The sequence below is a fragment of the Solanum verrucosum genome, unplaced genomic scaffold, assembly GCF_900185275.1.
Source record: "Solanum verrucosum unplaced genomic scaffold, falcon-dt-bn FXZP01000142.1, whole genome shotgun sequence".
NCBI lineage: Eukaryota > Viridiplantae > Streptophyta > Magnoliopsida > Solanales > Solanaceae > Solanum > Solanum verrucosum.
The window spans coordinates 1,481,974-1,542,502 of NW_026020259.1; the positions used below are offsets into that span (position 1 = coordinate 1,481,974).

General features: G+C 31.9%; 3 protein-coding genes and 1 pseudogene across 3 annotated transcripts; 2 read left to right on the top strand and 2 right to left on the bottom strand.

Moving 5' to 3' along the window:
* Positions 1-8,206: 8,206 nt before the first annotated feature.
* Positions 8,207-9,918, top strand: LOC125833410 (trihelix transcription factor GT-3b). The gene is made up of 3 exons (XM_049512557.1): positions 8,207-8,505; positions 8,594-8,802; positions 9,297-9,918. The coding sequence occupies exons 1-3, from the start codon at positions 8,391-8,393 to the stop codon at positions 9,861-9,863; spliced, it is 891 nt and encodes a 296-aa protein (XP_049368514.1). The 5' UTR covers positions 8,207-8,390; the 3' UTR covers positions 9,864-9,918.
* An 18,227-nt stretch (positions 9,919-28,145) lies between these two features.
* On the top strand, positions 28,146-39,043 carry LOC125833397 (calcium-dependent protein kinase 13). The gene is made up of 7 exons (XM_049512537.1): positions 28,146-29,001; positions 31,878-32,021; positions 32,131-32,283; positions 35,731-35,846; positions 35,932-36,096; positions 38,147-38,377; positions 38,470-39,043. The coding sequence occupies exons 1-7, from the start codon at positions 28,371-28,373 to the stop codon at positions 38,617-38,619; spliced, it is 1,590 nt and encodes a 529-aa protein (XP_049368494.1). The 5' UTR covers positions 28,146-28,370; the 3' UTR covers positions 38,620-39,043.
* A 968-nt stretch (positions 39,044-40,011) lies between these two features.
* On the bottom strand, positions 40,012-41,174 carry LOC125833476 (kirola-like). Its single transcript, XM_049512644.1, has 2 exons — positions 40,988-41,174; positions 40,012-40,280 (listed from the first exon to the last, which is right to left on the bottom strand). Exons 1-2 carry the CDS (start codon positions 41,172-41,174, stop codon positions 40,012-40,014), a joined length of 456 nt encoding a protein of 151 aa, XP_049368601.1.
* Positions 41,175-45,904: 4,730 nt separating this feature from the next.
* Positions 45,905-47,507, bottom strand: LOC125833461 (MLP-like protein 28; annotated as a pseudogene).
* Positions 47,508-60,529: the final 13,022 nt, after the last annotated feature.

The window sequence follows — 60,529 nt, forward strand, 5'->3', positions numbered from 1 at the left end:
CCAAGTCTTTGCCTTCATGGGAACATAGTTTTAAGTTAGGCTCCATCGGTGTAGAAAATGTATTGCAACCCATCATTCCAGATTTTTGGAGTAGATCTCTCATGTACTTTTGTTGTCCAAGGAATAATCCATTCTTTGTTTTCTCAACCTTAAGACCAAGAAAGTGTTTTAGTTCTCCCAACTCCTTCATTTGAAATCACACCATCAAATTTCTTTTACTTTGATGGATCTCATCAAAGTCATCTCATGTGATGATTAGATCATCTACATAGACTAATATGATAGCTAACCTTCCTTCATGAGCTTTTTCGAATAAACTTGAATCTGTTGGTGCTACTTGATAGCCACTTTGGATCAAGAACTTGACAATTTTTTCGTACCATGCCCGGGGGGGGGGGGGGGGGCTTACTTCAACCCATACAAAGCTTTCTTCAATTTTCACACATAATCAGGATGGACTCTATTCACAAAACCTTGTGGCTAATCCATGAATATTTCGCGATCCAATTCTCCATGAAAAAAACCTTTTTTACATCCATTTGCCATAGTGTCCAAGACTTAGTAGCTGTCAGAGCTACTAACACACGAACTGTAGTAATTTTTGCCCAGGACTAAATGTCTCGTCATAGTCAAGACCATACTCTTGTGAGAATCCCCGGACCACTAGTCGTACTTTGTACCACTCAATAGATCCATCAGGACGTGTTTTCAGCTTATATACCCACTTACATTATATGGGTTTAACATCCATAGGTTTAGCCACTAACTCCCAAGTTTGGTTTAGCTTTAAGGCTGAAATCTCCTCTTTCATTGCCTTTCTCCATTCACTACTCTTCGAAGGTGGTAAGTTCCTTGACCTTGTCAACCTTAGCCAGTGCCGCATTTATATACTTACTATTTTAGCGTTTCACTCGTGTGGATCTTCGTAGTTGAGGAGTTGCTTGTATTCTTTCTTGCAACTCTTCTGGAGTTTCATGAATTCCAGTTTTCCACAAGCTCTTATTTTCTCTACTTGAAGATATCTCTTCTGTATGTGATTTGAGGTTTTCACATGCTTCTTGTTGTAATTTTGTTTTACTTCCTTGTCCTCCTTCTTAAAGCTTATGTTGTAGCTTTTGCTCTAGTTCTATTGAATCTGGTAATGTGGCTTCTTTAGACCACCATGATGATGTTTCATCAAATATCACATTTCTTGACATATATGTCCGATTTGTGGTAGGGTCACAACACTTCTATCTTTTTCTTTGTTCGTCGTATCCAACAAAGATGCAACAAGCAACTTTCTTATCAAACTTGCTGCAAAGATGATCTGGCACAAACACATAGCATACACAACCAAAAACTCGAAAGTGGCTTATAGTAGGAATCATCTTTTTGAAGTTTATCAAATGCTGAGATGAATCTCAATCTTGCCTGCGGCAGCCTGTTGGTAATGTGGACAACAGTCTTTATGCATTCTACCCAAAACCTTGTTGGTACATTCATACTATGCAGCATACTTCTGCATATATCTGCCAAATGTCTATTTTTTCTTTCAGCCACTTCATTTTGTTGTGGCGTATTTGGGCAAGTTAATTATCGTCTTATCATCTTCTCTTTAAGATAATCATTGAACTCTCGTGACGTGTATTCTCCCCCATTGTCCTTACGGAGATATTTGATTTTTCTTACAATATCATTCTCCACAGTATATTGGAACTCTTTAAACTTCTCAAATACTTCAGATTTCTCTTTTAAGAAGTAAATCCATACGTACCTTAAGAAGTCATCAATAAATGTTACCATGTAACGGTAACCGTGGATGGAGGACTATTTCACTGGTCCAAATACGTCTGAATGTACCAGCTCCAATGGCTCCTTCGCTTGATACTTTGATTCTCCAAAGGGAAGTTGATGTGCTTTCCCATATTGACATCCAGCACATATAGTGTCTCCTCTAATCTCAAGCTGGGGAAAACCTTTTAATTTTGACTGTTGCATCATTTTTTTAGTTTGCTATACGCAAGGCGTGCATGCCATAGATCAGTTGTTTCATTACTCCGTGTTTCCTTAACATAAGTTGTCTCCGCTGACATGACGTAGATTGATTCTAATCTTCTCCCTTCCATGATTGGTGTACTTGTAACTTTTAAGTTTCGATATACTTTTACATTATTTGGTTCAAACAAGACATAGTTACCAGAATCTGTTAGTTGCGATACAGATAATAATTTTTACTTCATACCTGGAACGTGGTAGACATTTTGAAGTTCCACTTGTCTTGAGCTGTGATGAGGCACGAACCGTCATGCCAATATGAGTTATTGGCATTTTTGAATTATTTGCAGTCACAACTAATCGATCGCCTTTATATTCACTCATGTTAATGAGCTTTTTCTCATCACCAGTCATGTGATTGGAACAGCTTGAATCAATGATCCAATCATGTTCACAATCGACCAATTTCTCACTCACATTTGCAAGTGCTATCTCATCTTCTTTGTTAAAGTGACAGGTGGTAGGCTTCTCTTGTTGATTAGTTTCTTCAACTGGATAAGAGGTCTCAAAATTCCAAACTTCTTCTTCATCTTTCTGATTTTGGAAAGAAATAGCTACATTACCTTCAGCTTTCTTATACCAGCAATCTCTGGCGTAGTGTCCTTTCTTTCCACAATTGTAGCACTTCTCAATCTGCCAATTATTAAAGCCTTTAGTCTGCTTGTTTTGTCGTTGACTTTTTTATGTTGATTCTTTTGGTCTCCCCGTGGCCGTGAGTTTTCTCCGTTTCTCTTTTTTTATAATCTTGCCTTTTGATGAAGAGCGCCTTATCTTCGTCTTTTATAGTGAGACTTGATAATGGCTTCTCTAAAGCTTCTTCATTTGCTAACAAATTTTCCAACTCAGATAAAGTTAGTTTTGTGGCCCATCCCCATGTGGCTATAATTATGCCTTTGAACTCCGGCCTAAGACCATGAACAATGATTCTCCTCATTCTTGTGTCTGTGATAGCACTCTCTGGATCTAACTTTGATATTTCATCACATAAAGATTTTACCTTTGAGAAGTATTGACTGATCGTCATATTCCGTTGAGAGATTAACCAAAGCTCATTTTCAAGCCTTTGTAATCTTGCATCATTCTTTTTTGTAAAAATCGTTGCCAAGGCGTCCCAAGCTTCTTTAGGTGTCTTGACATTCTTAATGCATTGTAGGAACTCATTCTAGATGCTTACAGTGAGAGCATACATGACCTTTCCAGCTTTGACCTTCCACTTTTTTGTTGCTTCAACATTTGTTGGTGGTGTGGTTACTGATCCATCGATGATATCCCATAATTCCTGGCCGAGAAAATATTATTGCATTCTCGTGCTCCATGATCCGTAGTTGCTTGCATTGAGCTTCTCAACGCTATTGAGAGTGCTAGCAAAATCCGTCATTGATTAGTGTCTTGCGATTTGTAGCCTTTAACAGTAGCTTGTAGAATCTTCTTTGATTTACTACCTCGCTCTTATCCACCAGGCTCTGATACCACGTGTTGAATATTATTGTTTGGGAGACGACGGGCACAATCAATTTCTGACAATTTGAATTTTATTATATCAAAGTAAGGACCCACTTTGATCTTACAATCTTGATCACACTTGTTGCTTGCTTCAGCAACACTCTTAACTTAGCATTCACTCTTGTTTTCTCTCTTACTTTCTTTTTTGCTTTCTTACTTTGTTTCTTGCTTGGTTGGTTACAACTCAAATGAACCACCTCTATTTATAGGTGGTGATGGAAGAATCTAGCTAAGGATTTTGCTACTATATTCTAGAATGTTCTTCAAACTACCTATTTCTAGAACTACCTTTTCTAGAATATCTCTAGACTTTTCTCTCTAGAATACTCATTCTAGAGATCTTTCTTTATTTCTTTATTACTCTTGAATATTTTAGATTCTTCTTTGAAATGTCTTGGATATTAATTAAGTTGGTGATGATTTCTTAATAATCGTGTGTTGGTATAACTTATCTAATCTTGTTTCTCTCTTTAGTTTGAATATTCACATTTTGCAAGATACCTCATTGTAAACAATGGTGACCAAACTAACGCCAATAAGATTAACAACAATCCAGTCATCATGTGGCTTATGCTTATTGTTTTTGGTATATATTTTAGGACTCGAATGGAGAATTCTTATTGGTTGAGATCTTATTGTCTTTGTAACACATAAATAGTTCACCCCACTCCCTCTCATAATTCATTCATATTTCAGAACAATACAATAATATTACTTTGGCTAAACCCATCAGTAGCCTCCTAAAGTTGGCACAAAATTTCACTTAGACACCTCAACTAGCTAATGTTCATTTTAGACACCTCATGTAGGATTTCAATGCGTCATTTTGATACCTTTAGCTAACATGACATGGTAAGTTTAATGCACCAAAAATCAGCGCGTGAAGGAGCTCTTTTTCATGCCAAAAAAATAATATTTAAAAGGCCAAAACTACTCTTCTTCCTCATTCTCTCCTCCACCACACACCATCCATTCACCACCGCTGCCACCATCACTATTAATACAATCGAATTAGTTTTTTAATTTTTTCAGTTCCGAAAATCACCGCAACCATCATCATCTTCTCATTCTTATTCTTTAGATCCAACAATTACAACTTTTATTGCAATCTTTCAAGTTCAGTGCTACACACCATTGTACATCTATTACACCCATCAAGTTCATATATGCAGATATTCATTCTAAACGGGAGGGACTACAACGTACAAATAATACATAGCATTCATATATGTGCTCCTTTTATAGTTTTATTCTTTTTGGAGGCATTGTAATATTAGATACACAATTAAAAAGCATGAAATTGATAACATACAAATTAAATCCACAAAAAAAGAAGATATGAATTTAATAAAAAAAACCCAAAAAGAAAAAAAGCAAAAGAAGAAATTAGGGGTAAAGAGGAGGCGCCGGAAAAGTTTGGAAGAATGAGGAAGAAGGGGTGGTTTGGTGGGGTTTTTGAAAATAAATGCTTTTATTTATTATTTTTGCAAAATTAACTTTTCCTTATAATGTATTTTTAAAGTATTATTTTGTACTTAAATATCACGTGTCGTTCCTTAATTAGCCATTATATTACATTATTCGCGAGTATGTTACACGCACAGTGTAATTTTACTGGATTGTCAAAAAAGTATCAAAATGACACAACGGGATCCTACATGAGGGGTCTAAAATGAACATCGTTCAATTGAGGTGTCTAAGTGAAACTTTGTGCCAACTTTAGAGGGCCACCGATGGATTTGGCCTATTACTTTCTCTCTGATTTTCTATTTTTTTTCTCATTGTGTTCTAAGCTTCATTGTTTCGAGTTTATTTCCAAAAATGCAATGATCATTCTTATACACTCCGTCCTGTGATCCAAGAGAATTTGGAATCTTTACTTTGCTTTTATTTCGTGTTATTTATTTTACACTTATATCCTTAATTCTTGTAATATTAAAACTATTAATCAATGAACTAAATCGATGACACGAGTTCTTGATCTCTTATAAATTTAACTGTATTATTTTTTTGGTAAATAACTATATTAACCTTTAAATATAATAATTTTAGTATTTTGGGAAATGACTATAGCTTCCGTTAAGGGTAAAATAGGTATATAAAGTGGTAATTTATCTCTTGATTTTTTAAATTGGACAAATAATCACGAGAAACTACATTTAGTATAATGGACATAGATGAAAAGAGTAATAGATAAAAAGATTTAATCTTTCACAAAATTGATAATAATAAACTAGATGATACTTTTTTTTTCAATTTTAACTGACATTTTTTTTTGGTAGAGAAAAAATAATATCATTTTATATTTAATAACAATTGAATTTTAGACTTTCTATTGTATTTTTAATGAGATGATATTTATAGGTATAAAAGTATTTGTGACTTATTTTAGAACAAAAATTTTTTTAAAAAAATAAAATCTTTCATTTTTATATTTTGTGTTCAATTAACAACCTTCACATAGATTGAGAATTGGAACTGACTTAAGAGTCACGGATTATTGAGAATTGGAATTGACTTAAGTGTCACGGATTATTGAGGATAATACATCTAATTAAAGAAGATGACATTTTAAATAATTAACTTATCTACGTAATAGATACTTGAAAACACGCATAAAAGCAATATCAATTCTTTTGTTAGACTGTTTTATAGGAGCACTTTATTATTTATTTAGATGCTCAATCAAAACGATTCTTTTTTTCCTACTGTAGTAAGTTAATAAACTATAAATGTATTCAACGTAGTAAAATACATTGATAGTGCATTAGACTATAAATATATATGATTAAATCCATTTTAGAATTATATATTATTTTATTTGTCCCAATTTATGTAGTATTATTTGAATTTCGAGAGTCAAACATTTTAATTTTGAATATAAATTTGGATATAAAATCTTTGAGTTTCTTCAAATAAAATTTACATATTTAAAAACTACGTAAAAAGTATTATAAATCAAAATAGTTAAATAATTCCAAATATTTAAAAACATATAAAAAATTTTTATTTAAATCTCAAAATTCAAACAAAAAAAAATCACATAAATTGAGACAGAAAACTCGAAAATTCAGAAAGACCTGATGCCGACGGCTCCGACACCCCATACACGGTTCACGCTGTGCCACATTAACGCGTATATTATGTACAACAATACAAAAAGCATATAATAGTCAAGTATTTTTCTACGTACTTTCTCTGAAAAAAATTTTCTTTGGCACAAACTAAATTAATATTACAACAGAGACTAATTTAATATTGAAGTAAAAAACTTCGTTAAAGGTATCTAGGATTTTATTTATATATATGAAAAATGATTTTTAACTTGTATATTTCATACAATTTTTTATATACAACATATAATTTTTCGACGAATGATGTGTACTTGGCCACTGTGGCGGAGTCACCTTATAGTTAGGGGGTTCATCCGAACCTCTTCGGTGAAAAATTATATTATTATTTATACATGATTAAAATAATTTTTTGAGTATATAAAAATATCGAACCCCCTTCAATTATTTCATGTGTCTTGTTTCAAATTTTAAACCCCTTATTGAAAATTCTAATTTCGCCACTGATCATGAAATATATATGGCTACGCCCCTACAAATATTAGTTATAATAATAATGATAATAATAGAGAAAATATTTGGAAACCTTGTGAAACAAGCATCTTAGCTAATACGTACAACTTGTTTTGTCACATAAAATCAAATAATTAAAGCCTCCAAAGGTGTTCTGTTTTTTTTTGTTTCGACAGCGTGATGTCATTTTATCGCAATATGAACAAATGTGGATGTCAATTCTAATATTATTATAATTCAAACTTTTTAAAGATTATTATTACTAGTAATATTTTGGAGAGAGAAAAAAAGAAAGAGATGTGGGTTTACGCGTAGAGAGATTAGATGAGACGTTGTTTTTGTTTGAAGGATAACAAATACAGTCCCTCCGTTTCTTTTGAGTTGTCATGTTTCACTTTTTGAAAATTAATTTGACTAATCAAATTACATTAATTTGATAATTTTAAAAATGAAATTCAAACATTTAAAAATTATATAAATAAATACTATAAATTAGTATATTTTTTTCCATATTAGTGTAATGAAAAATATATATATCTTAAAATATTAGTCAAAATTCATATCGTTTGACTCTAAAATAGAAATTTTTGACAAGTAAGAAGAAGGACAAAGGGAGTACCTACTTCTTTGTTCTATTTTTACTTTTTCAATAATGACTTTACATAATCTTAAAAAATATAAAATGATAATTTTATTATATTACTTTTGAATATAATAAATTCAGTATTTTAAAATTATATATTCTAAAAATAAATATGGTTAATAATAAGTGTTAATATGGAATTGAGTGATAAATTATTTTTTAATTTTTAAAACTAAATAAATAAAAGAAGATATCTGTGTTTAATATAACGGACAATTAAAAACGGATGGAAAATAAAAGAGAATGAATTGGAAAAAGGAAGATTTGATTCACATTTTTCCCTTTTTCTTTTTAAATTCTTGTGATGGAAGAGGAACTCAAAATACACAAGGTTCACTTTTGACACATAAGACCATAGAAATATATTCATTCTTTTTCTTTGACAAATTAAATTCACACCTTATTTTCACACATAGGACCATATACAAAACCCCTTGTTCAATTTCTTTTTCTACATATAAAACCTTTCTTCTTCTCTCTCCCCAAATCTTTTTCCTCTCCATTTTCTTAACAAAAACCATCTCTCAAAACTTCAACTTCAACCAAAGTCCAAACACACATAAACATACTTTTTTATAAAACAATAATAATAAAAATAATAAATCTAGGGTTATAATTATTATATGGATCCTCATCTTCATCACCATCAACATCAACATCATCTTCAACAACAACAACAACATCAATTTAGTCATCAAAGTGTGAATATCGATACAACAAGTGGAGGTGTTAATATTGGTACATATATATATTTTTTTCTTCTGACAATTTATCGTCTTTTGAGGTTTGCTTTGTTAGCTATCGCATGACACCTTATTATTTTCAGGAGGCGGAGGGGATAGATTCCCTCAATGGAGTATTCAAGAAACAAGAGATTTCTTGATGATTCGAGCGGAGTTGGATCAAACTTTCATGGAAACAAAAAGGAATAAGCTTCTATGGGAAGTCATAGCAACAAAGATGAAAGAAAAAGGTTATAATCGTAGCCCGGAACAGTGTAAATGCAAATGGAAAAATCTTGTTACACGCTATAAGGTACATATAATACATGTTTTAATTTTATACTATATAGAATTTTAATAATATTCTTGAATAAACAAAATTTATTAAAAAGCAAATGAAAAAAGAATAGACTTGTTCCTTCTAGCTTTTATCAAGTTTCTTTCCTAGAAAGTCACTTGCTAGAAGGACCAGATGCACCTTATATTCAACTATATACAAAACTAAATATCTATGTAAAAAATACTTAAGTTTCAACAAAAGTTAAGTTCTAGAATGTCTCTGCAATCTATACAAAACTTAATACAAAAAATACTTGAGTTTCAACAAACATTAAATTATGAATCCATAATTTTTTTTATAAAAGCAATATTTTGAGACTAAAATATCAAAGATTGAACTATTCAAGTTTAAATTCTAGAACCGTCTCTACAAGCTAAGTATCTTGACCTTGATGTTGTTAAGTTTGTTAGTAGAATTAAGTAGTTATGTTTACTTTATGCATTTCAATTATACTCATTTTTTTATAGGGATGTGAGACACTTGAACCTGAAGCTCTAAGACAACAATTTCCATTTTACAATGAGTTGCAAGCAATTTTTGCAGCTAGGATGCAAAGAATGCTATGGATAGAGGCAGAAGGTGGTGGTGGAGGAGGAGGAGGAGGAGCTAGCGGGTCGAAGAAGAAGGCTATTTCTTCTGATGAAGAGGAAGAGAATGATGATAGTGATGGAGAAAAAGTTGGCAAGAAGAAAAGAAAGGTTAAGGGAAATATTATTGTTGGTAATTCAAGTGGTGGTAATAATAATTTAGTGAGTAGTTTAAAGGAGATTTTGGATGATTTCATGAAGCAACAAATGGTAATGGAAATGCAATGGTTAAAAGCTTATGAAGCAAAAGAAGAAGAGAGAAGAATAAAAGAGATGGAATGGAGACAAACAATGGAGGCTTTAGAGAATGAGAGGCTAATGATGGAAACAAGATGGAGAGAAAGGGAAGAACAAAGAAGGATGAGAGAAGAAGCTAGAGCTGAGAAGAGGGATGCACTTATCACAACTCTTTTGAACAAGCTTAGAAGAGAAGATCACAACATGTAGGGGTGTACGTATCATCAGACCTTTCTAAAACAGTCATCATCTATAACAGTATTTCATTATAACAATCAAGTTTTTTTCATATCGTTATGTTATGAGTATTATCATATGTTCTTGATACTGTTATAGAGAGGTTTGATTTATGTATTTTAGGGTATAAAGAAAGTGGAATATTAGCTAGCTAGGAGATTAGACTAACTCTTTTTATCATCTTGATTAAATTTTGGCTGATGATGCTCTTGGGGATATAGTTAGAAAACAAGAAGCCTTTTGATAAGAAGTTTGTCTTTGGTGCTATCTTCTTGTAGTGAAAAAAACAAACTAAGTGTTAGTTCCATGCAATTCATGTCTCTTCTTTTATTTAGTTTGTAAGTTATAAAATTTCTCACTTTCTTGATCTTTATGTGCTTTTGAGCTTTTATCTTTATCTTGCATTTCTTAGTCATTATATTATTCTAGTGTGCAAAGCAACTTAATTACTTTTTTATGTTTGAACAATCTATGTGTAAAATTAATCTTATATATTATAGCAAGTTATGTATCATTTTATGAGTTTTTTTCATTTTATATTTACGTTATAAGTAATCTGGTTATGTAAATATTCGTTATACCATCAATGTATAGAATTTACATGTCTTGATGTCACATTATTTGTTCAAGGTATATATAGGGGGAATTATATATATAATTCCAATATAATGGTCTTTGTTTTTTTATGGAATAGTAGAAGTTTTTTTTTTTCATACGTGGATGAATGGAATACTATGGTGTAAACTTATTTACCATGTGAAATATATAGGCATTATATATATTAGCTGGTAGAACGCGTTAATAGAAAGTCAAAGTTTGGAGTTATAAGAGGATTCTGTTACACCTTTTTCATGGTGCTAACCTGTCTTGGTGATACTTATAATGATTGTCCATCTTTTAAATTTGCCATGTTTTTGTATTATTATTGTAATTGCTAGATAGGATCGAGAGGTTCATCTGTAGTTAATAGAAAATTACACTATTTATATAAGATTAAAATTACTATATAATATGTGAACACAGGCCACAGGGGCAGAGCTAGATAGGGTCGACGTCGAAGGGTTGGCAGAAAATTACACTATTTATATATGGTTAAAATTACTATTTATTTAATGTATGTAGTAGATGTCGAACCCTTTTCAACTTTTTTGTGTGTTTATTTTTTCATATTTTAAATTTCTTTAGTGAAAATTTTGACTTCGTTAGTAGGTGTGTATGTGTTTTGTAGACACTAATGGTGCACTATGAGCATTAGGTCATTAGCTACTCGATGGAGACCATTTATATTTAGGAAGCTAAGGTGGTGGTTGACAAATTAAATTGATTATATATATCTAGGTAGGTCTATCCTAGCTAGTACTATGTGGTTTTTTTTCTTTTCAAATCACCGCTTTGAGCTGTATAAAGATTGCAATAATGTAAAAATAAGGATTTAAAATACATGGAATTATATTCATCAAGACTATTATTTCATATATTTCAATTTATGAGACGTTGTTTGACTTTGACCACACACAAATGATCAAAAAGTATTGTCACCACAAATTTTAATATTTTTGACTATTTGTGTGGTTATAAATAATTAATTCATTAAGGGTTGTAAAAAAAAGTTTAGAATTAAATTATTTGTAACTATAAAAAGTGATGTTTTTTTGGACTGATTAAAAATGAAATTATGTTATATAAATTATTAAGACATAGAGAGTATAATATAAAGGGTTCATTGGACTTGATAAGTAATTTGGTGTATGCGATTTATTTTCATAGAAATTCTAGCATAGAACTTCAAATGAAGTCGTTTAGTTATTATTGTCAATTTTAATTTAATAATGATGCATTTATGATGAGGGGATCAAGTCTTTATTATCTTTCTATGTTTGTTGTAGAGTATGTATGAACAAATTTTAAATGACCAAGTACTTTCCTAATTCCTAAGAGCATTGATTGTGCATCTTAGTTCATTGTAGTTACCCATTTCTGCTATATATTCTTATAATACTCCTATTATTTCTTTCTTTTCAAAGAATGAAGAAATAAAAAAACAAGAAAATTGATTGTGGTGGTTCATGTATTTATTTTTGATGTCTGGTACTTATATTGGGGTCTGACTAAATTTGAATTCGTGTTGAAAAGTCTCATATCAGGGGTTAAAGTGTTTCTTAATAAAGGTCACTCCATACTTACTTCTGATTAAGAATAAAAAAGTATTTATCACTCTGGTAAATATAGGACAATCAATTTAATATTCAATGACATAGATATTTTAATTATGTTATAAGGGAAATTGATTGTGATGCAATGCATGTATCTCTTTCATAGGGAAATCTCAGAGTTTTAGTTATTTTTAGATAATCTTTTATTTTTCTAAGTTTTTCTTATTTATCATCCATATTAGTTATTTGTAAAGATTGAAAAAAGCCAAATACATACACAACTAATTATTTGACACCATTTTTCAATTTAGCCTTATTTCACTTTGATATTTCAACATTATTCAAAATGTGTATAGTAAGCCATTTTTTTTAATGTAGAAATGGGAAAGAAGGTGTTCCTCACTTTCCTTAAGCACGTGAATAAATTTAATATAATAATTTCTTTTGTTCTCCACTTAAAATTTTCACATTTTCTCTCTTTATTGTTATCGGTACCTGATTGGAGCCTGATTAATTCAGATTCACATCGTGTAGAGCTCATTTGGAGGGAAGCGCTCCCTATGTACTAAGATTTTTCTTACTCAAGGCTCGAATCCAAGACTTCTAATTAAAAGAAAAGCAGCCTCATCCACTGTATCACATTCTCTAGTGCTCTCTAATATTGTTCCACCATCCTTCTGCCCCTTCCTAAAGAAAACTATATATATATAATCTACTATGGTTTTTAAATTATTTATTTAACTTCAAAATAAATTATTCTGCATGTAATTTCATTCCAAAGATAAAAAAATTCTACTAAGTAAAATCTTATATTATTTTTGCTGAATTATCATTGTAAAAGTATAATTTATTAGTCATCTTCAATTAGTTTATGCTAAATTGTTTATTTATATTAAATAAAAATTGTTAGTTTACTTTTTAAGCTCTCTTCATTTATTTTGTATATAAATTTTATTTAAGTTAGAACAATAGAACTTATTACTCTTTATTTTTGTTCTTTGTTGGTAAGTCGTAACGTAATAACTTTAATCTTTATCGATAATAAAAGAATTTTAAATTTGTACACTCTTTTCCCCCTCTCGCTATATGACTTCGTATCATTGTCGATGTAAGCAATTTTTATAATATAAAATCATATTCACGTGTTATTATCTATTTTATATTCAACAATATAAATAACACATTTTTTTAAAAAAAATTACAAGTGAACGACATACATTGGATGAAAATTGCCATATATTTCCCCCATGGAAAGTGTGATTCTTTAATTTTTCCTGTTTACTTTTTTTATGTACCACGTTGCTAATGTAGAAACTTCCTGATGAATGTTTGTACATATATAGATGAGGAATTTGAATTTAATATTTTGTGTTCATATGTAACAAAAGAAAAGGCCAACTTTTATAATATTTAGTTTGCTTTGGTCCCAAATATAACTATACACTTGAACTAACCAATTTGATTTCTTTCTCCTGTGATGATTTTTCCTCCTAGCTAGCTACATCAAATATTAATTTGGTTTTCTAAACGTTATAATATAAAACAAATAAAGATAATATTCTAATAGTGGACGTGATTCTAAATAAAATGATATGGAGGTTGAGGATTAAAGTAACTGCATAGTATTTATCTTATTCTCCTTTTTTTTTTTAAATTACTATGTATTATTTCATTTGTTTTATTAATTTATTATGTATTTTTAGTCATTATTTTCTTTTTCATGCAGCTTTGATTGTACTTAGTTGAGTTGTCGATCTATCAAAGAATCATCTCTACCCACAAATGTAGGGATAAGGTCTCTATATACATATTATCCTCCTAAGATCCTACTTATGAAATTATATTGAATAATATGTTATTGTTATATATATGGTAAAGATAACAATCTAGCTTGGAGTTTCATCTTCGTTCATGCATCAACAAAAATCTATATGGTGAGGGGTCAAGGAAGCTAGAAGGCCACGAATTTAATTATCGATAGCTTTTGTTCAAAAAATTACATTATATATATAATTAGTAAAAAAATATTTATTTATGTATAATAATATAGAAATTTTGATTCGTCTTGACTCCAATTTTCATATTTTGAAATTATTCAATAAAAATTCTGACTTTACCGCTCAAATATATATGTGCTATGTTGATGAATTAAGCAAATAATTAGAAGACTTCCAAAACATTTCACATGACACATACATACAAATAACAATGCATAACGTAACATGCTTGGTCTTTTTTCTTTTTTTTCTCAAAGGCCAAATTGTGGACGTTTAATTTTGTTTGTGTTTTTCGAAGTAGCTGCCTCGATTTTTCTTTATAAAAGAGCAAACAAACTAATGAGATAATCGTGAGTCCAATAACGGAAATAATCATACGTTATTAATATAAAAGATGTTATAAACCAAGTCAAACTAAACTGTCTTATATATGACGTATCAATAAAGACAAATTTAAAATTTAAATTTTATAAGTTTGATATTTCAATTTTTTAAGTTATTAAGTAAATAATATGTATATAATATATTTTTTTAATATGAATAAAAAATTTGAAATAAAATTATTAATTTTGACAAAACCCACATATTAAGAGTGTCAATGAGGGGATGAGTCAATCCATTATATAAAATCGAGTTAGCCGGGGGTTTTGTTGTTTTTTATTTATTTGTTAAATTGCTAAAATTAACATTAAGAAATGTGTATATTATTTTACATTTCTTAAATACGCATATTTCTTGTCACATATAAAAATTCATTCATCTTAATTAAGTAAAATGTTTAACAATTATCATTTAGATAAATGTTTTTAGGTTAAAAGTAATACTTATCTTTTTAAAGGATGTGTAAAACACTTGAAAAGGAATCGTTTGGAAGGGTGTACGAATGATGAATATAATATAGTATATTAGTAATACTCATATTAGTAACGTTGGTATTAGTTATGTTTGTGTTGGCTGTATTAAGATTATTTCATATGTATTAGTATTTCATTTGGTGTATTAAAAATAATATGCATTGCATAATTTAAAAAATATATATTTGTTTAAAAAATACCCCTCACAAATATAGTAAAAATGATTTGAAAAATATTTTGAAGGACAACAATGTTTTTAACCATGTATTAAAGCTCTTTACATTACTAATATCATAAATTTGTATGCATTGGTTATACATATCGACCTTAATACTGAATAGAGAATATAACTAATGCTTGTTTTAGTTTATACATAAATTGAAAAGACACACCAAACAAGATAAAAACAATATAAGCTAAATCATGAAAAAAATTTTAATACACTTTACCAAACGATAAATATCCGAAGGGAATATAATATATATAGTAGTATTAAATAGGGATATATGTGGAGGTGGTTTTGAAGAGTCTTGATAGCATAAAGTATGGGGTCCCAATAGAATGTTATCAACCGACTTTCTGTTAGATTTGCAGTGATGACATTTATTAAATGTGTGGTCAAAACTTGAAAATATATAGGAAACAATATATATACTAGTACTACTTACTATTTTATTAATTAGATTTGGTCAAAGGTCCAATGCATGGCCATTTCTAAAAGACTTTACATATCCTTGTTTGCTTTTAACCCAAAACAGTATTTTCTCTCTATTAATAAATTAATGTATCTTCTCTAATAAGTAATGACCTCATTCACCTATCAACCATTCCATTATATTGACTAGGTAGTTATATTGTTGGATATTTACTTTTCTTCCACGAGTAATTTAATTGCATTGATGAATATTTCTTGGATGTGTATTAGGTGGAAACACTCTTCTGGAACCGCTCGTAAACGTTAATTTTTGAATATGTACGTGGAATAGCTCGTAAATTACATAAGAGATATTGTAAATTGCAATTAGATACGATGATAAGTTCGACTAAGAAGATGTTAACAATTATTATTGTGATTACATTGTGTTGATTTTACGATAAAGATAGGTGTAGCACCATAACTTCGAAATTTGAATCCGCCACTATCCAAAAGAGTTAAAAGATGTTATAGTATCATCTACTATACCAACCAACTTACGAAAACTTGGATACTCTATGTGATCAAATTTGAAATTTGAATTTTTTTTGTTGGTCTTGATGTATTTTCATATTAAATTGAAATATTAAGTAGGTGTTTGACCATGCGATACCATATCACGATATGGAATCGTGAGATAGAATCAGCGTTTGGACATGTTATTTTATGCTGATTCCATCTCATGATTCCATATCATGAGATGTGATTCCATATTCTCCAAAAACCATGATATGAGAATTCGATATCATGATTTGAGATATTTTTAATACAACAATTGATCCATAGGCTTATATTTTGTTAAAACAACCCCACATTTATATCTACTAACCATTTATTTCATATATAAATAAAATTTATAATAACATCATTACTTTATATAATTTATTATTCTCACCAACATATAGTCACTTTAACTCATACCAACCGATTATTGAGTAATAAATTTGTTCTCTTCATTTACTCCAACACTACCGTTTTGTATTTATTACAACTCAAAGTAACAATGTTGGTTCGTCTTCTCGGTCACTTGATCGAGAAATGCAAGTTCATCGTGAGAAAATTATCTGTACTATGTGGGAGGATTATATTAAAGACTAGTACACTACAATTTATGTTCAATTTTTGTTATTGAATTAAAGTTTGATGAAACGGTTACTTAAGTGGAGAACAAATAGTTTTGTAATAATTTATTATGCGATTTTATAATTTTTTGTTTATTTGGTAAGATTGAATAAATAATTCGGACTATTTTAATAATTTTACAACTTATGAGATTCTTATGTTTATGAGAAAATATACAACACAAAAATTTCATATCGCATGTCCAAACAAAACTTCAAATTCATCTCATAATTCTATATTATGATATCATATCATAATTCATATTATGATATCATATCATAATTCATATTATGATATCATATCATAATTCATATCATGATACCATATCGCATGGTCAAACATGCCCTAAATGTATATATTAGTGGATATAAATTGGCAAGAATGTAATCATTACTTTTTAGTTCAAGTCATGTAACTACTCTTGCCATGATCTATCACTAATTGGCCACCAACCCCATATTCTATAATATGTCTATTTATATTCTTGACATTTGTTTGTGGTTTTTTTTTTTGTGAAAAACATGAAAAAAGATGAAAATTATGGGGAAATATTGTAGAATGTAGTGAAAGAAAGAGTTGAAAGAAAGAAAAATATTTTAAGTCACCAACTAATTATTCACTACTCAAAGGAGAGAATTATTATATTGAAGGAAGGTGTTCTAATGGTGGAGTTTTGGACTCTTCTTCAATTAATCTGGAGTTGTTGTTTTGTACGACGTTGTTGGACTGTTGTATTTTGGAGGTGATAAGTCAAAAGATATATTGTTTGATCGATGTAGATTATATTGCAAAGGGCTGAATTTCCTTAGAGAGAGCGAAATATCCGCACCTAATCTAAATATTATTTATTCATTTTTGTCCTTTTATTTTTCAACTGTAATTTATCATAAAATATGATATATGCACCAACACACTTACTTTAGCAAATTGTGATATACAATCAAACTTTTAGAAACTTGACCAAACAGACTATCAATCAATCCAATAAGAAAGAGTAAAATAGGACTTATTAACTTGTTAATTCTCATCCTCCCAATTTTCTAGTTTCTTTTCTTAATCCTCTCCGGACTCATTTTGGTTTTGATGAATAAAATAAAATAAAATTTGTATAAATTTTAGGAATCACATAGTTTTAATATGAAATTACACTCTATCCCTATTTAGTTTGTAATTACATTAATCCCTGAAAAAGTAAAACAAATCGGATACATAATATGTAGCTCAGATACATTAAAAACTAGCTCGGATACATTATAAAATAATTTAGAATTAGGAGAGAAATAAGGGATTTTAGAGGTTTTTAGAAATAGAAGGGAATATTAGAAATAAGGAAAACGTAAGACTGTATTTCAGTAATTTTTTCATAAAATTTAGACCAATTATTCATTGGGTCAAATTTTTTTACTCAAATAATCCAATTATCATTTGTTAAATAAAATATTTACTTGATCAAAATTTATTACCCAAAATGTCGTCCACAATATGAACCACAACTCGAGCCCTAACATAATGTGTCCAGAGCGGATTGTTCACCATATTACAGTGAAGGTTAGCAAGAATAGAGCATACTTCAGACATTTATCCCTTGAAAGTTGTTATTGAAGAATATCGAAGCTCAAATAGTACAAACAAATTTGGGCCTTTGGTACTTCTAATACTTAATAAATAAATTTGGGCCTATTTGGCCCATAAAAAAAAGTAATTTAACGCAAGGATCAATAAACAAGACCTAATTTACCCGAATAATAATCAAAATATCAATCCATGGCCCAACCCAAGATCCTAATGTTTAATTAGGATTTTTCCCACCATTAACTTCAGGCCAAAACCCTCCCCTAACGATAATCACCCAAGATTCTAAGTTTTACGGATCGAAAAATGGATTAGGGGAGTAGTAATCTTACCTCTAGCGCTAGAAAATCGTGGAAAACTGTCAAGAAACTTCCCTGGGTCTTCCCTTAGCTCTAAAGAACGAAGTTTTGCAGAAAATAACGTTTTTGAGATTTTTTTTCCGATTTAAGTCGCGACTGTCCCGCCACAGCGGCCCCGACGCCCTGGCAGAACTAACTCCGCCCCAATGGCTTGCACGGAGACAGAAAGTCAGAATTTGAGTTCCAAGCTCCCATTTCGCAACACACCTTCAAATCTTGACGTTCTAAAACTACCCTTTCACGCTAAGATCAGTTTCAGGAGTTCTACTCGCCCGAATTCGATTCCGTAAAGCCGTACGGGATCCTTAACATCTTGGCTATCCACTCATGTGATCAAATTCATAATTAAACTCCTCATTCATTACCAAATCTCCCTAGACCTCACCTGACTCAGATTTCGTCCAAATCTAATCTAGGCTAGAAATTTCCAAGTCACTACTCAAAAGTTTTCTGGCCCAAATTCTTTTCCCATTGGCTTTTTTATAACGACGGAAACAAGTCGTTACAATTTTCTAGGAGATGAATTACACTACTTACAAATTATATTTTTGATTTTACAAAAGACAATGGCAAAAAAATATGGTTTAAATTATGTACTTAAATATTTTTCTTAATATGTAGGCAATACCTCACAAATTCAGTTAATATGAAATAGAGGGTGTACTACTTAAACAAGTTCAATTAGGCATCAGCAGAACTTTCTATAGAATGCAATTGTGCCTCATAAACAATTTCTCTGTTTATGATGTATGCTGGTATATAAAATTGTGACAAGTGCATAAAAATATGAATTACAATTTTGAATTATTATTCCAAAAAATTGAAATATTTTGGATGGTTACGAGAGAAATGTTAGTGAAGAATGTGAGAATATAATTAGAATATCTTTTGGGTTTAGAAAACAGATTTGTTTCTCACACACATATATAATTATATACTGAAATTTGAAAGGATACTTTTTTACCTTAGATAAAGGGGAAAAGAGGAAAAAGAGTAAGGACTTTCTCACTCTTAATGATATCTAATTATTACATTTGAGGGAAATAGTGAGTCATTCTAATATTCTAAAGTTGTACTAGTTCATACTTTGATGTATTATAAATTAAAATGTATTTTTATTATAGGAATTTTTTTTATTCTCCACCTGGTTTCAGGCTCGATTAAATTTGGATTCACATCAGAAAGTCCCACATTGAGGGTAAAACGCTCTCTAATAAAGGCGACTCCGTACCCAGAAAAATTCAAACTTGCGATCTCTGATTAAAAATAGAGGAGTACTTACTACTCCACTAAAAAAGGAAAAAATATTTAATACTCCATATATAATTGATATCCAAGGTTACCTTTCTTTTTGTCTCTTGAGTAGGCATTACACAACTTCTTTTTGACCAGAATAGACAAAACATTTGGGACAAGATAAACAAGAGGTGAAAACATGTGTTTTGCTTGTTCAACTTCAACCTAATTTCCACTTAAACAAACATAAGTTTGAAACAATGATTAAAAGCTTCCCAATCAATATTTCCTTAAGATGAAGCAACACATATATATAAATACAAATACAAAAGGAAGAATATGGAAATTGGATGGGTTATTTAATTAGAATAATGTCAAATGTGACCCACTTAAAGACCTAACTATTAATTAAACACAAAGAGACAGACACCTTCCGATACTTTAGTACCATACTTTTGCAAATAAAAGAAATAACACATGACATTGTCCTCCTTAATTTCAACTTAATGTCCGATATTTGTATTTAGAACATAACTAATAATTTGAATTCGCACGGTATAAAGCTCATTCAAGAAGAAAATACTTTTTAATAAGATTACTTTTTTCATATTCAGAAATATTTAAATTAAAAAAAAAGAAAGAGGAATCCTATCTATTATGATTCCAGTACAATCTTTGTCAATAATTTATCTTTCTTTTTTTCCCACCCGAGGTTCGGTATCCTCATTGGAGCATGACTATATTCGAATTCACGTCACGTAGGGTCCATTCATTCAGAGAAAGCGTTTAATAACAAGGATTTTTTCATACTCATGGTTTGAACTCGAGACTTCTGATTAAGGAAGAAACAATCATATTCGCTGCACCACATCCTTTGATTGTATTTGTTGATAATTTATCATTGTCGCTTAATACTTTCAAAGTTGCAGAAATTCAAGTCTACTATTTTGCGAATTCGTAGCAATTAAATGTTATGTTTAAGAAGAAAATGTATATATGGATAATATTTAATGCATGGTGCATTAATTATTGGAAAAATATAATCATAAATATACAATTTCTAACTTACATTATAAAAATATAGTTCAAATTTTTTACATTACTAATCTTTACCTCAAAATACAATTTGGTATACAATATTATACATCTTGTATATAATAATATATAAGTTTTTCATCTTTTATTTTTTACAAAAATATTTAAAAATTTTAATATACGATGTTATACACTCAATATATAATATTATATAAAATTATAAGAAATATTTATACACTCGTATACACTAATATAAATATTATATATAGAAAAAGTAACTTCATCTTCTTTCTTGAATCTAAGTACCATAATCATTTAAAAACACTTTAAAAAAACTACATCAAATCACTCAAAATTTCTTATTTTAAACACCTCAATGTGTAACAAAGCTTTTGCAATAGTACCCATCAAATCACTCAAAAATTCTTATTTTAAACACCTCAATGTGTAACAAAGCTTTTGCAATAGTACCCACTTGAAACGAAGTTTGTGAAAATTCAATTTTCAAATTTTAACGCTTTGAACTTTCACAATAACTGAATACCAATTTTTTACTTATAATTGTATCAAAGTTTTAATAAAGGTCAAATTAGTTTGATAGATCTTTCTTTTAGTTTGTCATGCAATAGAGTAACATTAATTTTTTTTTTTAAAATTGTGAAGAAAAAAAATCTGCAACAAAACAATAATTATTTTTTTTGAATAAAATAAATCTGCACAGCTTTGCTTGAAAAAAAAGGAAAAAAAACTCAATAGATCTAAGTCCTATTATTTAAAATTACCATGAAATTGTTTCAATTCAATTAAACATTAAAACCCTTAGTTAAATAATGTAAAGTAACTTTATGAACTACAGTAAAATATAATTAATTCTTATTTACAAGATCAAAAGGGGAGCTATTCTTGAAAAAAAAGCCAATAAGAAAAAGAGGAAATTTCATAAATAGCAAAAATACTAAATATAATAAGTCTTTTTAACTATAGTTTGCCTAATTACTCTTTATAGCTATAGTATCATTTGCTATGTATATTTCCGTTTGTATAATTCACCTGTCAATATACAAACATGGTAAGTAATTAAGTATATAAATATGTATTTATACATTTAGAATTTTTTTTAGAACTTATACAAATCAAATATATCAACAAATGTATCAACAAGATAATTATATACAAGTTAGGGTAAGCATATACAAATTCTGGATTTATACAATTAGGAACCGAATTATACAAATTCTGAATTTATACAATTAGGAGCCAAACTATCCAAATTCTGAATGTGACCCACGTGAATATGATTATATCTTAGTGGCAAAAAGTAATTTCTTCAAACTATAATTATGTCAAATAATTAACTAGTATATATTTATTTAGTCGCGTAATTTGCCCTAAGAAGAATGATTTTCATGTGAAAAAAACTACTCCCCATAAAATTCCACAAACCCCGCAGCCCAACATGGAAATCCAAGGAGGCACTGTCCTTATTTTAATATATGAAACAATTATCACATGACAAATATTAATTATATTATAGTATGATAGTTTAATTGTTTTTAATAATTTACGTATCTCCTCTTCACATAAGTTTATTGATGAATGGTGTCACAATGTTTAAATGGTTAAATATACTTTAATCAATTTTATCAGGTCACTTCCAATGATTAATTGACCTTTTTAATGACTTTACGTATAATTTTCAAGTAATATGTATAAATATGTTTTGTATCATTCACGAATTATATATAGAGAGAGATAAATCTAGTTTATTCATGAATGGTGTCACAATGTTTAAATGGTTAAATATACTTTAATCAATTTTATCAGGTCACTTCCAATGATTAATTGACCTTTTTAATGACTTTACGTATAATTTTCAAGTAATATGTATAAATATGTTTTGTATTATTCACGAATTATATATAGAGAGAGATAAATCTAATTGATCAAAACACAGACTCAAAGGCCAAAGTTCCCCTGGTCTCTATTACCTTTTTTATTTATTTATTTACATATCCCTTAAAAATATATTACTAATTAAATAGGGTATTTAACTATTTTTTCTTATTTATATCTTAAGATTTAATTTATTTTTATTAAATATTTATTCTGTTTTTATAATTGAGATATTTGTAGCTTTCAATAACAATTACTATCAAGAATAAAATAGAAAACTAATAGTACATAATCTATTTTAAGCTTTTAAAATAATAAATATTTTGAGTTTTTAATAAGAGCCATAAATATTTTGAGATGGAAGAAGTTATTTAATAAAGGGAAAAGGGTCTGATATACCCCTCAACTTTGTCATTTAGAGCTGATATACCCCTCGTTATGAAAGTGGCTCATATATACCCCTACTTATATACAAATGGCTCACATATACCCTTTTCCTCTAACGGAAATGAAAAAAAATTAATTTTAGTTTAATTTTTTATTATTTTTTTTAAAAATATATATAATCTCATATGAGTATATTTAATTCTCCTCAAACATATTTTTTTTTTACTTTTTTTTGTTTTAATGACTAATTTAGATTTATTATTTTGATGGTCAAATTTATTTATGTTTCACTAATATTCTTGTAAAACTTATTTAGAAGACCAATTTTTTTTCTTCAAATACAAAAAATTAAATTACAATATAGACAAAAAAAATAGTTTTAAATTATAATATAGCCACAAAAAAATAGTTAAATTTTTTTTTACACTAAGGAATGAAAGAAAAAAAATAAAATAAGAATAAGAAACTCAAATAATTATAATAAAAGAAGTCAAAAAATAATTTATGTATGAAAAAGATTAAAATATACCTTGAACTTTGCTAGAAGAATCATATATACCCCTAAATGATTTTTAAGAAAATAAAAAATATAAATTTAAAACTAATTTTTTCACTTCCGTTAAATGAAGGGTCTATGTGAGCTAATTTTGTAACGGTAGGGGTATATGTGAGCCGTTTGTATAACGGTACGGGTATATATGAGCCACTTTCATAACGAGGGGCATATCAGCTCCAAATGACAAAATTGAGGGGTATATCAGACCCTTTTCCCTTTAATAAAAACCATCTTGGATATAATATGGCTATCACACCTACGTTCAACGATATTATATAGCCCTCTCGATTTATTTAATTTCATAACTTTAGTTGCCTCCTTCTACTGTCTTTGTTACATTAGATAGGTTATGGATAAGAAAGATGTTGTCTTTTGATCTGAATACTGAATGCTTAAGTCTATTTGTATTTCAACATCTGAATATACATAATTTTGTTATATGTGCATAATACATATTCAATTTAAATAAAAATTAATTAAATATTAGAAAATAATTAATAAAAGAAAATTATTATTTGATTCTGAAAATGAAATTTTTGTACTTGCAAGTGATAATGAAGATAGTTTGTAGTGGTAATGGTGGTGATAATTGTTGTTGTTAGTGGCTAATAATGATGGTATTGATAGTTATGATGGTGAAAATGGTTGATGTTAGTAGTTGATGATAGTGGCTGAAAAATGTGTGGTGGTTGGTGATGTGTTTGTAGTAGTTGGCAACTGTGCTAATAATGACTATTGGAGTTGCATATATCATTCACAATGGTATCTAGATGAGAATTTTGTTGTGCTTATATAAGTAGGAGAATTTTGTTGTGCTTATATAAGTAGGAGAATTTTATATTGGAATGATGATGTCCACATTCTTTGTAAGAATGTATTTATACATGCATGATTAATTGGGTTTAAGTGGACACATGGTCACTATCTTATTTTGTTCTCACAGTTGTTGCTTTCGATTAATGGACATTGCTTGCTAATGCATATATTCTTGATTTTGCGAGATTCAAATTCGAGGATGAATTATTTCCAAGAAGAGGGGAATGATAGCATTTGAGTTGATATACCACCATTAAAATCGATGAGCTTCAATGAAAAATCAAGAATATATTTATTATGAAAGAATTGTCCAAATTCAATCCCAAAAGAAAGAAGATTGAGCTACATGAAGCCTTAAAAGAGAACCCAAAAAGTTGAACGTTTAAAGCCAAAGTTTCCTAATTTAAAAGTTCTCTATTTTAAAGTTTCATAGTTTAAAAGTTTCCTAGTTATTACTTCCATAAAAGTAGGATTTGAATCTCATTATATTTGGGATAGGTTTTCCCTATATATAGGGGTGAATTTTATTATTTTAGAGAAGACATGATTAATATTATTTGAGATGTTTCTCTTCTTTACACATTTGAGTGTGGTGACTATGAATTTATATTACAACCTTATAAGAGTGATTCTATAGAGGTAAGATTAATTCGTTAACTTAGTAGGCATTTGGCCATGCGATACCATATCACGATATGGTATCGTGAGATGGAATCAGCGTTTGGACATGCGATTTTACACTGATTCCATCTCATGATTTCATATCATGAGAGGTGATACCATATTCTCCAAAAACCATGATATGGAATTACATGGTGATTCCATATCATGATTTGAGATATTTTAATACAATAATTGATCCATTAGTTTATATTTTGTTAAAACAACCTCACATTTATATCTACTAACCATTTGTTTCATATGTAAATAAAATTTATAATCACATCATTACTTTTTAAAATTTATTATTCTCACCGACATAAAATTTATTATTCTCATCAATATATAGTCACTTTAACTCACACCTCACGATTGTGAAACTTTTCAACATTCACTTGAAACAATTAACCGGCAGGTTAAAATAGTTGCCGAGGCAATTAGTAAGATAACACCAACATTTATACAACCAAAAAATATGACTGGTATACATTCCAAAATTCGACATAATACTCGATTTTAGCCTTGGTTTAAGGTAAAATTTCAATCACATTAATAAATTTATTTTATGGCCTTAATAAGTGCACATTTATATTTTATGTGTAAGTTATTAGTATTTAGTTACATATTTCCGCCACATGGTAACTTTAAATTACATCCTTAGAATAAATATTATTTATTTACACAAAACTGTCTCATTTACGTCACATATGCTTTTAGTAATTCTTTATAAAATGTTTTTTGGTAGATAAATATTATGTTGTTGATGCTGATTTCCGAAACACAAAAGGATTTTTAGTTCCATACAAAGGACTACGCTATCATTTGCAAGATTATCGAGGAAGTGAAAGAGAGCCTCAAAATGCCAAAGAACTATTTAATTATAGGCATTCATCTCTGCGCAATGTGATTGAACGGACTTTTGGAGCTTGGAAAAATAGATTTAGAATACTGAAACAAGGCATGAACCATTATGATATTGGTACACAAGTGAAAATTGTCATAGCTTGTGCAGTGTTACATAATTATTTGTGAAAATACCAAAGTAGTGATGAAATATTTATGGTCTATGAACATGAAGATATAGTTGCGGAGGATATTGACCAACAAATGGCGCAAAGTAACAATGTTGGTTCGTCTTCTCGGTCACATGATCGAGAAATGCAAGTTCAACGTGAGGAAATTGTTTGTAGTATGTGAGAGGATTATTTTAAAGACTAGTACACTACAATTTATGTTCAATTTTTTTTATTAAATTAAAGTTAGATAAAACAATTACTTAAGTAGAGAACAAATAACTTTGTAATAATTTATTATGTGATTTTATAATTTTTTATTTATTTGATAAGATTGAATAAAAAATTGGGGCTATTTTAATAGTTTTACAACTTATGGGATTTTTTTGTTTATAAGAAAATATACAACACAAAAATTTCATATCGCATGTCCAAACAAACCTTCAATTTCATCTCATGATTCCATATCATAATACCATATCATGATTCCATATCATGATACCATATCGCATGGCCAAACGGGCCCTTAATATCTTTGATTTCTATTAAAGTAAATTAAAGAAGGTGCTTAATCTCATACTAATAGATGTCTTTAGTTTCTTCAAAATAGGGGTATAGATCACTTTTGATCTAAGTTCTTGAATTGACTTTATAAGTATCATAATTAGTTTTAAGCCACTAATTTTGAATATTGAGAGCAATTAAGGTTCTTAGCCCTTTTCAAGATTTGAAAATTTTATTCTCGAATTTCACATATCTTCCAATTCTGTCTTTATTCTTTATAATTTCGCTTCCACATTATTTTTTTGTTTATTCAGATAATTCGATTCTTATCACAAAGCTTAGTACAAAATATTTATGGTTAACTTGGGTACCACACCTGGTATGAATTCTATTATCGGTTGGCTCAAGTACCATACTTGGTATATGTTACTATATGATTGGTCCGGATAGCATGCCTGATACATGCTTGGTTGTGTTATGTTTGTTGGTTCCCTGAGTGAATCAGATTATTTCATTGTGATGTATTTATCATGGTGGTCCATGAGTGGTTGAGTTGTTATGTTTAATGCTAGGATAGTTCTTGTGTTGATTAGATTTGCACGTTAAACACCGTGATAAGTGTCTTAAGGATTCCTGAATGGTCCGGGTTACTTGAAAGGTAAATTGAAATTAGGTATGAGTTATGTTGGTCATTTAGACATGCGTCATGTGGTTGCTAAGTTAGGTTGATGATCGGAGGTCTTGTGCATAATTTATTTGCTGGGACTGTATATGTTTGTTAAATTGATTTAGAACATTTCTGATAAAAAAAATGTATGATCAAAGCGGCCAAGGCCAGAGTGGTTGGAGTGGGGTACGTGTGGTATTTGACATACAAAGTAGGCCTGAAAAACTTTACTGTGGCATAGAAGGTAGACTAAAGCCTTAGAGTGAAAGTAAGGTTAAGTGTTTAATGGTAGAGTTGACAGCAAAATGAGGTAGAAAGATTGAAAATAAAGCTATGAGTCATGACTATTAGACCCGAGATAGTAAGAGTGGGTGGTTAAACGTTGATTTGGTAATTTTCATATTGCATGTTTTCTTTTGAATATTTATATGGTAGATTCAAATGATCGATGATGCCTATCAGTATGCGTTATTTATACTGATACTATTCTTGCTATGCCACTATCAAAGTTTAGTTGCAGGATCAATATGATTCCTTAATTCATTATTGATATGGTTTGGGAGCAATCACTAATAATCATGAAAATGTGTAAAAATAATAAACAAATTAAGCAAGGAATAAAAGTAATTACTTAAAGTAAGAGGAGGATGTTAGTGATATCAGCAAAGTAAAAGGACTTTTTTTATAAATTTTCCAAATATATATTTTTTTTAAAAACGAAAAAAGCTTTCACATTACAAAGCGTCTGAGACGTTATCGTACACACCAGTCCACTGATTGCATTCTCAGTCCCTCTTTTTTCTTCCTTTTTCCATCTCCGGCAGCTCAGTTTTGCTCACTCCGGCAGCTCAGTTTTGCTCACTCCGGCAGCTCAGCTCTGCTTACTCCGGCAGAGTTCTAGGGTTTCAAACTTCCAAATCATGCGAAACTAAAGCTAGAAGTTGTTAGTGTTAGGGTTTGCAATGGGGAACTGTTGCAGATCTCCGGCAGCGGTTGCTAGAGAAGATGTGAAGTCCTCTAACTACTCCGGAAATGATCACGGAAGGAAAGATAAGTACAGTGCTGGAAACAAGCAGAAACCGATCACTGTTTTAACTGATGTTAAAAAGGAGAATGTTGAGGAAAGGTATTTGGTAGATAGAGAGTTAGGAAGGGGAGAATTCGGGATAACATACCTTTGTATAGATCGTAGCAGTAGGGAACTTTTGGCTTGTAAGTCGATTTCGAAACGGAAGTTACGAACAGCAGTGGATGTGGAGGATGTAAGGAGAGAAGTGGCAATTATGAAGCATTTGCCACAGAATTCAAGTATTGTGAGTTTTAAGGAAGCGTGTGAGGATGAAAATGCGGTTCATTTGGTGATGGAACTATGTGAAGGTGGTGAGCTGTTTGATAGGATCGTTGCTAGGGGGCATTATACTGAACGAGCAGCTGCTGCTGTTACACGGACGATTGTGGAGGTTGTGCAGCTTTGTCACAAACATGGAGTGATTCATAGGGATTTGAAGCCCGAGAACTTTTTGTTTGCTAATAAGAAGGAAAATTCACCTCTTAAAGCAATTGATTTTGGCTTGTCAATCTTCTTCAAGCCAGGTAAAAAAGAAAACTTTAATTGGTCTACAATAACACAAGCAAATGCATGTAGTTTATCTTACAATTTCTTGCTGTTAGCCCAGATTGGTTTTATGTTCTTTGTTTTATGATGTTAGGGAATGTAGATTTATACAACTTAGATAGATTGTAAAATTTTCCTGTGTAAATATGCCATAATCAGGAGAGTTCTCTGGATTAGAACCAAAAGAATAAAGATTATATCTGCAATTAGGACAATTTACCAGGGCAATGGTATAATTTTGTCTACTGATGTGCTCCCAGGCTGGGAATGGTAGTAAGTTATCTCCTCATGTGTCCATAGGGCTATGGTTCAGTGGTAGGAAAATGCATGAGGTGTGGTTTAGGCGCATATCACGGGTTGGAACCTGTGAGCACAAATGGAGTTGGACTAGATTTACAGGGGTTTCTGGTCACAATATATAAATAGTTTAAGTTATCTACTGATGTTACATACTTTTATAGGAAGACGAAATGTGCAGGTGAGTTCAGGTATTGGTTCCTGATAAAGGGGTCATTTCTGTGTAGGCCTTATTACTTCTACGTGACCTCAGATATAATTTGGTGGATCCTATCTTATATATAAAGTTCCAACGGTTTGCTGTGTAGAACAAACAAAGATTGCTGATAGGCTTGAAAGAAGTTATATTTAGTTGATGCTGGAGAAAAAGTAGCATCATCTCGCTCTTTTTATACCCTAACTCTATTAGCACAACTTATGTGATGAGCTAGCTCTATTAGTACTACTTACTAGCGGGAAAAATGGTAGATTCACTTTGTCTAATACTCATTGAACTCACTGGCTCTATAGAGGAGGAAGTCTGTTTTGATATAGGATTAAGCAGAGGGGATAAATATTTTACTGAACAAAGAAGGGACTAATGTATGCCTCTCCGTATTTATTCTTGTGAAAGAATATTGTTTCTTCCAACAGCCCCCTGATGCACTTTAGCCTTGAAATTAATTGTATCATGTTGGGATCATTGCACTTCATTGTGTATTACAGTTCGTGTGTTAAGACTTAAGAGTTTGAATCTCAGTGAGATGAGATATTCTCTACTTCTTCATTTAGTTCCGGTTGATAATTCTTTTGTTAATTGCAAAAGACAAAGGAGTAACGATTTACTAATTGGAGTGCTAATATCATTGTCAAGTTGCAAGTTGAACTTGTGACAAGGGTTTGACTTAACCTACATGAGAGAATTGCATTTGAGCTGATTTTGCAAACTGTTGGTGAGCTGTTTCATGATCAATTGATTGGTGGAAGGGTCTTGTAGATGACTATATTCTAGTAAAAATATACTCTGCAGAACATTTCTGTCAACTTACCTAAAACAATGCCCACTTGATTTCTATGTGAATTCCGTCATATTCTGGTACTTCCAGTGTAAGACCAAACTTACTGTCTAACTGTAGTTTGGATTAGACAAACTTCAAGTTTCGCCCCTTAAGAAGTGGTATTAGACAGGAATTTTGGTGCCAAGATACAAACAATTTGGATATCTAGGCATAGGCCAATAGATGAAGATGTAACACGTGAGAGTTAGAATAGGATGACTTAAATGGAGGTAGGTTATGGGAAATTGTGCAATAGGAATCTGTAAAAGTTAAAAGGCAAGTTCTATAGTACAATTGTCAGTCCAGTAATCTTACATGGGAGAGAAAGTTGAGCCTCTTAGCTTAACATGCTTGCTAGATGGAAAGTTACAAAGTACGGGTTAATAAGGATGTGTGATTATATAAGATTACACAAGATTAGAAATGATTTAAATCTGACAGAAGGTATAGGCCGAACATAGAATAAAATGATGTCCCTTTAAGGACATTCAATGAAAAAGATAAAAGGATTAAATAAGAAAAGGTCATTTGAGACCCTGTGATCATTCTGTTGTACTTACCATCCGGCATTTAGAAGTCAATGTAGGATGATTCACATAGAAAGAGACTTGCCGACGACCAAATTAGTTTAGAAGCTATTTCTTCTTCCTCCTTAGATTTGAAAAGTCTTAGTTGTCTATTTCCATGTATATTTTATAGATTTTTCTTTCCTTTTCGTTTAATATTTGGGAAACAAGAGATCAGGTACTAGCTAAATATAGGATCGAGGTTTCATATTTTTTTCTCCCCTACAAAAGTAGACAGTTCTTCCTTTGTAAAGGACATCCTTACTATTACTCAAATTCATCTTCAGCCTTTGGGTTTCATTCAAATAGTTTAGTATAGTTTTGTTTGACTTGACAAACATCTGCAGGGGTTCTTAGTTGCATAATAATGCTAACTCAGATGACCCTTCGGGGTGGCCCAGGTGTTTGGGCTTAGGACTTCCATGTTGGAGGTCTCAAGTTCGAAACCCCTTGCCATCGAAAGCATAAGGTTTGCCTTCTGGGTTGAGCTCGTCGCACCGGGCTTGCCTAGTGCGGGTTACATTTCCTGTGTGGTTTGCGAGCTATTGCATAGGAGTGGGAGTTTTACCTTGTGCGCACCCAAAGGATAGCGGCTGCGGGTTTCCCTTGTCATATAAAAAAATGCTAACTCAGATGCTTACTTAAAAAGGAAAAGGGTGAAGCTAATTTTGATATCTAATGAATATCTAACCAGATGTTTGTTTCTCTGTACTTCCCTTTGTAGGGAAGTAGGAAAAAAGAAATAGCTTAGATAACTAGATAACAAATTCAGATCCAATCAGCAAGGCACACGGTCTTGGACTCTTAACCTTGTGGTACAAATAACTGCTCGGTTTCCTTATTGTTTGGTACTTTGGGCTCGTCTTTGCACTATTTCTGACCTATTCAATTGTTATCGTTGCTTATCTTAACTTCACATATTGCTAATATTTAACGTTTGATTTTATTTTTTAGGTGAGAAGTTCTCTGAAATAGTTGGAAGTCCATATTATATGGCTCCTGAGGTGCTCAAACGAAACTATGGACCAGAAATAGATATATGGAGTGCAGGAGTCATTTTATATATTTTGTTATGTGGGGTTCCTCCCTTTTGGGCCGGTAAACTCTCTTCCTGCAGATTTGATTCTCCTTTCTGTCCCCCATGCTTCATATGTAGCATTCTCAGATACCACTCTGTCATTTTATTGAAGTGAATCTGTTCATACAGAATCTGAACAAGGTGTTGCCCAAGCCATTTTACGTGGGGCAATAGATTTCAAGCGGGAACCCTGGCCAAGTATTTCAGAAGGTGCTAAAAATCTTGTCAGGCAAATGTTAGAGGCAGATCCAAAGCTTCGACTGACTGCAAAGCAAGTACTTGGTATGCTATGTTTCGCAGATGCTTATTAATTATTTGTGGGAAAATCCTTGCCTTTATCGAATATAAATAGATTATAGAACTACTGTATAGCCTAATTAGGCAAGAATCAGCTCTCCCATGTGCTTTGCACATGCTGTAAGACATTCATGCGTTTTATATACTCTACCCATTCCAATATATCTGACATAGTTGGAATCGTTACAGATTTTAAGAAAGAAATGATGACTTTTGAAATCTATGGTCTAAATATGGCTATAAAACTTTTGAAACTTGTGACCTTAAACATGCCATAACATTTTTGTGGGTCTTAAAGCTTCTCAGTACGGTAAAATGGAAACGGTAACTTAATTCTTCCCAAGTTTAGAATTGTGTCGTACTTTTTGTAACAAATTTCAAAGGAATGTGAGTCACATAAACTAGAACGGAGGGAGTGTTAGTTAGACAGGCTGAATAGATGACTGTAGAAGGGTTGGTATGTGAGGCATAAGATCACGCCTAGTAAAAACTCCTGCAACTGCATCAACAGGCTAATGATAAGGTAGTTGAGAAAATCGTACAGCACTTCTATTCCGTGATTTGTTCTCTAACTGTAGCTAAAACTATTGAAAGCATATGATGACACCTAATAACAAAATCCAGTTATGGCATCAACACGCTAATGATCAACCGGTTGAGATAATAGCACACTTCTTCTAAGTAATTTTACCCTCTGAAATTGTACCTAAAACTAGTAAGCATCATTCAGATGCGAAAGAGGGTGCTGTTACCTTCTCTCTACATCTTGGGCGAGCTGTATATATGTATGAGAATATAGATGTAAATTGGCCCATTCAGGATAGTACTGATGAATACAACTGTTTTCTTTTAATTTTACATGAGCCCTCCTTTATAATCTTCATTAGAAATTGTTAGATCAATGTTTTTCTTTTGGGAATCTAGTATCACCACATGTTCACATTTAACACAAACCTCAATATTGAGTAATGTTGAATGTGTATGTTGATTAATCATTTTCTAGGTGCCTTTACTTTTGTAATGTTTAGTTGTATGATTTGTGATCATATAATGAGTCTTCCTAGCGTTATAGGCACTAGAACTTATCTTATCAAAACTTTCTAATGGTTTCATTCCTTTTTCTTGCTAAATTTTTGTTTGTGAGATTTGTGTATTGGCTTCCAAGTACCACACAAAATAAAGGCAGATGAAACGGCTGGCAAATCAAGTATCGTTGATTTTTTGTATTTCTTTGTTGTTCTGAAGCGCAAGATGTATATATGTATTGGTAGCAATGATGAGGTGTATAGTACAACCAATCCCTTACATGGCGTTATCCTTATGGAAAAACCTAGGCAATAGTCCAACCTTTGAAGAGACTTGCAAGCTCCATTAAGTGGTCAAATCCTTCAAAATTCCTGAGCTTGAAGTAAATTTAGTGCAATTTAGCTTCTCCTTACAGCCATACCCCAATTCTAATCAGATCAAAATGTGAATTCCCATTCTTTGTTGGATGTCATGTGATTGGTTCTATGGTTATGTTGGAAAGAGTGGTAGGACTCTGATAGCCATCGGAGGATTAAACTTCTCAATAAGCTCAAACTTCCACTTGCCATCATGAGCATTTATTAAATCGGACATCCTAGCATTCTTGAGCTTTGTGGAGCTGCAATGCTTAAAGGAAATTTGTTGTGGAAGTCATGGGTCCTCCATGACAATGGTTGGACAAAATAAAGGAAATGGTACATTGAACCACAATAAACCTGTAAGATTTGGGATGATGAAGGATTAAGAAAAGGAAAAAGCATGGGTACAGCCATGCTATGTTGCTCGGACTCTTCAAAAATGTCGACGGGTGCGTGTCGGATCCTCCAAAAACAGTGTAGTTTTGAAGGATCTGACACGGGTGCGGCAACATTTTTGGAGAGTCCAAGCTACTTAGCAGCCATGTGGATCCAGTAGAACAGAGAAAAATATGATCTTTGATGGATTAGTTGACAAAAGAAAAAAACCTATTCAGCTTTCTCAAGGTTAAGTGTACTGTTTGATTTGAACAGCCAGCAAAAAGAAGAAGTTCTCTGTTAAAAGTTGTTGCAGCATGCTGATAAGGGAAACAGTTCACTGGGATAATACTGACCTTGGAAGATGATTTGGAAGACTAAAGCTCCTGTTAAGGTAGCATGGATGGATTGCAACCTAGGGGACATGTGCAACTCAAAATAATCTTTAGAAGAGAGGCTTTACTATGTGTAACAGATGCTATTTTTGTGAAGAACAGCAGAAAACAGTTGAGAACACTTGGGGGTCTTTTGGTAGAGTGTATTAAAAATAATAATGCATGCATTAGCTTTGTGAATTACTAGTACCTTGTTTGGTACTCTTTTCCGATCTTTTGTTTTCTCCGAAACAGAACCCCTTTTATTATTGCATCAACGGAATACATAGTTTAAACATATCTTTTGCATCCTGGATGATCCAACTTGGGAAAAACTTCTCCCAAGAGATTTCCTTCGTACATTCTATTGTGTATTAAGGTGTGTATTGCTAATACAATGGATTTCTAGGTATTAGCAATGCAATGGTTTTAATGCATGCATTAACTCAATTAAAGACCCAATTGCCCTTCAATACCTTTTTTTTATATCTTTTCCATAATAGTGAAGGGTATCTCTGTAAATAATTTTTTTAATGCAATGCATTCTATTTTTAATGCATCAAACCAAACAATGCATAAAAATAATCTATGTATAATTAATGCAAGCATAACTAATACATACATTGCTAATGCAAGCATTACCAATACACTTTATTTAGCATTATTTCTATACACTCTACCAAACGACCCCTTACTTCGCTATTGCAGATTCTCTAGTTAATGTTGGGAACTTTTTCTAAACATTTGTGGCATCTCATGGGTGATGTCTGTTAGGGATCTGTTAGAAAGCTGGCAAGTTCAATGGGTTCCTAGTGGGCTTAAACAGATTTGGAAGACTATCCCACTCTGCATCTTCTGGGCCATCTGGCTGGCAAGGAACGATGGCTTGTTTTGAAGGGTATAGAGATCACTTTTCTAGAGTTAAAAATAAGTGTCTACATAATCTGTAATTCTGGTGTGATAGCAATATGTTAGTTAATCTAGATCAGTACATGAATTTTCTCGAGTTAGCTAGAAAAGAGTTGCAGATTGTCTGGTCAGGTTCTGTTTTGATTCTTGTATCCTTCTTGGTACTGTTTCAATAATACTTTACTCCTTATCACCCAAAAAAAAAAAAGAAGAAGAAATGGTGGCAATTCATATTTCCTTAGCAAGACCTACTAAGGTCTTTCTTGTATTAAGATTTATTTTGGATGCTTGGTGATTTCTTTGGTTTATATCAATCACCTGTCATTACAACAGAAAGCCTATCTTATGCCTCCTGGTTTTTATGAATTGAACAAGTTTTCTTCTTGTAGAGCACCCTTGGCTTCAAAATGCTAAGAAGGCTCCAAATGTCCCCCTTGGAGATGTTGTGAGGTCGAGGCTTAAGCAGTTTTCGATGATGAATAGGTTTAAGAGGAAAGCTCTGAGGGTGGGTTCATTTATCTGATGCTCTTTTTATCTTTATGTAGCTTTTGCACTTCTTGGACCATTAAAAGGTGTATGTCCAAATGCAGGTGATTGCTGATTTCTTGTCTAATGAAGAAGTTGAAGATCTCAAAGAAATGTTTAACAAGATAGATACTAATAATGATGGCATTGTTTCAGTCGAAGAACTTAAAGTAGGACTAAAGCTCAACTCCCAGCTGGCAGAATCTGAAGTACAGATGCTTATTGAAGCCGTGAGTCCACCTGCTTATTTCTTGATGTAAAATTTGTCCTGAATTTCCCACTTTTTCCTGAGGTTGACATATATCAGATGCTTCTTAGTATCTGTTAATATCATGGGAGAATGTGTTTTCTGGTATAGATGGTGATACCATCTGCATCGGTTGGTATCTCACATGAAAATTTTAAAATTCATAAATAAGTGAAGTTTCCATAACTAGGATATTTTCTACTGACTTGGGAACAACCGAAGTAAAGTATCGAGTTGGAACTGGGAGCTGGGGGGGCGGGGGGACTAGGGGAAAAGTAAGTTCTGAGAGATTATGCTCATACTCGATGAATTCTTACCTTCTCTCCTTGAAATGTTTATATCTGATTGAATATGAAGAATCCTCCATTTTTCTATACTTCTACTGTGTTTAATTTGTGTCTGCAAGCGAGTTCTTTGCATTTTGCACTCCTAACATACACCATTTTTTATTTGTACCTTATCCTCCCATTTCTTACATTTTACCCTCTAATCTATTAGTGGTCGTTTGGTAGAATATATAAGAATAATGCAAAATATAGTGTATTAGTAATGTTTGCATTAGTAATGCTTGTATTAGTTATGCTGAGATTTCTATTATGCAGTGTTTGGTTTGGTGTACTAAAAATATCATGCATTGCATAATTTTTTTTGTTCACAAAAATACCCTCCACAAATATAGTGGAAAGGATGTGGAAATTTTTTTGAGGGACAATTTGTCTTAAAGCATGCTATTGCATGCATTAAGAATCCATTGCATTACTAATGCATAGAAATCCATGGTATTAGTTATACACTCCTCAATAAACAATAGAGTATATTACTAATACAAGCATTAGTAATACATATGTTGAGAAAGTGTACCAAACAAGGTACTAGTAATACACAAAGCTAATGCATGCATTGTTTTCTCCAATACACTCTACCAAACGACTCCTTAGTTTCTTTACAAAACCACATAAGAGTTCATTTGGTAAAGGATGAAGGAATTACATTCTTAAACTTTATAGGGTAAAAAGAGTATTCATTGTACTCCACTAATAACACAAATCTCTCTCTGCTTTCCATTGTAGTTTTCATCTAGTTCTCTTCACCAATTCTGCAATAAATTTTTTAAAATCCAGCAGCTTCAGATCTTACTGAAAAACTAAAACCCTTTACTAGCCCTGTGCTTCTCTACTCCTGCACGGAATTTCATACTCAAATTAAAGAAGGAATATATAAATTTTTTGAGTTTTAAATGCAAAGGCCTGAGCATACCTCAAATTTACCTCGTCCTCCTACTAAGCTTTGTCCTATTTTTTGTTAAAGCTAGAAAAACAGAGCTTTGTTTAGTTGAGACCAACCCCATCGCATGAAGTCATGCTTCTGCACTATGGGAGCGCATCACTGTAGGAACATGCATGCGCTTATGTTGAAGTTTAGATTTTTATTCTAGTCAATGATGAATTGATACATTCCTCTTTGCAAGTTAAAGATTAAAAAGGAAAAATAAATAGGGAAACCCTCAGTTATTGGAACTGTTTGAAGATGAACAGGATGTGAATTATCACTAATCAAGTGCTTTTTAATGTGACTGAATTTAGAAACAAAGCACATCTTGCTAAGCCTATATCCTATTTACCTTCAAGGCTTTTACAAAATGAACACTTGTAATTTTGCAAAGAGATAAATAGATTAGGTTTATTATAAAAAAAATATTGAATAGGTTGCACTATGAAAATATAGTGCCTACTTGGGGGTTCAAAATGCAAATAACTCTCTTGCAGTCACTGTCTTTGGCACTCTTTAATATCTGCTAGTTAGTTGATGTTGCTGGTTGGAATAAGCATGCAGTCCTATTATTATTTTTTGTTTTCTTATGTAGTTCATTGCACATTATATCATTGAAGCATCCTCAATGGTCAAGTTACTTGGATATATTTCACAGAATGCCCTCTATTATATTCCCCACTTCCATCCCCCAACCCAAAAATAAAGAAATGGAAAACTAAGTTAGAAAGCAGTGAACATGGAATTTACTTTGTTTCCTACAGATTGATACTAATGGCAAAGGGACCCTGGATTATGGGGAATTTATAGCCGTTTCACTCCATCTTCAAAGGATGGCTAATGATGAACATTTGCACAAAGCTTTCTCCTATTTTGACAAGGATGGAAATGGTTACATTGAGCCTGATGAGCTTCGGGATGCCTTGATGGAGGATGGAGCAGATGACTGCACCAATATGGCAAATGACATTTTCCAGGAGGTTGATACGGACAAGGTGAACATGCGGCAGACGAAAAAAGCCTCTGCTACTAACATGTACTTATCTTGGGATGGTATTTCCCTCATCTTCTGTTTATATGAATGCAGGATGGGCACATCAGCTTTGAAGAATTTGCAGCCATGATGAAAACTGGGACAGACTGGAGAAAGGCATCTCGACATTATTCAAGAGGGAGATTCAATAGTCTCAGTGTGAAGCTAATGAAGGATGGTTCAATTAATTTGGGGAATGAGTAAGGTTGTCATACTTTACTGTTTCATTCATCAAAATCAAGTTTTATATCAGTGTATCCTTGATCTCTTCCCATTGTTTTATGATATTCTTGGCTTGTCAGTATTCCGAAGTGACGACTTCATCTGGGTAAACATTTGAAACACAGAGTGTATCCTCCTATCCTCTTCCTGTTGACATTTTTTCCTTGTTCCAAATTTTTGTACAAAAAATATTTTCTTGTTTCACTGTCGTTGGTGTCTATTATTAGGAGCTAACATACATGGAAGTATGCTAAGCTCAAATGGCTTTTCTTTTATCCCTTTTTCTCCAATCCTCAATTTCGTAGGTGATTTGTATGTACTATCGCCGTTTTAGGCACTGTTTCTGTTGGCTCTAAACCTGCATTTGTGTTAATTTGTATTTCTTGCAGAAAACTTGGGCCTGTTTTTCTTCTTGTTTTAATTTCTTTTTGGGGTGTTCTATTAATTATTGTTGTTTGGATTATGGAATTACTAGTCTTAGAACATAAAATAGTTCTTTTTCTATTATAGCGTACTCCCATTTTATGCTTCAGAATTTAATATTTGAAAAAGGAAAAAGGGCTTTGCCAAATCTTTTGCGTGCTGAACTATTGCTGTGTTTTAACTGAGTGACCAAATTCCCTGATGTCCTTAGCTCTAATCTAATGGCTTTTACTTTGTACAAATTGTCAACAAAAAGAAGTGAATATGGTCGATTTTTACATTTATTGGATTGAAATCTTAATATATAAATATAACCATCTAGTATTTGAACCTATTTGTAAAGATTAATTCAGAATCGTGTCATGTAATACTCGAACTTGAAACATATGATGATTAAAATCTTATATCTTCCTAATATATATTATTTCTAATTTCTGATCTAACATTGTCAACAAAAGAAGCGGATTTCCCAATGAAATTAATATATATTACTCCTAGTAATTTATTGTTACTGGCAATGTTTCAAAGGGATTTCCCATTGAAATTTATAAAAATGCTAGTAATAATAATGACATACTAAAATGTATCAAAAATGGAGGAAGAAAGAGGACTGAAGGCTTGATTCACAAAATCAAACCAAACAAATAAAATTTGTTCTTGAAGAAAAGAAAATAAAAAACTATACAATATTTCATGAGAACACAACAAAGCAAATTACATCTTTATGAGATATACAAAAATCAACAAACACAACCACTTAAAAATTCTTAAACTTGAGCAAGCACCACTTTCATAGAGAACATGAAACTCTCTTTATTCTCAACAAACCATAGATATCACCTATGTACAGGTTGTACAGACTCTCTATAAATGATGTTGTACTCGTATTGAATTCTCTCAAAATACACACACCCGTCCATATTTTTTAAAGAGTCTGAGCAACATAAGATATTATTGGTTGACATGATGAGCGTCGACATCTTTAGTCAAATTAACGGCCATTTGCAAATAAGAAAAAGGTTCTGAAACGTCTTCATTCTGTTTCTCATATTGGATCGTCCATATAACCAAGTTGTTTTCTTCTTCATTTTCAATATGAAGAGTTACTTTGAAAGCCTTGTATTGCTCTATTAAATTACCTTCAAATATGTTGTATGTCACTAACCTTTTTTCCTCATCTATGTCTTCAATAGACACCTTCACAACCTTCTCTTGCCCCTCTACATTTAACGCAAAAAAAAAAAAAAGGATTTTTAAATTGAGAATATAAATAAATAAATATCATGGATAATTTCAGAGACCTCCCTTCAGGTTTAGCTCTATAATACGGTTTAAGGTATCACACTTACCTCCTTTATTTTGACTTTTTTGTAACCATTCTTTAAATCTATTTAAAATAAATATAAATCAATTACGATATGATAATTTTTTCCTTTCTTTATCTTAATTTCTTCGTATTAATATTAAAAACATGACTTATTTCTTCATATTGATTTATTTTTAAAGTATTTATTTAATAAGTATTTTTTAATAATATGGATCAATATGAAGAAATTAATATAAAGATGGAAAAATTTGTTAAATTATAATTAATTTATATTTATTTTAAATAGGTTTAAAGAATGATTTTAAAAAATCAAAATAAGGGAGGTATGTGTAATATCGATAATCACATGAGAGACAAGTGTCATAGAGCGAAACCTCAAGAGATATATTTGAAATTATCCCTAAATATTATTACCTGCCCAAAGAAAAGTAAAATTCTCGTTATAGTACCTCACACAAAGAATATCTCTAGATCATATGTTTATATATGCCTGAATTATTTTCCATCTTAGTTCTCCTTTAAACCCTTCGATACTGATGTGACAAAAAACAAATACACTCTTTGATCAATTAAAAGATCGAAGTGATTATAAAATATTACCGACAGTAAAATTGCAGTTGATAACGGCGTCAAGGGTACCCCAATTTCCTTCATGCAAATCGATAGCTTGAATAGTTTGTGGTGCAACATTTGGTAAATGGTGTGGTTTGTTCTTAAACATTTCATGAAACAAATCCTTACAACCTTTGATCTCTGTTTGTGATATCAATTTTCCTTTCAAACCCATTTTTTTTCACTTATTATATTTATTTGATAGAAATAGTAGTATTGTTGGAAATATTTGATGGATAAAGAATCAGAAATAAAAGTCCTTAAATAGTTGCATTTTGGGGGATGGTCAACCCCTCTACAATTTTGTGCCAATATAGATTATTACAATTATTTTCTCCAATAAGTTGTGGATTTATATTATAGTGACAACTTAGATTTATTTAAACGTGTGATTTCTTGATTTGGCAATAAAATATGATGGCCATGACAATTTAATTAGTATATTATTAACAAACTAAATGTATATAATTGAAGCTTACACTTGTTCTCGGACATAAAAATCTACATACTTTTTTCAGGAAAAAGGCTCAAATATATCATTGAACTTTGAGAAAAGATTTATTTATACCATTTGTTAAAAGTTTAACTCATATATGTCTTTTCGTTTGAGAAAATAGTCATCCATGTCATTTATTAATTGAAATGACATAGATAACCCAAACTTTAAATGAATGACATAGATAAGCATTTTCTCAAAATTCGATGACATATTTTAGTCTTTTCCCAAACTTGTTTTTGTTTGATATAATAGATGGGAGCAGTTTGAAAAAAAAAATCACATTTTACTTAGTCCCGTCTAATATTTGATTAGCTCGAAAAAAAAAATCACATTTTACTTCGTCACATCCATTTTAATTTTTTCCTCATACATTTTGTAGTCTGTTTTTAAGAAGATTATCTTTTTCTTTTGATAATTTTTTTAATTCTAACTCTTCAAAGGAAATGTTAATATCATAAGTAAGAAGAAGTTGTCATGTGTGATGAAGAATAATTAATTAATTAGCAACTTCATCATATATCCATTTTAATTTTTTGTCTTACTTTTTGTAGTCTGTTTTAAAAAAGATTATCTATTTCTTTTGATAATTTTTTAATTCAAACCCTTCACAGAATATGTTAATATCAAAAGATTAAAAAACATTTTAATACATTCCACATATCTTTAGTTTAAGATCACAAGATTAAAAAATATTCTCTATATTCTTAAAATTTATGCTAAATCAAAATCAACAATGCAACATATCTCATGAGTATCAAATCAGAATTAGATAAACAAATTAAAATAAACGGAGTGCAGGATCTCGATGACAATGAAACCATACAAAACTATACTTGAGGATAATATTATATGGGGTGATAATGACATTTATTTCTCCACTTTATTTTTATGTTGTCACGCAAACGAAGAGGTGACCCGGTAACTATACTTTTAACATTTTTTGAAAACATTTTTTCATATCTTAAATAAGTTTCTAGTTTGATTTTTCATATGGGAGAAAACTTTGAAGATTTTTAGTTTACTTCTAGTCAGTGACGCAAAATTAAATTTTTGTTAAGTTAATATTTAAATTTTAAAAATAAATAATTTGTTTTTAATATATAAATATATCGACTCAATTTTGTATTTATGAATGGAATCACTTAGAATTATTTTTTTTAAATTGAGATTTTCATGAAGAAGATTAGTGAAGTAGCCTTTCTTACTGGACAACCGTTAGGTTACTACGGTTCATGGTCACAGTTCTCGCTGTCCCATCACTATATAGTGTGGTTGGCGACTTTGAAGGCTTATCCGCTACGAAGCACCCGTTTGTTGATTATGCCCTTCTTGGTGATGATATCCTAATCACCGACAAGAAGGTGGCCAATCAGTATCATTCAAAATTTAGATTTATTGATATCATGTCATTTATAAATTAAAATTCACACATATTATAAGAAAAAGGCAGGTACCGAAAGAATGTGTATGCAATTATCCCTTGGGCATCCTTAAGATTTTTTTAGTGTTCAATATTTAATAAATATGTAAAAATATTAATATTTATTATATGTAATTTTTTTTTTTTAATGTAGAGAGTTCAATTGATCACCTTATGTTGTCATACCTTTGACATTGCTTCTAATCTAGTCCTAGATCATGTTTTTATAAGCTAAGGTTAGGAGATAATTTTACATATTTAATTATATATTAAAGTAATAAATTATGAGTTCTCATCATCCATGTTTAAAGTGGAAACATCAAGAGTAGACTAAAAGAATATTGCTTGTTCAAAAAAATGAATGAGAGTAATATATCTTATTTATGCTCTGACTTTCATAGCCAAAAAAATAATCTAAAATTATTATCTTCTTGTTAATTAGGCAAATCTATATTTTTATTTATCTTAGATCCTGAGAAGATATCATATTTCCTCAATCTTCTCTAATTCATTCTTTATCTAGTCAATTTATTCGCGTTTTACATGGTCACATATATCTTTTCTTATGTAAATTTAATTATAAAAATGTAAGAATATTTTATAATATAAAAAATTAAAAACAAATTTATTGTGAGACGTACAGAAGAAGAAAAATTAGTTAACAAATTTAATAGGAAAAATACAGAAGTATAAATAATTTAAACAAAAAGTTCTTGCAAAAATGAATTATTGATCATTTGGTTAAAAATAAATAATGTTTTTATTAGTAATTGTATTTAGATGTAGTTTTTATTCATAATGTAATTTTTTAAAATGTTAAATAGTTAAAAGACTTTATACATTTTTAAATGCTTATTATATCTGAATTTTGAATCTCGATCAAATAATCAGGTTATGCACTTCACTAAATTTGAGTGCATCTTTATTGATAGGTTCTATCTTTAAGGACACAAACAAATGTAAATAATAAGTATATACATTTATATAACCAGATTTGAAGGAAGATATATATATATATATATATATATATATATACATATATATACTATTAGGAATAAGGATTTCAAAGACCCTATCTCAAAGACATTCCCTTCAAATAATTTGAAGAGGAGAAGATTTTACGATAAATGATAATTTTAAATTGGCTCACCTATGTCATTATCAGTGAATGGGACTCACTCGATACAATTGCTGGCTAAACTATCGCAAGTATACCATTGAGTGAGGGCTGTATAGGGATAAAATAGATGTGACACTTGATCATATTGAATGATGACATGTGGAAGGGAACAAGATTAATAAAATTAACGTCAGAAGTGATCAATCTTAAAGAAGAAAAATAGATCGAACATAACCTTAACAATGGACCAAGGCTTGGACATACGAAGAAAGAATCATAAAAGGATGCTAGCCGTGATGAAATTGACCTAGAGGTAACGTTGGGCGTTACTCTTTTACTCTTAAATGATATTTAATCAATTATTTATCACGAGTTAAGAGATTAGCTATCAAACCCTAAAAATCCATTCCTATGAAAGTTGACAAACTATATCATATGGTACATCATCAAATTCTCATTATTGAATACTTGAATTTCTCGCTCTATCAATATCGATATTCGTTCATGGCTTTAAATATTCATATAAAGATCGTTTGGAGAGATCTTAGTTGAAAATATTGTTGGAATAAGGCCAACACAAATTATATGTGAGACCTTAATTAACTTTACTTGCTTTCATAGTTGTTCTTTTTTGGGATAAAAGGTTAAGGATGATCTTTCAAAGGGTTTTCCAATTGAAATTTATGAAAATTATAGTAATAATAAGAAAAAATTACATAAAGAAGGCAAATATGTGATATATTTTACTATACACAACTCTACCTAGTCTAAAAGAATTATGATTCATAACTATAGTTAAAATTTTATAGCAAATTTCTATCTCCTATCTCCCTCGCCTCTCTCCTCTCTCTCTATCCTCTCTCATCTCTCTCTCTCGTCATTTCCTTTCTCTCTTTGTAATACATATACAAATGGTAATACGTCAATAATACAAATACAAATGGTAACACAAATACACATGGTGCCATATAAATATAATACACAAGGTGACAAATGAATACAAATATTTTTTTTTATGAATTACAACAACGATACAATTGTATTTCTCGATACAAATTGTATTTGGATACAAATTGTATTCGTTAATATATTTGATACAATTGATTTGCATCAACAAATTATATACAATAAGTCTTTGATACAAATATATTCATTGATATAAATCAATTGTATTCGTGATACTATTATCTGTCTGATATACAATTATCGATCAGATATACAAATCAATTGTATCTCTCACACCTCTCTCTCCCAGATCTCGCTCTCCACTCTTCTCCCTCTCCCTCTCCCTCCCCCAATCTCACACGTCTCTCTCCTCCTTCTAGTAGCTAGTTTTATTTTATACAAATCAATTATATTAATTATATTCGTGATACAATATCAATCAGATATACAAATCAATTGTGTGTCTTTCCCTGATATCGTTCGCCTCTCTCTTTCCTCTCTCAATCTCTCTCGTATATCTCCTCCTTCTAACGTGTAGCTACGAATCGTTATTAAACAAACTATAGCAAAGAACCATTTTATATTTCTACTCTTAGCTATTTTTGAAATTTCCTCCGATGACATAAAATCTTACCAAAACAGAGAGGACTAAAAATTCAACTTACTTTAATCACAAAGTCAAATCAAATAAATAAATTTTGTTCTTCAAGAAACGAAATAGTACAATTTATTTCATGAAAATACAACAAAGCAAATTACATCTTTATGGGAAACACAAACATCAACAAGCAACCACCTCTTTCAAAGAGAACATGGAAATCCATTATTCACAACATATTACTTGGATTCTTCAAAAACATACTATTGAAGAATCTACACACACTTGTCCATATATTTGAAGAGTCTGAATAACATAGAATATTACTGGTTGACATGATGGGTGTCAACATCTTTGGTTAGATTAGTGGCTAATTGCAAATAAGAGAAGGGTTCTGGAATGTCTTCATTTTGCTTTTCATATTCAATAGTCCATATAACCAAGCTGTTATCTCCTTCATTCTCAATATGAATAGTTGCTTTGAAGGCCTTGTATTCCTCTATCAAATGACCTTCAAATGCCTTGAATGTCACTAACCTTTTTTCCTTGTTTATCTCGTCAATAATCACCTTTACAACCTTCTCATCCCCCTCTATTTTTGTGAAGAAAAAAAAGAAGTAAAATTAGGTTATGTCTATAAAAAACATTTACACCACGTAGTCATATACACCATTTATACACTATTATACATATTTATATAAGGTTGATATATTGTGTTGTGTATATATAATTGTATATATAATTACCATTAATTGGATTATCCCCCCCCCCCCCCCCCCCATATAACTTTTTATAATATTATATTAGGTTACATGACAAAAGTTTTATGTTGGGTTTTTATATTTTTCCATTTATTAATTAACACAATCGGAATATAAATAAATATTATTACAGGCCGAAATATAAATAAATATGTTAGACGGTATATTTTTTTAGATTTTTCCATCTTTTTACTTATATGGCGAATAATACTCTACAAGGAATATATTCAAACCATCCTTTATTTGAACGCTTTATTTAGTGTATATCTAAATTATTTTTGGATTTTTATCTAAAATAATAGAGTTTAATTTTATTTTTTGTTTAGATGCAATAGCTATTTATTGTAACCATGTATTTCTTCTTTCTTTCGGGTCAAATTTATTTTAAAACACATTTGCTAGCTAGAGCCTAATGTTTTAGCCAAATAAATTTTTTTATTCAAAATAATCGAGTTCTAGTTGTTTATTTCTTTTGATTTATCTATAGAAGTAATGACAGATTATTTTTGTGTATTTCTTATTTGTTTTCAGTCCAAATTTGTAATTTTTTTGCTTAAACTCCATTATTTTTAGTTAAATACATTTGAAAAAAATATTCAGCCTAAATCATAAAGTTTCAGCCAAGAGGTAACAAAATATATTTTATTTTATTTTAAAAAAGGCCCAATAGGAGCCGTATTTGACAGGTCTTAATAATTAATAAGTCCGTAATTAGAATAATAAGAGTAAATCCAGGGAAAAAATAAGTAAAAATGACACCTTTTTTTTCAAAAATAAAATAAAATAAAATATTTTGAAGTAAACCTTCCTTAGGACTATTGGACTAATGCTTACTTAATGATTAGGCTAATTGGGAAGAAGAAAATAATTTTCCTATATACTAATTTGTAAATAGAGAAATTGTCATAAATAGTCATGGACTAGAATAAATAATGGTGAACATACGGTTAAATTAAAATAAGTGATTAAAAAATGTTACCGATAGTATAATTTCAGTTAACAACGGAGCCAACAGTACCCAATCTCCTTCATGTAGATCAACAGCTTGAATAGTTTGTGGTACAACAGTTGGAAGATGGTGTGGTGTTTCACAAAACATTTCATGAAATAAATCCTTACAACCTTTTATCTCTGTTTTTGAAATCAACTTTCCTTTCAAACCCATTTTTTAAATAAAATAAATGATTATATAATATAGAAATAAAAGTATTTAATTGGAAAAAATTGATGAATAATGAATCAGAAATGGAAGTCTTTATATAGTTGCACTTTGGGGCATAAATTATTACAATTATTATCTCCAAGTTGAGTATTTATTTATATAAATAATAATAATAATAATAATTATACGAGCAACTTTCACACATAGCAAACATAAAAATTATATTTGTATGTTATAGCTATAGTTTGTATAATTGCGCTCTATAGCAAATTTTATGTTTGCTATGGAGCTTTTGATTTGTATAATTCGCTACAAACATCCCATTTTATACAAATTGTTTAGTTTTGTATAAATTCATTTATACATTGTAATTTGTATAATAAAGTCAGTTTTTATATAATTACAAGTGTATAGGACGAAAATGTATGTATTTGTATTTGTATATACACTTTTCTCTCGCTTTATACAAACAAAAACACATTTTATACCGAAATGTATAAAATGGCTAATTGTATACATAAAATAGCTAATTGTATATCGAATCAGATGGCAAAAAAAGGGAATGTTTGCTGCAAATTACAATTAAAATAAATTATGGCTATAGCATTTAATTTAAATTAATAATTTACTATTTCATACAATTTTCCCTAATAATAATGGTGACAACTTAGATTTGTTGAGACGTGGTTTCGTGATTCTGTAATCAATATGATGACTATGACAATTGAATTATTGTATTAGAAAACTGTTAGCGTGAGCATTTTAATATTATAAAAGTACGCTTTTTTGCTCTATTGATTGTTGGTCATCTGATTCTCCTTTAAGTGGCTGAGTAATGCCAATTGTTATTTGGCTTAAATGCCATTATTCATGGTGATAAACGTTCCACTGAACGTTGTGAATTATGGTGGTTGTGCAGTTCTTCATTTTTGCACGTTAGTGGCATTGGATGTCCTCACATTATTTCACTCATTATTTCTCATTATTCTTTGTAACATATGTAACCTCTAGGCCATTTATCTCCACTATTTACTATCCATTATCTTCCTATTCATTGCTAGGAAGACTTTTCTACTTAAATCTTCTCAATGTTTCTTATGTGTTATATGAGAAGAATCCTAATAAAGTTGATGACACCTCCATGGATGATGATGAACTTATTTCTCATCATGAGAACGTGGAAAAGTATGATGGTGAAGAGGCAAGGGGCCAAGATGCACTTTTACAAAAAGAAGAGAGCAACATCACAACAAAGGTAAATTTAATTACTTCAAATAATGCTACTCTTGAAACTCACAAAAATACTTCTTTGAAGCCTAAGAAGAAAAAAATTAAGAAAAATAATAGTAGACCTCCTAAGAAAAATAATGGTGAAAATAATCAAGCCCAAAATCAACAAGTTCAAGATAAGGGACCGTGCTTTGTTTGTGACAAGAGTGGGCATATTGCTCGATTTTGCAGATTCCAAAAACGTGTTCCTAACCTTCAGAAAAACGTTATCGAAGAACCTTTTGTGGCGGTGATTACCGACATAAACATGGTTGAGAGTGTTGATGGATGGTGGGCTGATTCTGGTTCAAACCGTCACGTCTGTTATGACAAAGATTGGTTTGAAAAATATACTCATTTTGAGGAGCCCAAAACCATCATACTTGGTGATTCTCACAAAACTCAAGTGCTTGGAACGGGAGATGGCGAATTATGTTTTACTTTTGGAAGAGTATTAACTTTGAAAGATATACTCTATACTCTTTCCATGAGAAAAAAATTGATGTCTAGTTTTATTCTTAATAAAGCAGTCTTTAAACAAATTATTGAGTCTGATCAATATGTAATTGTGAAGAAGGATATTTTTGTAGAAAAGGGGTATGCTTGTGATGAGATGTTCAAATTGAATTTAGAAGTGAATAAAGCTTCTACTTCTGTTTATATGCTTTCTTCTACTAATTTTTGGCATGCTCGTTTGTGTCATATTAATGATCGTTATGTTGGAATCATGAGTAGTTTATGATTAATTCCAATAATTAAATTTTTTTTTGAAAAGTGTGAGGCTTGTAGTAAAGCCAAAATCACTAAAAGGCCTCATTTTCAAGTGGAAAGAAAAACTGATTTGTTAGAATTAGTTCATACTGATATTTGTGAACTTGGTGGAATTTTAACTCGTGGAGGTAATAGATATTTTATCAGTTTCATTGATGATTTTTCTAAGTTTACATATGTTTACTTGATGAAAAATAATTTTGATGCTTTTGAAAATTCAAAACTTATCTCCATGAGGTTAAAAATCAGTTTGGAAGAAAAATAAAAAGAATTAGAAGTGATAAAGGCCGTGAATATGAGTCAAATGAATTTAATTCTTTTGTTAGATCATTGAGAATAATTCATGAAACTACTCCTCCTTACTCTCCTTCATCTAATGGAGTAGCGGAAAGGAAAAATAGAACTTTGGTTGAATTGACTAATGCCATGCTTATTGAGTCACATGCACCTTTAAATTTTTGGGGTGAAGCTATTTTGACTGCTTGTTATGTGTTGAATCGTGTGCCTCATAAAAAGTCTAAATTGACACCTTTTGAATTGTGGAAAGGTTACAAGCCAAGTTTGGGATATCTAAGAGTTTGGGGTTGTCTAGCCTTTGTGAGGCTAATGGATCCCATGATTACAAAGTTGGGTAAGAAAGTTACTACTTGTGCTTTTCTTGGTTGTGCTTCAAATAGTATAACCTATAGGTTTTTTAATCTTGAAGATAATATTATGATAGAATCAAGTGATGCTATTTTTCATGAAAATAAATTTCCTTTTGATTCTAAAAATAGTGGGGGTCAAAGGATTGAACAAAATATTTTGTCACTACCTAGTTCTTCTACTTCTACTTTAAAAAATAAAGAAATTGGTGATTTTGAGTTAAGAAGAAGTAAAAGAGCTAGAGTAGAAAAAGATTTTGGTCCTGATTTTTATGTGTTTAATGTTGGAGATGACCATCTCACTTTGGAAGAAGCTTTATCTTCACATGACTCTATTTTTTGGAAAGAGGCTGTAAATGATGAAATGAAATCTCTAATTTCTAATAAAACTTGGAAGTTAGTTGATTTACCACCGGGTTGTAAAACAATTAGTTGCAAATGAGTCTTAAGAAAAAAGTTGAAACCGGATGGATCTATTGATAAATACAAGACTAGACTAGTTGCAAAAGGTTTTAAACAACTAGAAGACCTAGTTTTTTGATACTTTTTCTCCGGTAAAAAGAATTACATCTATAAAACTTTTAATTGCTATGACTGCAATTTTTTATTTGCAAATTCATCAAATGGATGTAAAAACTACTTTTTTAAATGGAGACCTAAATGAGGAAATTTATATGGATCAATCCGAGTCCTTTGTTGAAGCAGGCCAATAAAGCAAAGTATGTAAACTTACTAAATTCCTATATGGCTTGAAACAAGCACCAAAGCAATGACATGAAAAGTTTGATTCCTGCATGATTGAAAATAATTTTAAAACAAATGAGTGTGATAAGTGCATATATCATAAGTTTTGGAATAATTCACATGTGATTATTTGCCTATATGTTGATGATTTGTTGATCTTTGGCTCTAATATGAATGTGATTGATGAAGCTAAAAATGTTCTTAGAAGTCATTTTGATATGAAAGATCTTGGTGAGGCAAATTTTATTCTTGGAATAAAAATAACAAGAACATGTGAGGGAATTTTCCTTGACCAGTCACATTATGTTGAGAAAATTTTGAAAAAAATATAAGTTTCATGATTACAAGCATGTTGCTACTCCTTTTGATTCAAGTGTTCACTTATTTCCTGTTGAAAGTGAAAATGATGTAATAAATCAAAAAGAATATGCTAGCATAATCGGAATTTTGAGATATGTGACTGCACTAGGCCTGATATTGCATATGCAGTAGGAGTACTTGGCAGGTTTACAAGCAAGCCAGGTAATGAACATTGGCATGCTATAACAAGAGTAATGAGATATTTAATTGAAACACAAAATTGTGGTTTGTTCTATAAAATATATCCTGCTGAACTTGAAGGCTTTTGTGATGCAGATTGGAACACTTTATCAGGTAATTCTTGTTCTACCACTAGTTATGTCTTTACTTTGGGTGGTGGTGCTATTTGTTGGAGATCAAAAAGGTAAACTAAAATTGCTAACTTTACCATGGAGGCTGAACTAATTGCTTTAGCTTCAGCTAGTGAGGAAGCGAATTGGTTAAGAGAATTATTGTTTCAAATTCTTTATTTTGAAAAACCAATTTCTCCTATTTTAATTCATTGTGACAGCACCGCTGCGATTGGTAGAGTTCAAAACCGTTACTACAAAGATAAATCCAGACCAATAAGGAGGAAACACAGTAATGTAAGATCGTATTTGACAAATGGTACCATTAATGTGGATTATGTCAAATCTTGTGATAATCTTGAAGATCCTTTTACTAAGGCCTTAACAAGAGAAAAGGTCTGGAGCACATTGAGGGGGATGAGATTGAAGCCTATAAATCCTTGAGTCATATATGAGGAAACCCAACCTGGGGACTAGAGATCTTATAACCAGGTTCAAAGGGAAAATCTAATCATATGATGACTTGTTGTGAAAATTGCATTATCTTTTTTATTCCCTCCTTATGATGTGAGTGTCATTCCCCGAGCCTACATCCTGTGCGAGACTGGTACTCGAAGGCCATTATTGGCCTCAAGCGAACCCTTGGTCTGGCTTAATAACTCAACGAAAGACTTTAAACATTATTACACTGATAAAATGAACTTAGTCAAATAACTTGATAAAATAACTTAGAATGGTTTAAAGGTTAACATTCAACTTGGCCAAAATGGCAACACAAGTCTTAACATATGAAATGAAATGTAAAGACAACTGAACTACTAACTGTCTGACTATCTATGAAGCCTTTAAAGCAATTGAGATGGATGTTGGGACAAACCCCACAACATCCTAAAAGAACTGATAATAAACTGAAAACAATAAAAGGGATCCTTCGGAATGCAAAGAGGCTTACCAACAGACTATGAACTGCTCATCGGATCAACGATGCGCTGAATGCTGATCCTAGTTACCTGCGTCTGCATCATAATACGATGCAGGCCAACTGATATCAGTACATTGAATGCACAAGTATGCGAGTTGGAATACTAAACACAACATAGGTTTGAAAAGATTCTGAAAGGAACTGAAGAACATACCTGGCTCAACTCAACTCAACATAACTGAACTCATTTCAATTTAAAGTAGTTTAAAACAAGTGCAATATAAATAAAAGTTGTTTAAAACATGATGTCAACTATGTGTGTATGCAAAGATACAAATATCTCTGAGATGTACATAAAAATACAAATAAACTAATGTATATAAAAATACAAAGTACTGCTGTGGGAGTTTCTCTAACTGACAACCATCACATAAGAGCTATTGTGATGATACATCGATCTCCCTTATGCTGCCAGCGCATCCTATACCCTGCCAGGGGTATAGAACCTAAATTACTAAGTGGATCCACTAGTCTATGCGAAAAAGGTTCATCTAAAATGTATGACCCTTTTCTACCCATGATGGCTACATGGTTTATGGAGACATGAGTTATCTGAACTCAAGCTCGTCCCCATATCAGTGCTTAATACTACTCCCAAAATATGATACTAGCTTTTTATGTTTAAAACATACTTCTTTCTGTGATTTGAGATAATTGCTCAAAACTTAGCTCAAAGGCTATCTTGGAAATCAAAGTTTCCCCTCTTGCTTAATTATGAAAGCATTTACTCTTTTCTGAACACTAGCTCATAGACTCTTTGGAAATCAAGGTTTTCCTTTCTTGTTTAAATGTGAAAACATTTTAAACACTTTGGGAATACATAGTCCCCATATACTTTTGAAGAAATGAACTTCAAGCTTTAATCTTTACTCTTTACTCAACTCAAAACTTAAGTCTTAAAACAAAGTTAAAACGTTTGTAAAAGACTTTTAAAAAAAGAAACTTTATGAACTTCTCTTAACTTAACTCTTGACTTAACTCTTGACTTCTCTTGACTTGACTCCTAACTGATCCTTAAATTGAATTATGGATTCAAGGATCGTGATTTGTGGTAGAAAAGATCTCATGATGTTTAGGAATGAATTTAGATAGCTAAACATGAGAAAAAGACCAAAAATTGATATCTGAGGGTGGGTCCGCAACGCGGAGACATATTTAATTTTTAGTTTCAAAAACAACTTTTGAGGCAGAATACTCCGTGACGGCTCCGCGACGCGAAACAAAAATTCCCAAAACTGGGAACCAGCTACGCGACGCGCCACTGATGTCGGATTTCGTCCGACGAAATCTCTTCTTCGTTTTTTGGCTTTAAACCCTCTAAACTCCGTGGGTTCTTTTACCCAACACTTAGAATCGATTAAATATTCAAAGTACATCAGATTCTACTCAAAATCGAACCTAAAATCATATATTCGGATCAAACAACTCCTCAAGAATTTAATGGAACTTCGACAAACCCATCAAGAACTCAATTTCTAATCTTTCAATAACTTAAATTCGCTGAAATTAATCATGATTGGTGCTTGGGTAAATTAACCCAATGCTATGTGTTCTCACATACCTTGTAGGGATCACCCTCGACGAAATCCAAAAGCTAAACTTCGACGATCTTGACGAATCTTGAACGTTCTTCTCATTTCTCATTTTTTCTCTTCTCTCAAAACCCTAACTCTTTTGGTAAAAATGTAAACTGATCTAATTCAGCTTAGACCCCTAATTAATTACCAAAAACGAATTAAAATAATAGGGCAAGGAAAAGACCAAACTATTGCTTCAAAATTCGGATTGAACTTTCCTTATTCCAACAGCTCAACTTCCAGATAACATAACTTACTCATACCAACTCAAAATCGTGCAAACTTGACGGCGTTGGAAAGAGAATTCCAGGAGCTTTCCAACCATATCTGGAAATACCTCTAAATCTTCATGAGCTAGAAGTTATAGCCGTTTGAAGTTGACCAAAACTCACTTTTCCTAACCTAAACAAAATTTCCAGATTTTCATTCTTTCCAAAAATGACTATTTCCAATTGTTTGCTTCTTCCTAGTTATTTCAAATTGCGAGATGTTACAATATCTCCCCGTTGGGAACATTTGTCCTCGAATGAGATTACCTTTACTAGGCTAAGGGTTATAACATCAAGTTCAAACACCCAACAAGCAAATGCAAAAAAAAAACAACATGCTTACTCATAACTTAAAGAGTACTAAGAAGAGAATTAGTTCATTGGTCTGCACTTTCTCCGGATTCAAAGAGATGTGGCTATCTCTTCTTCATATCTTTCTCAGCTTCCCAAGTAGCTTCCTCAACAAATTGTTTCCTCTAAAGAACCTTGACTGATGCTACTTCCTTAGTCCTCAACTTGTGAACTTGGCGATCTAGAATCTGAACAAAAATCTCCTCATAAAATAAGCTATCCTTGATCTCAATATTTTCAGTTGGTATGATCAATGAAGGATTGCCCATGCACTTCAACACGGAGACATGAAATCTTGGATGAAACGCTGCTAACTCTTGAGGTAGTTCCGATTCATAAGCTACCTTGACAATCCTTTTGGAAATTCTATAAGGTCCAACATACCGGGGACTAAGTTTCCCCTTCTTACCAAGCCTCATAACACCCTTCATGGGTGGAACTTTCAAGTATACCCAATCACACAATCCACCTTGATACTTCGAAAAACTATCTCCCCCTTGTTCAAAAGCCATCACTTTTTGCTTATGAACACTTGCCTTTTAATTCAAGCAATAAAGGATCTTGGTCTTGCTTTCCTTTTACTTCTGACACTAATGATGATTCAGTCCCATTCATCACCACCACTCCTTCCTCTGTGGAATCCATTAGTCGAACTCATAATCGTGCAAGTCTATGCACCTCTTTTGCTAACTCTTTCTTATTTTCCTCAAAATGGGCGGTACTACCCACAGAAAAACTGCTTAAGGCATCAATAGCATCATTAGCCTTACTTGGGTAATAAAGAATACTCATGTTATAATCCTTGAGTAATTCTAACCACCTCATTTGTCTGAGATTAAGCTTTTTCTGACTAAGCACATATTGAAGACTCTTGTGATCGGTGAACACATCCACATGCACACCATAAAGATAACGGTGCCACATTTTCAAAGCAAATACTACGACAACCAATTCTAAATCATGGGTTGGGTAGTTCTTCTCGTGAACTATCAACTGTCTAGAGGCATAATCTATAACTTTGCCATTCTGCATTAAGACACAACCCAAACCAACTCTAGATGCATCACAATACACCATACAACCTTGAGTACCTTCTGGTAAGGTCAAAACTGGGGCAGTAGTCAACCTCTTTTTCAATTCCTGAAAGCTTTTTTCATAAGCTTCAGACCATTGAAACTTCACTATCTTCTGAGTCAATTTGGTCAAAGTAGACGAAATAGATGAGAGCCCCTCTACAAACCTTCTATAATAGCCAGTCAAACCCAAGAAACTCCTAATATATCAGTTGGAGATGTGGGTCTAGGTCAATTCTGCACTGCCTCAATATTTTGAGTATCAACTTTAATTCCCTTTCCAGACACAATGTGGCCTAAGAATGCCACAAACTCAAGCCAAAACTCACATTTAGAAAACTTAGCATATAACTCATTATCTTTCAAAGTCTGAAGAACTATTTTGAGATGACTAGCATTATCTTCTTCATTCCTTTAATAGATTAGTATGTCATCAATAAAGACAATAACAAACATATCTAAATAAGGTTTGAATACTCTATTCATAAGGTCCATGAATGCTGCAGGTGCATTAGTCAAACCAAAGGACATGACCAAAAACTCATAATGACCATAACGGGTTCTGAAAGCTGTCTTTGGAATATCACATTCCCTTACTCTTAACTGATGATAGCCACATTTGAGATCTATCTTAGAGAAACAGGTGGCACCCTGAAGTTGATAAAAAAGATCATCAATCCTTGGGAGAGGATATTTGTACTTGATGGTAACCTTGTTCAACTGACGATAATTTATACACATCCTAAGGGAGCCATCTTTCTTTCTCACAAACAAGACCGGAGCCCCCCAAGGTGAGACACTTGGTCGAATAAACCCTTTCTCTAAAAGTTCTTTCAACTGCTCTTTAAGATTTTCAACTCTACTGGTGCCATTCTAAATGGCAGAATAAATATAGAACGAGTATCTGGAAGAAGGTCTATACCGAAGTCTATCTCTCTCTTAGGAGGGACTCCGAGAAGATCATCTAGAAAGACTTCTGGAAACTCTTTTACTATAGAAACTAACTGAATGAGAGGTATCTCAACACTAGAGTCATTAACTCGGACTAAGTGATAGATACAACCCTTAGAAACCAACTTTCTTGCCTTAAGGTACAAAATGAAATGACCCTTAGGCACTGCTGAACTGCTTTTCCACTCTGAGACTGGCTCATTTGGAAACTGAAACTTGACAACTCGAGTTCTACAATCAACTAAGGCATAACAGACATGAAGCCAGTCCATACCAAGAATGACATCAAAATCTACCATGTCTAACTCAGCTAGATCAGCCATGGTACTCTTGTGATTGACGGAAATGGGACAATCACGATAGACTCTCTCTGCTAGAATAGACTCACCAACAGGTGTGGAAACACTGAATGGTTCACTAAGTTGCTCAGGAATAACATCAAAATTCATAGCAACATAAGGAGTTACAAAAGATAAACTTGCTCCTGGATCTAGCCAAACATAAATAGTAAAGTCAAAGACTTGGATCATACTAGTGACAACATCTGGTGAATCCTCTTGCTCTTGGCGACTGTTGATAGCATATAAGCGGTTTGTTCCTCCGCCAGTACCGGAAGTAGCCCCTCTAGGTGTAGCTCTGTCTGGTGGAGCAATTGATGAAGATTAGGCTCTATAGCCCTGATTTCCACTACCTTCCCTGTTCTTAGGACACTCTCTCATAGAATGATACTCTTGTCCACACTTGAAGCAACCTGTCTGGCCATCACGACACTTACCTGAGTGGGTTCTACCACACCTAGCACATGTAGGAGCCCAGTTACTTTCTTGCGCCACACTACCTTGAGACTGGGCGGGTCTAGCTCTAAAGTTTTGTGAATTCTGGCCATTATACTCACCTTTGTTTCTTGGTGCAAGTGTACTAGCAAATGATGGAGCAGGTCCCTTCTGTTTCTGTTGGAGGGATGACCGGTTGGCATGCATTACTCTTTTGCTGCCTGAACTCGTTCCTTGATGTCTTAGCCCTCTTATTCTTAAACTCTTCTCTATCCTTCAACTTATCCTCCTCAACTTGTTGTACATGGATCATAAGCCTTTCTAGGTCCATATCCCCTATCAACATAGCTACTTTGCTTTCCTTACTTGACTGACGAGACAACCCAGCAACAAATAAACTCATCCTACTCCTCATGTCAGTAACCATCTTCGGAGCAAGTGGGAAAGTTGGGTGAACTTCAGACTGTACTCATGAACACTCATAGACTCCAGATTAAAGGTGAGAAACTCTCTTATCGTTGCCTCTCGCAACTCACGGGGAAAGAAACATCCCATGAGAAAACTCTCAAACACAACCCAACTCACTATTGTCGCATCCTCACCCCTATTCTTTTTCCATTGGTTGAACCAGATTCTAGCGACACCTTTCATTTGGTATGCAGCTAGTTCCACCCTCTCCGCATCAGCAACATGCATCACCTAAAATACCCTTTTCAGCTCCTCAATGAAATTCTCCTGATCCTCAGTGACACTTGAACCTGTGAAGCTTGGTGGGTTCATCCTTAAAAGCTCACGGATCCTTGAAGTATTAGCCACTTCCTGTCGATTACCTCTATGTCCAACTTGATAGGTCGCAACTTGACTTAACATCCGGATAGCTTCACAGAATTCAGCATGGGTGACCTCTCCTTAGGGTTGCACTTCTAGTGCATTAGGTACCCTTTGTTCCTCGACATTTCTCCTGATAGGACAACCTCTGACTGCTCTTCGTAGATGCATGATTGTCTGAAAACATGCGCAAGCACGAATTAGAGGAAAACGTTTTAGAGATCAAACTCTAACGCACGAAATGAGTGTGAAAGAAGTGAGAAATTTTCCTAAGCGTTGCAGCCTCCTAATTATAGATGTGGCGCGCTTCACACCGATAATTAGGACTCTACAAGCATGGCTTCGTAGACTCCCTAGGACTCTTGAAACCCAGCTCTGATACCAAGTTTGTCACGCCCCGAGCCTACACCCTGGACGGGACTGACACTCGAAGACCATTGTTGTCCTCAATCGAACCCTTGGCCTGGCATACTAACTCAGCGGAAGACTCTAAATATTATTACACTGATCAAATCAACTTACTCAAATAGCTTGGTAAAATAACTTAGAATGTTTTAAAAGACAACATTCAACTTGGCCAAAATGGCAACTCAAGTCTTAACATATGAAATGAAATGTAAAGAAAACTGAACAACTAACTGTCTGACTATCTATGAAGCCTTTAAAACAACTGAGATGGATGTTGGGACAAACCCCACAACATCCAAAAGAACTGATAATCAACTGAAAACAATAAAAGGGATCCTCCGGAATGCAGAGAGGCTCACCAACAGACTCTGAACTTCTCACTAGATCAATAATGCGCTGGATGTTGATCCTAGTTACATGCGTCTGCATCATAATACGATGCAGGCCAACTGGCATCAGTGCATTGAATGTACGAGTATGCGAGTTGGAATGCTAAACATAACATAGGCTTGAAAAAAATCTGAAAGGAACTGAAGAACATACCTGGCTCAACTCAACTCAACATAACTGAACTCATTTCAATATAAAACAGTTTAAAATAAGGGCAATATAAAGAAAAGCTATTTAAAACATGATGTCAACTCTGTGTGTATGCAAAGATACAAATAACTCTGAGATGTATGTACAAATAAAATAAACTGATGTATATAAAAATACAAAGTACTGCTATGGGAGTTTCTCTAACCGATAACCATCACATAAGAGTTATTGTGATGATACAACGATCTCCCTCACGCTGCCAGCATATGTTATACCCTGTTAGGGGTATAAGACCTAAATTACTAAGTGGATCCACTAGCCTATGCGAAAATGATTCAACTAAAAAGTATGACCCTTTTCTACCCCATGATGGCTACATAGTTTATGGAGACGTGAGTTATCTGAACTCAAGCTCGTCCCTATATCGGTGCACAATACTACTCCCAAAATATGATACTAGCTCTCTATGTTTAAAACATACTTCTTTCTGTGATTTGAGATAATTGCTCAAAATTTAGCTCGAAGGCTATCTTGGAAATCAAAGTTTCCCTTCTTGCTTAATTATGAATGCATTTACTCTTTTATGAACACTAGCTCAAAGGCTCTTTGGAAATCAAGGTTTTCCTTTCTTGTTTAAATGTGAAAATATTTTAAACACGTTGGGAATACATAGTCCCCATATACTTTTGAAGAAATGAACTTCAAGCTTTACTCTTTACTCTTTACTCAACTCAAAACTTAAGTCTTAAAACAAAGTTAAAACGTTTGTAAAAGACTTTTAAAAAAAGAAACTTTATGAACTTCTCTTAACTTAACTCTTGACTTTTTGACTTCTCTTGACTTGACTCATAACTGATCCTTAAATTGAATTATGGATTGAAGGATCGTGATTTGTGATAGGAAAGATCTCATGATGTTTAGGAATGAATTTAGATAGCTAAACATGAGAAAAAGACCAAAAATCGATATCTGAGGGTGGGTCCGCGACGTAGAGACATATTTAATTTTTAGTTTTGAAAATAACTTTTGAGGCAGAAGACTCCGTTACGGCTCCGCGGCGCGAAACGAAAATTCCCAAAACTGGGAACTAGCTCCGTGACGCGACACTGATGTCGGATTTCATCCGACGAAATCTCTTCTTCATTTTTTGGGTCTAAACCCTCTAATCTCTGTGAGTTCTTTCACCCAACACTTA

Excerpts from the sequence above, each read along its gene's own strand:
- LOC125833410 (XM_049512557.1), top strand. The coding sequence starts at position 8,391 with ATGGATCCTCATCTTCATCACCATCAACATCAACATCATCTTCAACAA. Across the intron at positions 8,506-8,593 it reads AAGTGGAGGTGTTAATATTG|GAGGCGGAGGGGATAGATTC; the intron begins GTACATATATAT and ends TATTATTTTCAG. Across the intron at positions 8,803-9,296 it reads ATCTTGTTACACGCTATAAG|GGATGTGAGACACTTGAACC; the intron begins GTACATATAATA and ends ATTTTTTTATAG.
- LOC125833397 (XM_049512537.1), top strand. The coding sequence starts at position 28,371 with ATGGGGAACTGTTGCAGATCTCCGGCAGCGGTTGCTAGAGAAGATGTG. Across the intron at positions 32,284-35,730 it reads GACTGCAAAGCAAGTACTTG|AGCACCCTTGGCTTCAAAAT; the intron begins GTATGCTATGTT and ends TTCTTCTTGTAG. Across the intron at positions 38,378-38,469 it reads AGGAGGTTGATACGGACAAG|GATGGGCACATCAGCTTTGA; the intron begins GTGAACATGCGG and ends ATATGAATGCAG.
- LOC125833476 (XM_049512644.1), bottom strand. The coding sequence starts at position 41,174 with ATGGGTTTGAAAGGAAAATTGATATCACAAACAGAGATCAAAGGTTGT. Across the intron at positions 40,281-40,987 it reads CAACTGCAATTTTACTGTCG|AGGGGCAAGAGAAGGTTGTG; the intron begins GTAATATTTTAT and ends CGTTAAATGTAG.